General features: G+C 34.1%; 2 protein-coding genes across 2 annotated transcripts; both read left to right on the top strand.

Moving 5' to 3' along the window:
• The first annotated feature begins 43,967 nt into the window (after positions 1–43,967).
• LOC113690174 (chitinase 1-like) lies at positions 43,968–45,860 on the top strand. The gene has a single exon (XM_027208002.2). It carries the CDS (start codon positions 44,021–44,023, stop codon positions 45,737–45,739), a length of 1,719 nt encoding a protein of 572 aa, XP_027063803.1. The 5' UTR covers positions 43,968–44,020; the 3' UTR covers positions 45,740–45,860.
• Positions 45,861–70,753: 24,893 nt separating this feature from the next.
• LOC113689871 (acidic endochitinase-like) lies at positions 70,754–71,855 on the top strand. Its single transcript, XM_027207666.2, has one exon. It carries the CDS (start codon positions 70,798–70,800, stop codon positions 71,758–71,760), a length of 963 nt encoding a protein of 320 aa, XP_027063467.2. The 5' UTR covers positions 70,754–70,797; the 3' UTR covers positions 71,761–71,855.
• The last annotated feature ends 234 nt before the right edge of the window (positions 71,856–72,089 follow it).

The following is a 72,089-nucleotide window of genomic DNA, read 5'->3' as shown; positions in this document are numbered from 1 at the left end:
TGCAACAGCCTACGAATAAGCTTAGGTGAGTACAACAGTAGTCTTTAGTAAAATTAAACATGTTTTTGTGTACAGATGTTTGAATTTTCTAGATGCATACAGATTAGGGAATAATCTCAAGTATCAAAGTAACAGTAGTGTAGCTGATTGGGTCCCCCCCCCTCCAATTGGCTCATCACACGCATTAGAGATTGACTGGTTCGATGCAGGCTCGTAACCCGTAAGGGTCTTGTCAAAGTGAAAAAGAATTAAAAGCAAAAAGGAAGGGGAAGGAAGAAAGAAAAATTTTGCTTCACTCTCTCTATCGGCTCTTTTTCACCGGTGGCGGCAATCAATCTGGCCATCGGCGCCAAAATCTTCCCCCATCCTGCAACATCAAATCCAGAGAGGCCGCATAATGGCTGGGTGTGATGAATGAGAGGCATGCTAGTGGACAACAAATTGACTCATAAAGAAGGACGTAATAAAGAAGGAATGGTCCCAAAATTCTACTAAACACAGTAATTTACGATGGACTGGTCCTAAAATTTGATTGAAACCGGACAAGAATTGTCGCAATCAGGTTGTAAGATGATGTTAGCGTCAATCTTCGTCACAGTCTTCAGAGTGGGATGCAGCGCGAAGAAAATGTGTATAAATTCATATTCAACATCTTTACTCGAAAATTGTGGACCCCGGATGCTCGAGTGAACTCTTATTCATCAAATTTCGTAAACAATTTTGTGGCTTAGTCAAAATTTCACGCTAGGATGTTTCAAGTATAAGATGCACTTGAGTGAAAAGAGAAGGTTTCTTTAGACCTACTCATCATCAATTTTGATTTACTTGTTTTGGGCAATTACATAATCAACCCAACCTTGCTAATTGTCAGCCTGGATGAAGAACCCTTAGAATATTAATTAACATCTTATCATGCACTACAAAATACAGAAGTTATAAATAATGAGGTAGACCTAATCTATAGATTTATTTATGGACGTTCTAATCAATTGGAGAGTTGATGTAAGTTGACTTAGATTATATATGATGATAAAGGAAATTGTTGTGGCTATATAATCCACAAGTAGTTTGAGAAATTGAGTCTACCTAAATATTTTTTAATTCGAGTTGGAATATGTTAGGGTACTTTTGAGACTGCCAAGAACGAATGTATACTTGAGATGATAAGCATAAAAGATGTAGTATTGTTAATTGTCTATTCTCTATGAATGTGGATACTTGAAGCATTTACCTAAAGGGATAATTCCAAAAACCTTTCTTGAGGTTTTTGACAGTTTCATTTAGTATTTAAAAAATATCACTTGCCTCCCCTCCTTTTGTCTGTTTATAATATTGTCAATCCATTTCAAAATATATTATTACGAATTCATTACTGCATAATGAAGATGTTTCATGTCAAAAGTACCCTTTATTATCCTACCCTTTTTTTTTTCAAAACTGAAGGCATATAATCAAAGGTTGAAAATAAAGAGAAGCTGTGTAAATTTGCAATGTTGATAGAATCAACATAATGGTGATAATTTAACATATCAAAAAATTGGTTTAAGAACAAATTCAAAGTGTTTTCAAGCCTGAAAAGATTATGCCTTCATTTTAAAGTGTTTTCGATCAATTTGCGGAGTTTTTCAAAATTTTAGAATTTTCTAAAACAGTTTTCTAGATTGATGGCCTAGAAAAAAAAAAAAAAGAAACAACATATATGTTTACAGACTCATTTGGGGTTTTCTCAAAGGCCAAAAATTATTCTCTTAATTTAAAGAGTTTGTGGAAGAATTTAAGGATTTATGATTGTGTGCATGTTTTTTGAATTTTTTAATTGTCCAAATAAATGGCTTGAAAACTTGAAAAGGATAAAACTCTTAACTATATATTTGGAAATTTATTTGAGGTGCTTTCAATGTACAAAGCGTTTTTTTTATTCTATGATTCTCGAATAAATTTTATGAGTTTTCTAAATTATTCAGAATTTTAAAATTTTATTATATTTGTTGTGCAGACAAATGGAAAAAAATTTATTAATAGTTCTTTCAACCTTGTTAATACCTTGTCATTCCTAATTAAAAATTCATATCGGCCAAGTTTTCAAAAGCTAAGGAATTAATTAACTAGATTTTTTATGAAAACAAAATGGTTCAGAAGAAAAGGGCAATATTGGAATGAAAATCTATTTTATGTCAATCCACAAAATGAGTTTTTTAATAATATATATTTAAATGGGTTGACAATGATACAAAAAGCTAAAAATAAAGGAGACAAGTGATATTTTGCAAAATTTAGGAGTGCTAAATGATATTGTCACAAATTTTAGGGGAGGTTTCTGAAATTATCCCTTATCTAAAACGGATATTCTTTCAATTGGAGTATATAATGAATAGTAATTATTTTTAAAACTATGTATCATATCAGATCAAGAGTCCCTATTTGATAGTTCAATTTAGCACTTAAAGTGAATGGATACAGATCTTAACATATTCAAATCGTTTGATAATAAAAAATTAAATATCTGAATTAATTAAATAGCACTAAATTTCCTTGAAAAAACTTGCTCCCAAAATTAAGTGATAAACTATTCGCTTATCACTGAATGTGATATATTCAAATATATTAAATTTAATACTTAACAATTCAATAATTTAATGAATTCAGATTTCAGTTTTTATGTTTTATCAAATGCACGGAGAATGAGTCCTATTCAACATATAATATAGTCTATACTTCAGATGGAATTCATCTATAAAATGGTCATTCTCCTGGCAACCAACATACGCAAAAGCAAAGAAGCAAAAATACATAACTGAAAAAAAAAAAAAAAGAATGGGTTTCTCTTTGCAGCCACTGTTCTTAGCAATAATATCCCTGCTGATGATATCTGCATTGACCAGGTCCTCAGAAGGCGCTGGAATCGCAGTCTACTGGGGCCAAAATGCACTTGGGATCCTCGGTGACATGTTTTCTATGCCAATCCAATGCCACCTATAATATTGTGCCAAGTGTCCTGTTATTATTTACACTTGTGTTAAACCAAACCAAGTTGAATTATTAGAAAATTAAAGTGTAAATAATAACAGGACACTTGACGCAATATTATAGGTGGCATTGGATTGGCATAGAAAAACATGTCACCGAGAATCCCAAGTGTTAATTAGTTGTAGTTTTTCAACTAATCAGACTCTTCAATTCGACCAAGTATGATGCAGGTGTTAACCTTTAGATTTGGCTGGTCAACAAATTCATTAAAATTGTAAGTAAATTTTTTTTTTCAATTTTAAATGGTTAATAATAGGCAAAACTAATATGGCATGGGTACTTCTCACTAGAGGTGCCAATTACTACCCAATTATATTAACCCGTTTAACCCGCATCAAATGTCGTTTGTTGAAAGAAAAAGAAAAAAACCCGTCATCAATAATCCATTCAAACCCATCCATTAATTTTAAATAGGTAACCAATTAAACGTATTTAATTGCTGGGTAGTGGATTGATTCGATTCACTCATTTATACTCATTTAAAAATAATTATATATTTAAACTCAACTTTTATTGAGCATTAAGTAAATAAGTTTGAATTTTTTATCAATCTAATAACAATAAAATACCGTTATTTTTTGTCAACCAACATGCAAAAAATTTAAAAAAAATTGAGTGAAATTTTAAGTGACTCATAAATGGGCAATTGGATATATTCATAATGATTTATTAAATAGGTCCCATTTATTTAAATGGATATAAATGGGTTGACATAATATACCTATTACACAATTATGATCCTTCCAAATCCATTCGAATCACCCATTTTGAACGCTCTACTTCTCACAAGGTTTCTTTCTTACATTGATTCGGAGGTAAAGCAATTGAAATATCGATTAAATCTTTAGTATATCCTGAGGAATTGAACTGTTAGAACTAGTTTTAGAAAGACATTACAATTTGCTCCAGTAGTCCATGAGTAAACCTCTAATTTTCCATGTCTATCCCTTTCTTTTTTTGGCAAATACTTTAATCACGGTCTCCTTATATTTTGAGATAGGCGTAATTCAGTTAGCATGCAGATGTATACAACTTACATAACGAACAATGGATTCAGCCCTACGGCTGGTGGTCGGGTCCTCACAAGTTGCGTTCCACGCAATTTGAGGGTAAAATTATAATTTACACTATGATCGAAAATATTTATGTCAAAGGATGACAAATTGACTGCACCTAATTTACCCTCGAATCCATCTCGTCTACACCCAAATCCAATTCATTTACATCAAACTCTAACTTTTGAATACCTAAAACTATTTACACCATAATCCTACTTATTTACACCAGGGACAAACCTGTGCGAGACACAAACTTGTGAGGCCTCGTAGCCTAGAAGCCTAGTTTAAAAACTTAATTTTAATTACATCTGTTTATAGCAACTTGACAAAATTTACTTACTTTGCCCACCCAAAAGCCTGGTATAATCAGTTCGTTCCCCATTATCTTCACATTCATTCTCATTGTAACTTTCCTATAATATACCAACCTCTACTTTTTTCACTAAGGTAATAAGTCAATTAAACTATCAATTAAAATAGAAGTAGGTCAATCAACATTAAAAGTCAAACTGTTGTTGTACTAAACACAATTGAATTGCTGTTGTATCAAAAATAAATCTTGTTTTCATCTATGATCTCCAGAATCCATACCTTCCACGACAAATTTTATTATATTTTTCTTTAGAAATTCTTCTATTATATTTTCAATCTTTATGGATTAATTATTTAAATAATTGCTCTTATTATTTTTTTTATAAAAGCTTTTTCTTATTCTTATTCATTATTTACTCTTAACATCTAACTTTGATGGACATTGTATTCTTATTTTTTACTGTATTATCTTGCTTCAATTTCGAATCAAACTAAATTTGTAAAAAGTTAAATCACTTGAACATTTTGTCTTATGTTCGTCCACTTAATCAAAATTTCTGGATCCGTGTACGCTTCTAGGGTTAATAACCTTGTATACAACCCCCTTCCAAATTGTTTTTCAGTCAAAAAGTCTCAATAGGGGAAGATATCTTTAAGCTGCAATTCAGTAACTTTTTGTATGTAGTAAAAAGTAGTTCAGGAAAGTAGAAAACTCCAAAAATTACATAATCAACATTCAAGCTGCTCCAGCAAAAATTAAAGGATACTCTCTCATTAATTCATTGATCAGCTTATACTTTAACACAAAGTAATTTGCTTTACAAAAATCCAATGATTTATCCCCTTCTGTTACCAATCCCCAACTACTGTTATCATGTTGCAATCTTTCCAAAATACCGTGACCCTTATATTAACAACAATATAATTTTAAAAAATTGCAATATAATTTACCCATGCAATGGCTAAAACAATGGAGATTCAAACGATCCTAGGCCCAAGGGTAATGCGCAACCCCAACTGCCAGCAAGAGCAACTCTTTTTCAAGAACCCTTAAAAGTGCTCAACCTAAGTTGGTTGTCACATCCTCCTAAGAATATGCTGCACGAAAAAAATACAAGAATAGTTCTTCATTGTTTCCCCATGTAGCAGTTGCCACAGGACCCACTAATGGTATTATGCGAGCTTTGAAACATAAGATCTCCTAGAACCAAAAGGTTACAAAAGCAACAACGTAAAGCGAATTTGTATAAAACGTTATACGATTCATTCATGCCGCAAACCTAAGCTCTTATGGACCATGTTTGCCGGAAAACCCAAAACCTAGGCATTGTTTGGATTGCAATCTTTCTCCAAAAATTTTTATATTTTTCATGAGCACATTTCGATTTACTTTTTAATTTCAAATGCATTAAATCGATGCAGTACATTTTTTTACAAAAAAAAAAAAATTTTAATAGCAATCTAAATGGACTCTTACACTTGTTGTAATAAACAATAAGCCTCCCTCGCTCAATTAACGGGCCAATTTCAATTGTCACTATTATTTAGAACTCCTACCTAGGACACGAAAAAACATAAGATGACTCTACCACTATGAAACCTACAATAGGATTGAATTTAGATTTATGGTCTTGGTCAAATTGGTGATTTGTGAAAGATAAGATAGACTGAATCATTAGAATAAAGGTCATGAACTCTTCTAAAATTCAAATTTTCATTGGAAGAAGACTTGTGAGAGAATGTTGGAAGGTAAAGTGTGTGTACACATGCGCAGTGGCGAAGCCAGAAAAATTTTCATTGGGGGCAAAAGCAACTCTAAAATTTTTTACCTATCGTTTTTCTAGTTTTTTAAGGAAAAAAATATTCACCAACAAGTACAAATGATGCATATATTTCATGAAAAACATAAAAAGACAAACTCAAAATTATTAATGTAATAATAATTTTATTTCAAAAAGCAAACTAAATCATTTACAATTGCTCATGACGAGTTTTCATATTTTGATAACGGTTTACAACCTTTTCATTTTGAACTTCACGAAATATATTTTTCTCAATATAAGTAACTAAATAATTATTCATCCAAGTGTCTTCCATTCTATTTTGTAACTGATTCTTCACTATATTCATAATTGAAAAAACCCTTTCTACGATAACTGTAACAACAGGTAAAACCAAAGGCAACTTTAAAAGCATATAAACCAATAGATACATAAAACTCCATGGGGCACACTTGAAATTATATCAAATTTTTATAGATATTATAGAAATTTAAGGGGGACAGTGGGGGCACAGTGTAAATCCGCCACTGCAGATGCATTCACGCATGCACATACAAATATATATACACGTACATAACAGACACATGAATGCATATATATATATATATATATATATATATATATATATATATATTGTGTGTGTGTATGTATGAGTTGCTTGGCTCACAAAATTGTGGAAGGGTTGGGCTTTCGGGATTTGGATTTCGAGTCATGTGGTAAAGCTCGCTTCAGGCCTATTTCACAATTGGCCCAAACTCACTATTAAACATAATATACACATTATTACACACAAAACATACACTTTTAATGTAACCTTTAATGGATCAAATTCTAACTGGATCGAGCCAAATGACACCCAGGCTCCACTCACATTTAAATCGAGTCTTATATTCAACCCAAACTCTTTCCAATCTAATCATGTGTAATGATTCAATCATACTTTTCTCAAGTTGAACAGGCCGAACTCATGGCAGTTCGACCTATTGATAGTCCTAATCATACTTTTTTTTTATTCAAGCAATGTTTGAATGTTTTTTTTTTTTGGCAAAAGGGAGGGACGCCACCCCCACTTTTATTCATAATAAGTAGAGATACAACGGGCTCAAAGTTGAACAATTTCTGTTTCTAAAATTAAGGTAGTTTCACGTTCCTAATAGAAGGCATTCCAATGAAATATAGTCGAATTCCCCCACGAGCCAGTCATGGCCAGTCATTCCAATGCTCATACAATTTGATATCCAGATGAGGATGAGCTACTCCAACATTTGCCAGAGTATCCGCCACCTTGTTAGCCTCCCTGAAACAGTGGGAGATCTTAGTAGGTGCGTCAATCAATTTCCATATCTGCTGGACCTGTAACCGAATACACCATGGGCAATTGATTCGACGTTGCAGCATTCCCACCAATAGTAGGGAGTCTACTTGGACGTTAATATTTGTAATTCCCCTCTGATCACATAATCGGCGTCCTGTCAAGAGAGCCAATGCCTCAGCCTGGGTACTGGATGCCTCGTCGAAGAAAGCTGAGAAACCTACCAAGGGGTACCCTACCGCGTCCCGTATAACTCCGCCTCCACCAGAAGTCCCAGGATTACCTTTGGAACATCCATCAGTATTCAAAGTGAAATATTCCTCCCCTTCTCCTGGTTTCCATTGAATGAGTTTGAAGCCAAACTTCCGTTTTGTTTGATGGGACCAGTCATACAACTGTGTAAATGACTGACATCTAATATTCTCTTTAAAATGACCTTCAATTAGCAGTTTAGTCTCCAAAAAAATTTAAGGACCAGTCTACCACTATGAAACCTACGATAGGATTGAATTTAGATTTACGGTCTTGGTCAAATTGGTGATTTGTGAATGATAAGATAGACTGAATCATTAGAATAAAGGTCATGAACTCTTCTAAAATTCAAATTTTCATTGGAAGAAGACTTGTGAGAGAATGTTGGAAGGAAAAGTGTGTGTACACATGCACGCACGCATGCACATACAAATATATATATATACGTACATAACAGACACAAGAATGCATACATATATATATATATATATAAGAGTATTTGTATATGCGTATGTTTGAGTTGCTAAGTTCACACAAATGTGGAAGGGTTGGGCTTTAGGGATTTGGATTTCGAGTCATATGGCAAAGCTCATACTCAACTTACATTATAATTAGAGTTTCGGGCCTATTTCACAATTGGCCGAAACTCTCTTTTAAACATAATATACACATTATTACATACAAAACACACACTTTTAACATAAACTTTAATGGATCAGATTCTAACTAGATCGAGCCCAATGACACTGTTGCGCCCCCATTTTTTGAAAATAAGATTTATGGCGTTTTCTATTTAAAAAATTAGTTTTTTTATTTTAGAAAATAAATTTGTTGAAAAAATGAGTTTTTTATTTTAGAAAATAAAGAAAATAAAAGGGCCTAAAATGGGATTTAAAATATGCAACGGTTTGGGTCCAAAATAATAGTCTAAAAAGGGTTTTTAAGAAAAAATAGAAATTATCACTTGGTATTGAGTTTAGGTGTACCAAATCACCCAAAACATATTTTTAAATAAAAAAAATAAATAAAAGAGAGCAATTGGGATGCTTCTATATGCAAAACCCTAAAGAAAGCGAATACACATAAACTCAATTGGATGCTTCTATTTTTTCTAAATGTTTATGTGTATCCAATTGAGTTTATATGTATTCAATTGAATCACTCTTGTACACATAAACATATTTTTAGTTAGGTCACGTAACACATAGGCATGATATCTAGATGCAAATCTCTAAAGCAAGCAAATAAACACATAGGCATACAAGCATGCAAGCAAATAAAACCTAACTATTACATTGGGAGCCTTAACTACAATCTAGAAAGGGAGTTTATGAAAATAATAAATCTATCAATTACATTTATCTAACTAATTACATTTTTGGTAAGAATAAAATCTACCAATTACATGACCCGACTAAATGCATTTCTTGAATGCCTATCTATTACAATTTGGCATTTAAATACCTCCCAAATAATCATAAAAAATTAAATAAACAAACTAAAACTTTAAATGAATAAAATGAATAAATAAAAGAAAAAACACTTAAAACATACAATCACACATAAAATCCCCTATTTATACTTCAAAATCAACAAAATGGTCAAGACATAAATTTAATTGACAATTTAAAAGAAAATATAAACATATAACAAATTGATCTAATTATTATAAAGAAGTGAAAATAAACATAAAATCTACTAATTAAATACATTTAAATGAGGTATAATTAACAATTAAAGGAGATAAACCAATTATACTTAAGAAATCAAAACTATTAGGGACTCAATTGCAAAAATCAAGAAAATTTTAGGGTAGAATTATAATTTTTGGAAAATCTAGGGGTAAAACTTTGAACAAAAGATAAAGTTTAGGAATCAAATTGAAATTAAATTAGGGACCTAATTGAAAAAATCCAAAGTTTTAAGGCCACAACAAAATTATTCAAAAGATTAGGGACTAAATTACAAAATCTATTTTCTGGTCTAACCAGAAATGGGCTTCTGGGCCAAATCCACTTTGGCCCAATGAATTATGAACAAGTTGAATACTGGGCTTAGACCAACAAACCCACGTACAAACGTAAACAAAAATCAAGTCTTGGCCCAGTTGTTAGCCCAAAAACACAAAAATAGAGTTCAAATGACTTAATGAAAATCAAATATACCAACAAAATTAGAAAAATAAAAGATCTAAAAATAACTAAGAAACTTATGAAGATTCCGGTGGGTTTGAATTTTCCAGCAGGTCGACCCATCGGAAACTGGAAAAATTTCGGCTAACGTGGTCGGAATTCTCACTCGAAAAATTTCCGAGGGCTTTCTAGTTCAATAATTTACATTTGCCAACTTCTTTCATCATTCTAAACATGATTATATCATCAAAATCACATTAAAAGCACTGTATTTTTCAGAAAAAAAAAAAGAAACAAAGTTTAAGAAAAAATAAAAATAATAATAAACAACACCCACAATTTTCTACTTTAATCAAGAAACTCAACAAAACTTCATAAAAGCTCATACCAATGCCCTACATGGATCTAAAAGGGAAAGAAATATGACAAATCCCAAACCAAAAATATCTCAAAGGAATCACCTTTGTCAAACTAAAAAATGTGAAGAATCAAAGTTCAAAAACTAGACAAATATCATTGTACGCGATAAAATTTCAACTCTGCAAAATGGCAAAAAAAAAAAAATACACGACAAATATGCAATATATAAATTTAGGAAAATATGTGAGTACAGTCTTCAGAATTTTATCAAATTTGTAGAGAGTTTCCTTCGATTCTTCCCTTCAAACATCAATCCAAAGGCTTCGTAGCTTGTTCTTGGATCCACCACTAATTCTTTCAAATCTTGATATGGAAGATTTGAAGAACAAAGAAAATATTTGAAGACTCAAGTCTTGATATATGGAAGACTTGAGGAGCTTGATGATCCGGACTTTTGTAGCTTGGAGCTTCAATATTTGAGCTTCTGAGATGCCTCTTGATGTTCCCTGACTTGGTAGAGAGACCCCTATTTATAGCTGTAGTATGAGGTAGAGGTTGAACACATATATGCCACTCTACTTGTTTTTGCAATACATGCAGTCATATTAGGACTGTGCCAGTTTAAATATTATCTCTTTTTTTTTGCATTTATTAATAAAGTGATAATATCAATGAGTGGTTCTTTGATTGACCGAACTTGTAGAGACATATGACGTGGTGCCATTTGATTGGACAAGCTATTGCAACATATAAGACATCTACATGGATTAAATAACTCTAAATATTATTTCTTTAATAAAGAAATAATTATTTAGATATTTATCCATAATTTGCCAAGTCATAAAGACACGTGACATGGTGTAATTTGGTTGGTGGAGATATCCCAGCAATTTCAATTGATTGGAATACCTCAATTTGACTCGTGGTGAAATATAATTGACCATTTAATAACCAATTTTCCAAGTGTACGTGGCACATCGCAATATCCAATTTGATGAAAATAAGCCATAGACATAATTTATAGACCCATGATAATTTTAAGAATTAATTAAAATTTCATTATCTACAAATGCTCCCTCAAAACTTGTTTGTCAACGTCGAAGGCTTGAAGCAAGATTTGGACAAACAAGTTTCGACATTTTTTTTTTGTTTCAATTTGAACACCATAGAAATATTGACTAAAGCCCACAGATGGACTAAACTTAAAGCTTTGCAAAGGCCGTGGCTTTCGAATCAACATAAGATGGCCATGCAAGATATTTTAAATTCCACTGCTACATTATCAAATGCATGCATCATCTGGTGGTGTTGATTCCCAAGACCAAATGATAACTTCACATTAACTTGCCCAAATTTCCAAGTTTTCCTTTGCTCCTTAGGATGCAAATGACATACACGTGTGACATCTCAAAGCTTGACCAGAATTCTTATCTCTTGTGAATTAGTCAATTCAATTTATGGCAAGCTCAATCCACTGGAAAATATACTTTCAAGAATTGTAGACAACTCTTATCGAAAAGGTGCAAACTTTTAATTACAAAAGGAAATTGTATGCCCCTATCCCTCAAGGACATAAGTCATATTAGTACTCAATTCTCCATGCAAGTGGTCCTTCTCATAATGTAATTGACCTAAAGGACTCCGTATTAGGCTTGAATTCCATTTATTGGAGTTCTAATAAGCATGCATAATTCCCGAGGCTAAATTTTCCTGTGCGAACTAAAAAATTAGTTGACCTGCCCGTGACAAACTCTATCAACAGAGGACTCGAGAATGAAGATAACCCATGAACTAATAGTTCATGTAAACAATAAATCTATTTGTGTTTGGACTTGAATTCCTACCGGCCTTCAACGAAACTCCATGCTATAAAATACTCAAGACCGAAGCCACAAATTCACAATTACCCCAGAGTTGTGAAGCTCCAGTTGCTGCTTGTTGCCCGCACTTTGCAGTTTGCTCAGCAAGACTTGCCGCTACTTTCTTTGTTGGCTGCTGCCGCTTCCTCGCTGCTTATAACTTGAAAATTGCTGTCCGGAATTGCTACGATCACTAGAGCCAGCGTCTGTTGCTACTAGTGTAGAATTTTATTGCTGACATCTCGTCGATTTAGAGGTGATTATCTCCAATCTTTGTTCACTTTCATAAATATTTATATTTTTAACATAGTAGTCACTTTGCATGCAAGATATGGAAGCTTTTGTACCATTTATTTGCATGCATGTTTTAATTTATTTCGGCACTTTGCATGTGGCTAACACTTGAAGTTTTGCATACCAATCTGCCACGACTTGAACTTGGGAAATTGAATCATCAACTTATTATAAGATAACGTGGCTTTCGGGTTCCTAAAGCTTGTGGGCAATTCCTCCAAGTTCATGAAATTGATTAATGCATGGGCCACCATAATTGCATGCATGACTCCTTACAATTGAAATTGCACCGATCCACGTGTCTGGTTAACTTGCCATTTGAAGTCTAATACTCAAACGTGCCTTGCTACATGATCGATTTGTTTGTGACCATCTCATCTCACTTTTGCTTGTTTTTTATTGTTAGGTCCAACTTTAATAGGAAATCAGCATCCCACTCGAGGAATTTGAACCTCAATTATACCCCGCACTCATCAACTACTAAAGTTTCTCAATTATTTGGATTATCGACAAATTTAAATAAACAAATCTAAGTTACAAATGGGCAAAAAAATACAAATGAAAACTTCTCGGATAATGAAATCCATATCTACTCATGCTAGTGCAACTTCTTGATTAAATTAAGTACTAAAATCTCGGTTAAACAATTTCCTTGTGTACATGATACTCACTTTCGCCGGTGTACCAACTATACCTATAACTAATCCATACTTGCTTTCAAGGTTATGAAATCAGCTATAAACTCATTTACATCCGTGAAATTACTACAAAACAAGTCATAAAAGTGCACCTCTACTTTCATGAGTCTACTCCCTCAGTTTAACACTTTCATGAACTAGTGTCAAATTTCAATTTTTATTGCAAATCTAACATTTTGAGATTATCGCAGTCAATGGCCAATTAATCATGATTTTGAGATCAAAAATGCTAAATAACTTAATTAAGATAATTGGCCAAAATAATCAAGAAATCAACACATAAAAATCATACATAGTTCAACCAAATACCCAAGTCATAAACTTTAAAACAACAACAACATAGTATTCAAACTAGTAGATTTACTAAACATAGAGTTCAATACAAGATAAAGAGTTTGGGGAAGATAATAACCCTTGTCACTAGAGCCTCCTACCATGCCCTTTCTTCATCCCAATTTTCCTCCTTGCTCAACTTTTACTTGAATGGATACATAACATAAGTTCTAATCTAATCCTACAAACTAATAGAAATGGAAAAAGTTATGAAAGTGGTGGGTTTATCTCTTGCCTCAAAGGACAAGACACAACTCCTTTTGTTTCTTTCTTTTGCTCCAAAGTTCTCTCCCTCTCTAAAACTAGCTAGAAACTAAAGGCTCCCAAAAAGTTCAACAAAGTTCCCTCCCTTTATAATCTTGAAGTCCCCTTGAATCTTCCATAAGAAACTTAATTTGGTCTTGAAGAGTCAAAAGATGAAAATGAAATGACATAAAGTTGACAAAAGTTGATGTCTTCGGCCCAAAAAATAACTGCCAAAACGTCATATATGCTGCAAGAAAGAAGGATTAAAAGCTGTGCAAATTACAAATTTTTCCTGTCTAGTATCCGACGCGGTATCTGAAGCGAATTTCACTATCCGACGCCATATACTGTAAACACTCTTCTTCAAAAAATCCTTTGACGAGTATTTGGTGTGATTATCTGGCTTCACTTCTTCAACTGGACATCGTATACTATTCAACACCCTTTCTTTTGTAATATCTTCTAATGGGTATCAAATTTGGTATCTGACTCGAAATTCACTATTTGGTCCTGTATATTCTCATCTAACCCGGTGATGACTTTGTGTAAACGGTCTTGTATTATCCTTGCTCATTTATCCCTACAAAAAATGACAAACTTTAACAAGTAAAACGGACGAATTCACAAGTCTTCTCAAAGTTATTCAAGAATATCAAATATTGTCAAAATGATCATTCACATTATTTTAGGAGCTCAAAATTACCTATAAATAAACTAAAATATACACAAACTATTAGGTAAAATAGATACTTGTCACACCCCCACACTTGAATCATTGCTTGTTCTCAAGCAATGCACAAAAGTAATCCAAAATCAATGATTCCAGAGAGTGGAGTATCATACAATGGCGACTTTTGCGTAAAGGTACAAAATAGATGATTACTACATAAGGTTTGGATCCCAATTCTAATACTCCATAATATCAAACAAAGGAAAATTTATCATAGCCATATATTTGATTAAATAAAATACCATGTATCATCCCTAATTAAATAAACCATATTTGATAAATAAAGTCATCTATTCTTCTTGACTAAACTTGTTTTTGAGCTACTTTGAGAGCATGTTTAGGGGATCAAGGAGAGTAGAAAACAGGGGAGGACAATGCTTGAGAAATGGAGGTTTGACAATGGATGGTTACCAAGTGCAAAGCTCCTCCAACAGAGGTAACCAAGAATTTACTGAATGTATGTCTTTTGAAGATGGTTTAAGGTGCTTAAAGGATAAATTTGATGTTATGATATTACAAGTTCAAATGGACGCAATTATGCATGAAATTGGGCAAGGGAGGAATGTTAATGCTTTTAATTCTTATCATGTGATTTGTGACTTGTGTGGAGGTTATCATGCTACTAATACATGTATGCAAGCACAAAATGTGGATTATTATGATGAATTAGAGCATTACAATCCTTGTTTTGATCAATATAGTGGTAATTGGAGCAATTCTCCTACTTATGGTTGGGATGATCAATGTACTTATAGTGATTATTCATGTTTTTATGATTACCAACCTGGAAGTGTCCAATATGAATCAAAACCATCTTGAGAGTTGGCAATAGAGAAGTTAGCTAATGCACCTCTGCCTTGGGAGTTAGAAAGTGAACCATTAGCTAATGATTCTAATGCATCTTGGGAGCTAGCTGTAGAAAATTTTTCTAATCAATTTGATTTAGCATTAGAAAAGCTAGCAAATGTAACTTCCGACCGTTTTGATAGGATTGAGGAAAGAATAGATGAATTAGCTTCTCACTTTGGTCGAATACATGAGCAATTGAGTGCATTGTGTGAAGTTATTTCCTCTAATAATGTGCAAAATGATCCTAGCATGAATGGTGGGAATGTTGTATGTGAAAATGGGTTGCATTTTGGTGAAAATGATGAATCTCAAGAGGGTTTTAATGAGCAAATATCCATTTCACATGATAATATCTTTGGAACTAACTTTGAACCTCAAGAGGTGAGTTTTGATGACTCATTTTTCACCCCTCTTGAGGAGTGCATTGAAAGTATAGGTTCTAAAGGTATTCCTGCCCAAGATACTCTCATGGCATTTCATTTGGTAAGTTCTCAAGTGGTGCATATTCAAGGTAATATCTATGAAACACTTGAAATATGTAAGTCACTTTCATTTCTCACATCATTAGATCATGTGGATTTTGCTATAAAGTCACCATTTAATGATCCACCAAGACCAAAAATGGTGGATTATTCGCTAACAAAGCCTCCTTGAAAAAATGAGGAGAAATAGTCAAGCTATTGACTTTAAAGAAGCGCTTATTGGGAGGCAACCCAATGTTTGTTTAAGTTCGTGTTACTTTGGAGTGATTTTATGTTTAAAGTATAAGTTTGAGTAATTTTGTTGTTTTTCATTTGTAGGTTTTGAAAAAGTGACCAAATGAGGTGAAAAGGGCGAAGTTTGATCAAAGATCTCAATACCTCAAATTCAGTAATTATGGTTTTTGATGCATTAAAGAGGTTTAGAATGCATGTTTAGATCATTTTACATGTGCGTGAATGGTTTATTTTGACATAGAAATGATCTAGGATGTATTTTGAAGAATTGAGGTCAAACTGAAAATTGCAAAAATTCTGCAATAAGTGCAGATTTAATGGATCCAAGGCCTCGGATCCACTTCTGCAATCAAAGAAAACTTCGAGCTTCTTGATCCGAGCTCGGATCCATATGGATCCAAGGCCTCGGATCCACTTCTGCAATCAGAAAAAATTCGAGCTTCTTGATCCGAGCTCAATCATCATGATCCGACCTCGGATCCTTTCAAAAACGACCTCGGATCCTTTTAAAAACGAAGGCTTGGATCACTTTTCAACTCCACTTTTCTTCATGTTGGCTTGTTTTTAGTAAGTTTTAGTTGTTCGATTAATATTTTTGTGTGTTTTGTAGGTGGCAATGACAAGAGTTCATGCAAATGATCTCAATTGCAAAGGTGTTTATATTAAGGCAAAAAGGGAGTTTTCATGTTCAATTGCTGCATTTCATGCATTTAAAGTGTTTCATGTTTAAGTTATATTCATGCATGATCATGTTAAATTTGAATTTCATTCAAAGAACATGAAGTAGGTTGAATGTGGAAGGTTGGCCAAGCAAATTTGGAGGAAAAACTACAGAAAACAGCTTTTTCTGCGGTAAATCCGGCCATAAATCCGGCCAAATGTTGGCCGGATTGAAGGCCGAATAGTCAGGGGAGAAAAGAAAATTTTTTCGAGCATTCTGGACAGAATCCGGCCAAAAATCCGGCCTGAAATCCGGCCAAAAACTGGTCGGATTGTAAAAAAAAAAAAAAAAAAAAAAAAAAAAATCTGTCCACTGTAGTAAATCCGGCCAAGAATCCGGCCGGAAATCCGGCCATAAACTGGCCGGATATGCAACAGTAAAAAAAAAAAAAAAAAAAATTCTGCCCAGAATCCCTCCAGCAATCCCTCCACGAATCCCTCCAATTTCTAGCCGGATTGTGAACAGTAACCAGCGTAAGATGAATCCGTTTCACGGATTTTTCACAATTTTTCTCCCTTCTTCTTCAACCCAACTCACACACTAACACCTCAAACACACACCACTCACTAAAACATCATTTTTCACCATTTAATCTTCAAATAACCTTCACCAATTCACTTTCTTCCATCCTCTAGAGTGAATTTCATAGTTCATATTCTTTCAAAAACAACTCTAAAGTGGTTTCAAGCTTACCATTAGTTAGGGTTCTACCTTCTTGAAATCACTCAATTGAGGTTAAATTGGAGTAAGTTTCTTGGGGGTTTTCACATCATATTCATCTCTAAACATCACCAAACCACCTTGAGGTAACAATTCTTCACCTAACTTTGTTATTTGAATTTTGCCATGAATGAATATTTTCTATTTTTAGGCAATTTTTAATATGTGAAGTTAGGTGCATTTATTTGAGCTTATTGATGCTATTGGTGATTGTTAGTGATAACTATATTTTGTGATTTGCATTTATTGTACTTATTTGGTGAATTCTTGCTAGTTTTATGCTTAATTTGGCTTGGGGACAAAGTTGCATATTAAGTAGCCAAATGTAGCATTTTAATTAGTTTTGTGGGAGTTTATGATATTCATGTGAGTAATTTAGATTACCTAATGAATGAAAAGGTGCTTGGTTGAATAATTTCGTAAATTCTTAGGTAATTCTAAAAGAAGAGGTGAATTGAAGATGACCTTAATTGATGAAATTCATAAATGCACTTATAATCCTTGTGGTTCAATGGTTTTTAGTATTTCATGAATTCTCAAGAAGGTCATCTATATTTTGGTTTGGTGTGTTTGTCTCCATTTTGAGATTACTTTTGTACTTGAGGGGATTTGATCATTGATGACAAAATGTATAAATGGAACTTATTTTGTTCATGATTGTGGATTTTTTGTGTGAAATTAGCTTCCCTTTGCTTTGGATACTAATGCATATATTTGATTAGCAAAGATTAGCTCATTTCATGTTTTTATCCCTTGAACATTGTATGGTTCCACATGCTTGATCATTTTTCCTTTTTCCTTAAATTGCATGATTTTGTTGATTGCAACCTTTTATTTTTAAGAAATTTATTTGTTTTTATTTTGTCTTTTTCAGGGTGCAACAAGTGAACTCTCCATTCTTTCTCAATTACGGTTGGAAATTCATCACTTGGACATGGATTCGGATTGCGCAAGTTCAATTGAGCAGTATTTTCTTTTACTCCTTATTTATTTTCCTTTTCTCACATTGAGGACAATGTGAAGTTTAAGTGTGGGGGAGGAAAATACTGGACTTGCATTTACTTGCTAGGTGATGATATTTTGTGGATTTAAATGCTTAGAAATGTTGGAATTGTGTTTGAATTATTTGCCATGTGGATAATTTGATTGAAATTGGGTTTGTTGGCAGGGAGTTTTCTTCCATTTATAAGGAGAAACTCTGTAAAAATTTTTCTAAAAATCTTTTCCAATATTTCACTATGGCCCAAAAGTTCTTCAAATTCTTGCATTCTCATTCAAAAAGGGCTAATTGTTCCAACCTTATTCTTCCAATTGTTGAAATGTTATATGTATTTTGGAAGGTTTAGTCCTCATTTAACTTGAAAATGATTATTATGCAATTAGGATTTTTGCATTTTAGAAAATATATTGGATAAAGTGAGGAAAATTATGCCTATAATTTTACATGTTTAATGAAATTTCTTCTCTTTACTTAATTTTATAAGTAAGTGATTGATATAGTTGATAAAAGGTTATACTCCTCCTTTGATTAGTCTTATATATTTTCTAAGAGGGAATATCTATTTATTGTCCTTTATTTCTAAAAAAATAATAATAAGAAAAAAAAAGAGAAAAAAAAAGAGAAAAAAAGAAAGTAAAAAAAAAAAAAATTTGTTCTACTCCAATGATTCTCGTACCAAGTAACCGGGGGTTGGCATCTACAAATGTCGACATTCGCGTAAAAAGGTATTTGAATTAAGAGTATGCATTAGCAACTTGAATAAGTGAAATGTTGAGTAACCGGAGATCTTCACCTAAAAGTGTCGATTTTCGCGTAAAAAGGCATTTTCACTATTTAAGTAAAAATTAGTATGAATAAATCCCTCTTAGTTATAGAATGTTGAGAAAAAGATGATTATAGGAGGAGGAAAGCTATAAATTGACTATGTGATTTGCTTATTTGTAAAAATTAAGTTAGGGTAAGAGATTAAGTTTAACTTGTTGAATTTAGGGTATAATTATCTTTCCTTTACTTGATATTATGAGTATTTAGTGTAAATTGAATAATTGTATAATGATTATTTTCCAAGTCTTGAGAAATTAAATTGGACAAAATGCATATATTGTTTCACCTCATGAATCATTATAGTTTATTATGTGTGGATTGCTTGAGGACAAGCAATGATTTAAGTGTGGGGGAGTTTGATAAGTGACTAATTTACGTAATAATTGTTTGATATTTTATATTATTTTTAGTCACTTTGGATATATTATTGGAAGAAAATGATTCATTTTGGCTATAATTGGTATAAAATGCTTTTAAGTGGTTAAATGAGGTTTTTATCACTTTTTACTTGGATTTTGTGTATTTTGACAGTTTTGACACATTTTCGTATTTCGGCTATAACTTGAGCTACAATGATCGGATTAGGATGATTCTTGAACCCATTTGAAGATAAGAGATAGATCTACAACTTTGGTGAAGACATCTGAATCCATTTTGAAGGTTTTCCAGGTCAAAAAGCCGAAGTACAGAGTCAATTGCTATTGGTCGAAACTGGAACAAGGCATGGAGCAGGCAAGGGTATTTCTATCATATCTCAGCCTACACAGATCCAAATGAGGTGATTCTTGATGCATTGGAATGATAACGCATAAGGCTACAACTTTCGTGTTTTAGATATGAGCTGGTTCAGCCTCTAACATCAAGAAAAGATCGGTTGAAGTTGGGCCAAAAACAGAGCAAGTGATCCACACTCGGATCCACTATTCATCCGAACCCTCGGCTGTTTCTGGGTTAGTGGATCCGAGGTACTGTAGCAGCTCGGATCACTGTAGCAGCCCAGATTTACTATAGCAATCCGGCCTGAATTTGGCCGGATTTGTGGCCGGATTCCTGGCCGGATTGTGGTCAGAGAAGACTGCTTTATACGCGTAAAACTCAATTTCACCTCCACCAACTCACATGGGATGCTAGACATGTGAGAAACATTACCAGCTGTAAGGAGAAAGTGTAAAGCTTCATTTCTTGACCACCTTTCATCATTAAATAGCCAAATTCATTGCAACAAGGAGAGAGAGGAGATAGAGCAAAAGCAGGGGAGTCCATAGCAGAAAAAATAGAGAGGGAGCTACGGGAGAAGCTTGGAGTCTGCAGAAATGTAGCTCTTTCATCTCCCTAGTGTTAGTTTAGCTTAGTATAGAGTAGTGTAGCTTTTCCATTCTTGTTTATTATCTAGATTAGGATGAAGATGGAGGATGAAGAAGGCAAGGAAGAAAGCTCATGTGACAAGGGTTGTATTCTTTCCAAATCTTTATCTTTTGTATTTGATTCCAAGTTTAGTTAATATACAAGTTCTGGATTTTGTGTTTAATATGTGTATCTAAAGTTTAAGCCTTGGGTTTGGTTGAACTTTCTATGATTGTTAGTGTTTATTATTTGGTTATTTGATTGCTATGATTTGAGCAAGTTATTTAGCACTTGGGCTCTTTAAATCATGATTAATCTGGTACCATTGATTGTGATTATCTAAGGTGTTGTTTCTGCAATGAAAATTGAGATTTAACACTAGTTCAAGAAGTGCTAAACATAGGCAGTACACTCACGAAAGTAGAGGTGCATCTATGTGGTTTTTAGTGATTCATTTCATGTAATTTCATTGAAGAAATGAACTTGTAGCTAATTTCATAACCATGAAAATAGGTATGGATTAGTTATAAGTATAATTGATTCACTACGAAAGTAGGATTCAAATGCATAAGGAAATTACACCATAACTAGCCTAGATGTAGTAATTAATGATCCAAATATAGCACTTGCATGAGTAGTTGGGGATACCACAACCTAAGGAGCTTTTATTTGTTATTTTGTATAATTCCAGTAGGTTAAATTTGTTATAATTCATTGATAGTCTAAATAATAGAGAAGCTTTAGTAGTACCGGTAATTGCAATCTTCCTTGTGGGATCGACCCGATATATACCCTAAACTACTAGTTGATCTGTATACTTGTAGTGAACGGGTGTAATTCGGTATTTTTTTAACTTGTACGTATGTAAAATACCCGTCAATCATGCTTTCCATGCAACTAGCATAATTTAACCAATATAAAAACTAAACTTTTAATCACCCCTTAGAACTTATACAAATAAAGACAAGAAATTAGGAAAACTTTCACACTTTAATCATATAACTTTTTTCATTCCTTTTTTTTCATCAAACTTTACTCAAATAGTGATCTTGTCCTTTGACGTGAAGACAAACATTGGTAAATACGTGTCCCCTTCAATCAAATCACAAACTCTCGTTGATTTGTATACTCTTAATTCTAACATTGTTTTACACGAACATTGACATTTGTGGATGCCGATCCCCGGTTACTAAGTGTTTCAAATCATTGGAGTAGATGTATATGTGATCCATAATCATAACATTTTCATTTTCTTCTTTTGTGAAAGCAAAAACATATTACTTGATTCTTGCAAAAACTAGAACTAAGGAGAAAATCACAAGAAAAGTTTCACATTCATCAATCATACCAATCACACAACTTATATAAACAAATCAGAACAATACATTTCATGAATTTACGAAACTTTCAATATGATAAACTCCATTTTATAAGACATTAAGTTTCCTAAAAATCAAAATCTTTTATCTACATAATAACAATCTCGAAGCACCCTACACATAATCTCGTATCGATAAGCACAACAAAACCATCGATATTATTGATGCTAAAGTTTTTTAAAAAATTTTGACAGAGTTTCCCTTTATATTTGAGCCATTCTCTCTGCCAACAATCTCAAAATTCAATACTTCAAACATAACAATATCACCAACTACCAAATTTTTTAACAAATATATCAATTTTTACATAAATACCAAGGGATGCATTTAATTCCAACCAATCTTACCCCACACTTAACTTACACATTATCCTCAATGTGAAAAGGTAAAAGAAAAGAAAAAGAATAGTCCCTTAACATAGTAGGTAATTTGTTGTGGATGGGCGGCATTAGTTTCCAAATATCTATTGAAAGTGCTCATTTTATATTTATTTTTCAAACCTACAAAATGAAAACAAACACACTTAAAACACATCAAAAGTCAAGAAATTTAACAAATCGTTGGGTTGCCTCCCAACAAGCACTTATTTATAGTTATTAGCTTCACTATTTTGTCTTATTGTCAAGGACGTTTTGTCAGAGAGTAATCCACCAATTTTGGTCATGGTGGATCTACAAATGGTAGTTCGAGTGAATGAACCACATATCCAACAGATACGAGAGTTGGAAGGGGTATACCGATCTCAAGTATTTGGTAGATATCACCTTGAATGTGTACCACTTGAGGACTCATCAATGAACTTGCTGCAAGAATTGCTTAGACAATTTTATCTTTGGAAGCTGCACTTTCTAAACACTCCTCAACAGAGATTAAAAATGAACCACTAAGACTCATCCCTTGAGATTTAAGGTTAGTTCCAAAAAAAATTATTATGCAAGGTGGGCATTTCTTCATCAATACCACAATTAGATTCATCATGATGATCAACATGTAGTCCACCTTCACTTATGATATTTCTACCATTTATACTAGTATTCTATTTATTTGAAGATACAACTTCACACAAAATATGCAACTGGTCATATATTCAATTCTTCCATTCTATCCTCTATCCTAACAAAATGGTTGTCTATCTCGTTCGCTAGCTTTTCAAGTTTTAAATCCATTTCATTAACAAATTTTTCTATAACTAACTGTCAAGATAGTTTAGAATGATTAGCTAACTTTGCTCTTTTTAACTCCAAAAAACAAAGGTGTATTAGCCAACTTCTCAATTACCAATTTTCAAGATGGTTTAGAATCATATTGGATATCAATAGATTGGAAATCATTAAATTTTGAAAATCACTAGAAGCATAATGATCATACCAATCATAATCATGCATATTATGCCAATTAGGGTAACGGTGATCAACATAAGAAGTGCAAAATTCAAATTCATCAAAGTAATCTACATGTTGTGCTTGCATACATTGATAATCAACATGATAACCTCCACACAAGACGTAAACCATATAATTGGAATTCAAGACATTAACATTCCTATATTGCTCAACAAAATGTATCAAATTGTCCAATTTAACATTCAACCTCCACATGCCATCATCAAATGACATACCTGCGAGATTTTCTTGAATTCCTCTATTGTTACAGCCTTGAAAGCACGGGGGATACATTTCTTCTCGTCCTTCTCTCAAGCATTGTCCTCTAAAAGAAACTATCCTTCTCATTTCCTAAAAACGCTTTCAAATACCTCAATAGCAAGATTGGCCAAGAAATATAGATATTAGTAACACACTCGACAAAAAAAAGTAAAACATAAAAAAATAAAATACACACACACGAATACACCAACACACAAATAATAAAAAAAGGACAAAATTAGCATAAAAAATCAAGTAAAAATGTCCAAACTAATAGAGTCATTCTTCACGCCGATATTGTCACATATCTTTCTCGGCAACGGCACCAACAACTTGACGTGCGCGGGATATGTATACAACAATGAAGTTCAATTCATAGTCAAGTTTTACATCTATAATTTTTTAAACTATGTCATGCGTGATTTTTCGCAAGTATATGGGTCGTGGACGAGTATAGGGTAATTAGGGTCGAACCCACAGGGAAGACTGACAACTATCGACACTACTAAAATTTCTCTATTATTTAGACTACAACAAATTTAAATAAACAAATCTAAGCTACAAATGGGTAGAAAATACAAATGAAAACTCCCCAGGTAATGGAATCCCTATTTACTTATGTTAATGAAACTTTTCAACTAAATTAAGTACTAAAATCTCCGTTAAACCATGGTGTAATTTCCTTGTGTATGTGATACCTGCTTTTGTTGGTGTACCAACTATACCAATAGCTAATCCATACCTAGTTTTGCGGTTATGAAATCAGCCATAAGCTCATTTACATCTATGAAATTACTACAAAACAAGCCACAAAGGTGCACATCTACTTTCGTGAGTGTACTCCCTAGGTTTAACACTTCATGAACTAGTGTCAAATTTCAATTTTCATTACAAATCTAACACTTTGAGATTATCACAATCAATGCCAATTAATCATGATTTTGAAATCAAAAGTGCTAAATAACTTAATCAAGATAATAGCCTAAACTAATCAAGAAAAAAATACATAGCAATTATAGATAGTTCAACCAAATATCCAAGGCATAAACTTTAAAACAACAACAACATTGTATCCAAATTAATAGATTCACTAAACATAGAGTTAAATACAAGATAAAGAGTTTGGGGAAGAGGATAACCCTTGCCACTAGGGCCTCCCACCGTGCCCCTTCTTCATCTTAATTTTCCTCGTTCAGCTTTTACTTGAATGGATACATAACATAAGTTCTAATCTAATCCTACAAACATATAGAAATGAAAAAAGTTATGAATATTGTGGGCTTGTGTCTTGCCTCAAAGGTAAAGACAACCTCTTTTGTTTCTCTCTTTTGATCCAAAACTCTCTACCTCTCTAAAACTAACTAAAAACTAAAGGTTCCCAAAAAGTTCAACAAAATTCCATCTCTTTATAATCTTCAAGTCCCCTTGAATCTTCCACAAGAAGCTTGATTTGGTCTTGAAGAGTCAAAAGGTGAAAATGGAATGACATAAAATTGACAAAAGTTGATGTCTTGGGTCCAAAAAGTAGCTGCCAAAATGTCATAGATGCGGCAAGAAAGAAGGATGAAAAGCTATGCAAATTGCAGATTTTTCCCGCCTAAGTATCCGATGCGGTATCTGAAACAAATTTCACTATCCGGCACCGTATACTACTAAACACTCTTTTTCGAAAAATCCTCTGACAAGTATCTAGCGTGATTATCTGGCTTCACTTCTTCAATCCGACGTTCTATACTGCTCAACACCCTTTCTCTTGCAAAACCTGATAACAGGTATCCGATTTGGCATCTGACTCGAAATTCAGTATCTAGTCCCGTATACTTTCATCCAATCTAGTGATAACTTTTTGTAAATGGCCCTATATTGTCCTTGCTCATTCATCCCTACCAAAAATGACAAACTTTAATAAGTAAAAGAAACGAATTCACAACTCTTCTCAAAGTTACTCAAGGACATCAAATATTGTCAAAATGGTCATTCACATTGTTTTAGGAGCTCAAAATTAGCTATAAATAAACTAAAATATACACAAACTATTAGATAAAATAGACACTTGTCAATGTGTAACTTGAAAATTGATCATAGGTTAGGGAGTGTAAAGTGAAATTAGGCGCAAACTATAAACAAAAGTTCTTGAATTCAAACAGTACAATGTGTGTTGGGTTCAGATGACTATATAATGATAAATCAGGTGCGTGGATATAGGTGTAATATATTCAATTTCAGTTTTCAGATAAGTTTTATTTTTTTAAAAAAATTAAATCCCTTTGCCTTGTATCAATTGGCCACCTTACTTGACCCCAGCTTCCCAAGTTTAAGCAGCAGTTCAAAATAAAACACGAATTTGTTCATTTCTTGTCGAAATCATTGTATATATGAACAAAATCATGAGTTTCTTGAAGAATCTCCACTGTAAGATACTTTCATGTGGGATTTTTGTTATTCTTCTCTTATCTTTAATGACCAAAATGAAGGAAAGTACCAGCTTCGCCAGACTGAAAAATGACGATGTTCTTAACATCTTGGATAAATACGGCATTTCACTTTCCATAAAAGGTTTGCCCCGTGACGGATCAGAAGCGGTCCATTACTATTATGGAGTGTTTCAACATCTGGCTCAAGAAGGATACCTTTCTACAACCTCAAAATAATTATGCATCCAAGGCACAAAATTGGATCAAGAAGTTAACGCATTGAAAGTGTTGGTATTTCTGATGTTATCATGATTTCAGGTCAGAGTTTTGATCGATTTGGAAACAATACTTTTGATTTTGCATTTTTTGGTCTAAGAATTAGTCTGGATTTTGTGTTAGTTGACCAGCCTTTTGAAATTGTTTCTGAAGTTTGTAGGATTCTTAGATATGGAGGGTACTTAGTTGTTGACATAACAGTTAAAGATGAGTATGGTTTTAACTCTTTTCTTACTTTATTCACCTACTGTGGATTAACAATATTTAGAGGCATTAAAAGCTTGAATTCAACTTCTTCTATTCATGAAGAAGTCAAAATGTGGGCTGCATATGGGCTGCTTAAGGGCCACATTTCAAGTTTCAAGTAGGTCCAGTTTTTACTAGTAGTTTTGTAGTTTATTATTCAGATTTCTAGTTAATTTGGTAGGAATAAATTCGGTCCAAAATCTCATGTTGAGTTGGATCCAAATTAGTTGCCAAGTCCCTTGGTTAATTGAGTCGTTTTGTTAGTTATTTCCTTGTGTAATACTTGGTCAGCAATAAACTTCTTAAGTGGGCGGTGAGTTAGTTGATTAGTATTAGGTAAGTTGAGTCCATTAGTTTAGGTATAGTAGGGTTATAAATATTTGTGTCGTTACATTCAAAAGGAAGAATAATTGACATTTCTTTAGAGAGTTTTCTCTTGGCTTGTCGCCAACCCCTTTGAATACTTGAGATGGGTTCTTGAGTGTTCAACAATGACTTATCAATCAAAGAACGCGTTTGATTGTGGTGCCTTTATACCAACCTTAATTTGTTTTGAGCGGTCCTTGATCAAATTAGGTTTCATCCCTTGTATCAAGATTTGTTGTCCATGTCAACAACGGGTTGAGGTTCTTTTGTGTCCATAACTTGATCAAAATAGATCTTTTTACTACCTAATCAATTCGATTCTTCAAGATAGGTTCTTGCTAGGTCGAGTTCGTATCAAGTACTAGGAAAAAGTTTGGAAGATTCAATTTTGGATGATATTGTCCAAAGATGTGATAATAACACAGTTCTAGAGTACAAGCAAGATTTAATTGGAGATCTTGAGCCATTGGAAGATTGGACCGAACAGGGGAAGTATAGTTAGAGCATCAAGTTATTCAGGTATCTCCCTACCATGGTTGATTTAATTTACAAGAGAAGGCACATTTACATTGACTTGGGAGCTCGAAAATATGATTCAATGATTGGAAATTGGTTTTGAGAAGCTTTATCCAAAGCAAAACAAAAGATTTGAAATCTTTGCGATTGAGGCAGACAAATCTTTTCATGAGGAGTAGAAAAGGAAGAAAGATGTCACACTTTTGCCATATGCAGCATGGATAAGGAACGGGACACGAGTCTTTGGAACAAGATATAAAAAAAGGGAACATACAGGCAGGATTCAATCAGGACAGCTACAAGTTTTGCAAGACTACAAGGTGGAGCAAAATGTTGTACAAGCCTTTGATTTCACAGATTGGTTGATAAGGTCATTTTCCAAGCAAGATTTTGTAGTCCTTAAAATGGATGTTGAAAGAACTGAAATGGATTTGATCCCAAGATTGGTGGAGAGTGGAGCAATTTGTTTGATTGATGAATTGTTCTTGGAACGTTATTATGATTGTTGCCTGAAATGTTGTTCAGGCAAAACGACTAAGAGGTACAACATAGCATGATCAATGCTTTAATTTGTTGTCAAAACTCAGGCAGGGTGGTAGTCCTGTGCATCAAGGGTAGTGAGCTATGACGTTACGATTTGACCTAGACAGGCCGTTTTTCAATCGAGCAACTGGGATTAATTGCAGTATTTCATTTTCATGTTTGTGCTGTTTTGAGGTTGTAGTCTAGTATGAAACTGAGCCTTTTTATCTTCTACATTGATTTAGTTTAGTTCTTACTCGTTTTGCAATTTATTTTTCTTTCAAAAGCATTGTTTCACAAATCATTAAACATTGTCCTCAATGCACCGTCCAATATAAATTGGCATTGAGATTATCTTTTCCTAATACGAGAGGTCTGGAAGGATGCAACTCTGGTATACTAGTTATATATCGTGCCCATGAAAAACGTAATGAGATTTCTTTTACTAATCCTAATTTTATTGGAAGGATGCACGTCTGATGTATCAGTTATTTGTGCCCATGATAAATGCAATGAAGCTTCTTTTACAGTCTAATTTTATTGGGTGCCCGAGTGCATAAGTCATTTGGTATGAGAGGTAAGATTGGTGAATAAGGATAGTCTCAAAATATACTTCTCACTTATTTAGCAGCAGCTCTTTTTTCTTTTCTTTTTAGTTTTTAATGTTTACTTCTTTCATCTGTGCCACTGTTTAATGTGTGTTCACATTTCTTGGATGATAATTCATATCTTTTCAAACATTATATACACAATATGTATAGAAGTGGATCCTTTTTTTTTTCAGGAGTAAACTCCAAGCGCCACAAGAAAATAGAGAGAATTTGAGCGTCAAACTAGAAACATCAAGATTACTGCTAGGCCTGTCAAAATTAGTGAAGGTTTAATTTCAAAATTATTAGCATTTACCATAGGTCTCACTATGCTCGTTTGCAAACCATCACCTCCGAGCAATACAAAGTCTTGTAATACTTTTCTATTTACTTCTCAACCATAGGTTCGATTTATGGAAGTTTAATTGTTATTTTTCCTTCGCCTTGAGTCTCCATAGTTTCTCATAGTGCTTGCTTTCATTGCCTCCTTAGAGTTCTTTCAATTTTGGAATCCAATGGAACAATGACTCATAGAGCTCTCTGCATACACCACAAGAAAACACAATCAAAAGATTAACAAAAAATAAAACTAAATACTAAATTACTTTAGACTACTCTATCTACTAAGTCTAAATATATTCACAATATAATACAATGTTTAGACTAATAAAACTTACTTAGCCTTAATATTGTCATGATTACCGACAACGGCGCCAAAAACTTGACGAGATTCAAACCTATGCTCTAAATTTTAATCTAATTCCCTCGTTCACTACAAGTATACCAGTCGTGGCTTGTAGTATTAGGGAGTTAGGATCGATCCCACGAGAATTACTTTCAACAACTATGGCTTTTTATTCACTCTATTATCTAAATTAATCAAGAATTTTAACTAAGAACAATAACCACAATGCTAAAACAATGCAAGAAAAATTAACAACTTGAACATATTCAACTAAACACAAATGTTCTAGAGTATAGAATCCACTAAATGTACCTAACTATGGATGAAATAGTCAATTATCACTCATGCTCTTGTTTTGCTAAGGATGTACTTCATTTAATCCATCGGAACTCGCTCTTGCCAATGAATCGAATTTAGCCAACACTATAGTTTCCCTACTCTCATGGTGAAATCTAAAGTGAAGACTTAATTTAGATCTAGAAATGCCAAAAATATTCACCTAAATGTACCACTATTTTCATGTGCCTACTCCTTAGGTTCCACCTATTCCATTTCTATCGTTGTCAACTATTCTCATAAATTAACAACAACTACCATGGCTTGTAAATGGTGATCAAGCATTCACAAGTGTTAAAGTAAGAATAAGTGAACTAGCAAGTACAAGATATAGCAATAATCAAGGCAATACAATCCCCTATAACCAAGGCACAAATAGTTTCATCTATCCTTAGAACAAGAAATTTTACCTAGATATAATAGATTTAACAACTAAGCTCATATTTTCAATGTAACTAAGCATTAATGAAACAACAAAGAGAGTAAAGAGAAAGAAATGCTTATTCAAGTGAAGAAACAAGATGTTCAAGTTTCATCATCTTCATAACCGTCAAAAATACATTGTTATATTAAAAGTGCTTCAGGAGAAAAAAAAAAACTAGATATAAAACTATTCTAAAACTAAGCTAGAGAGGAAAAAAAAAAGAAAAAGTTCTTTTCCTTGGCAAGAACTAATCTCCCTTCAACAATGTGTTTTTTCTTGCTAAAAGTCAAGAAAAGAAACTCTTAAATCCACCATAAGTTGGTACAAATTGTTCTTTTGTGTTTTGTCTAAGATAAAGAAAGAAATAAAAGTCATGCAAGTTGGCAACTTGCAACCACCATGAATCCCTTGAGGGATTCTCCCAGAGATTGTGCAAAGCTTGTGATTCTCTGTGAAATGAAATTCTGCCCACGATCTTTGACATAATCCGCAAAGTAACCTTTGAGGGATTCTCCTTTTTTTTTTTTCCTTTTCATCATTGACCTACACCACTTCTTTTAACCATTGATGTGACTTTTCAAACATCTAATCCTCGCTTATTTTGCTTTCAATTAAACTTGATCTCAATTAAACTTGATCATTTTACCTACAACAACAAAGAGATTTTGCAAGTAAAATGACAAAATGGCAACTAATTCATCTGTCAACTTAAGGTATAAATTAGTGACATAAAATGGACAATTTATACCAATTAATCTTATAAATTGACTCAAAAATAATATGAAACACATTAAAAAGATTACAAATTTAGTCATTATCGTAATATCCACTAGGTCATTCCAATCACTTTGTACAGTTACGGACTCAACCATCCCTCTAGCTAGGGGTGGCAATTCCTAACACGACACGAATCTAACACGAAATTAATGGGTTTGGGTTGAGGTTTCGGGGATTCGGGTCAGAATCGGGTCGAATCCGATGAACCCAAAAAGAAAACAGGTCGATTTCGGGTCAACCTGTGGTGACCTGATATGACCCGATATGACCCGTTTACGAATTAAAAATAATTTAATAAACATAAAAATTATTTTATCTAACTAAACTAAATAGTCTAAATCATTCTTTTTTTCAAAGGTATTAATTACTTAATCCTAAATGAATTTATTTAACTTGTGTGAAGTTGAAATTATTATATTTGGATAAATAATATATTATGTTATTTTTTACTTTGATGCTGTTTTAATTTATTTTATATTTGGTTTGGGATAAAACACTTTTACGGTGTTTAATTTATTTTACATTTGGTTTGAAATTATTTATTTAAATTTTTATTACTTGATGATGTAATTAATTTTATGAGAAATTGATTTTATTAGAAATTACAGTGATAAATTAATAAATTAAAATTAAATTTCGGATCATTTCGGGTTGACCCGCCAACCCGAAATTTTCGGGTTCGTGTCAGGTATCCTGACCCGTTTCGGGTTGGCGGGTCAGCGGGTTTTTTTGTTATACTTAGGTCTCAACCCGACCCGCCAACCCGAACTCGACCCGATTGCCACCCCTGCCTCTAGCACATCTAAAAACAGTACCTAAATTAATAGAAAAATGCTGCATCATAGGACCATGAAGATGCCAATTGTAAAGCCACGAAAGGTAGCTTGAACATTGTCTTTAAATTTTCAGTGTTGTCAATTTACTTGCATGCCCAAAAGAGAAAAATAAAGACTAGTGATTCATACTTGAACAATCTTTAATGCAAATCTCGAACCCACAAAGAAAATGGGGAGTGTGAAATGATTAGATTTGATTAAGTCGAAATGCACATTCTAAACATGCAATAAAACATTGAAGACGTGGATTAGGTGAAGATAAGTATTCATGGTCTCTATTATTTCAGCCTACCTCATTCATTGAATGTCTCGTGGTTTATGAAAAATTTTGTGAAGTTGTAACCTATTTATTTGTCTTAGTGCTCCGTAATTGTTTTTCAATTCAATCGTGTCCCTTATTAGATTACGTACACGACGTGATCTCTCCAACGTATAAAATTAATTCCACTCAAATAATATTAAAAAATGATAATATTGATCTTTGTTATCAAATCAATTTCGATGCATGGGACACTCTATCAATTATCTTTTTTGATAAATATCATAATTTCATTAAAATCTGCACTAATAGTAGAAATTATATTATCAAACATACACAGATATCAAAGAACAGATCTAAAGAATATCTTAGAAAAGGATACTTTAGATCTGAAGAACTATAAAAATTATGTTATAAAGTTTCAAATTTAAAAAATGATATAAAATAATTGTAACTTCACAGACATTTGTGTATGTTTCCAATTATCAGATCTGCTGATTAACTATTTCAAATTCAGATATTATGATGAGATCTGCCGAACAGATCCAAGAAATTCCAGATTTGATAATCAAAATTTGAAAAAAACACTCAGATCTAATAAAAGAAAAATAAAAAATTATCAAAAAACTCTCACTAGAAATCCTTAGAAGAGAATAAATCTCTCACTAAAAAATTTAGGAGAGAAAAAAACTCTCACTAAAGAATCCTAAGGAGAGAAGAAACTCTCATTAAAAAAATTTAAAGAGAGATTTTATTTACATAAATGAAAAGAAACTATATAGAGGGCTCCTCCCATGAGAAAAAAATTAGAAAAATCTAATTTCTCGTCCATGGGAGAGTTGACAGGTCGTCAGCCTGTGCAATAATAAATACCTGCTTAAATAAAATATAATTTCTGTAGATAGTGATAAGCAGGGTCGAATCCACAGGGACAGGGGATAATTCGTTTCCTCTAGAGTCTAAAGTATGGGGGGTTTTGGATTAAATGCTAACTAAATAAATTAACTGTAGAAAATAATTGATTAAGAGGAATAATTAAGGGAAAACTCTAGCCAAGGGTACACTTCAGAAATGGTTCATGCACTGATCATTGATGCAGAAATAATTCCAACATTTAGTAATAGATTAGTTATAGTTGTCATGCACGCGATAAACAACCAACCCTTCCTTAATTTCTCGATAGCTAAGGTACGACCGTTAACTATTTCTCTAACCCAAAAATAACCCTAGGTACGACCGTAAGATTTAATTTCTAGATTGCATTAATAATTAGAAAGACCCAATCATAACCAACAAACACGCTACGAGGGTTTGTTTAAGTTAGATCGTATGTTCCCCTGACATAAACCCAATTACGCCAGTTGCTACTGAGGTAGAGATAACGAACAATTACGGATTCAATTACCCCTATTTAGCAAAAATAGCCTATATGAATAATTAATTATTGCGCACTAATCAATCATACACAAGGCCATAGCAATTAAAATCAGGGAACATATAAATACCAATAAATGAAGAAAATAATTAAAACAGATTCAATCTCACAGTAATTGTCGAACTAAATCGTCAGTTGTCCCCTTGACTAGAAAAATTTAGCCACGCCTCATGAGAAAATCTCCACGTAATTTAATTGAGATCCAGGCCATCAAAGGAACCAAGAAAGAATAAAACTAAACTATGCTAAAAACTAAGCTAAAACTATTGATAAGAGGAACACGATAAAGTAAGAACCACGGAAAAACTCCCAATTCCCTAAAGAAAGGAATTGTCTCCTAATCTAAAACAAATTTCTTCACTTCTCTCCGTGGTCCCGCCGGATAAGGAACAAAACCAATCCTCTGTTCGTTTGTTTCTTTTAAGAGCCCAAATGACTAAGGCTTCTTATCTTGCTGGTCCCACCAAAATTGAGAGTCCAAATGCTCCAAAGAAGGTTCAGCGCCATTCCTTGTATTACGTTTACTCTTGGTAGGACTCCTAGTCAGCAAAAAGGGAAATGGAAATCCGGTCCTTCTTAGCAATGTGGGCCAAGCCTGTGGAGTATTTAGAAGTCTCCATATTCTCCAAAAAGTACCTCATTTTTTGTAGTTTTCTGCTCTATTCCTTGAAATTAAGTCCGGATACCAAATATAAGTAGATATTAACAATTAAAACACTATTTGGCAAGAATAAAAGGGAAATTAATAATAAAATTGCTAACAAATAACATCCTATCAATTCCCCCCACACCTGAAACCATGCTTGCCCTCAAGCATGAGAACAACAATTGAACACCGAAATTTAATAATGGCTATTGCTCCAACTACCGTATTGCCAAGGTACCCAGAAAAACATATATCAAGCATCACAGGTTAAAATCAAAGAAAAACCACCCGGTTAGCTTCCCAATCACCAACTCCTCCAATTTAAAGCAAACTAATCTAAGGAAAAGGAATGGTTGCTCACATCTATCAGTAAATGGTCCAACCATTAATCAAAATCTCGACATTAAGATCACAAACCGGCAAGCTGACTTGTTCACATACTAACACAATCTTTATTTTATTTATTTTTATTTCTTTTTTTTCTTTTTTGAGTAACAAAAGACTTAGTCTATAGCCCTTAGAACCTTTTGATGCGAACTCCAACATTTGATAGATGGAGGAGCCCGGTTACTCAGCTCCAATCGCTATAGGACCATGCACTCATAGCAACTACTACCTTTTGACGCGAACATCGACACTTTAGGTGAAGATTCCCGGTTACTCAGTAGTAATCACTAGCGGAGTACAGTCAACTCTTATTTACAACCATACAGCAGAGTAACTAAAAATAACACAAAAATAACAGCAGCCAGCCTCAAATTTCCAAATATGGAGAACTAAAATTAATAACTGGACCAATTCACATAAAAAATTCCAATTATCATTTCCTATACCTAGAAAAGTTAACCAAAAATTGAAAAAGTCAAGCAATTACCGATATTCACCAGAGAGATGTTCCTTAACTGAACCACATTAACTTGATACCTTTTTATTAATAAACTTGGCAATAGCAGAATTAGAGACAACAACCATCATCAAACCTTGGTAGTCACAAAAGAGCTGATCGCTAATAAAAGTAAAAAGAAAATAAACGAAAAATAGAACAAATAACAACGAAAATAAAGGAAAAGAAAAAAAACTAAAAACTGAACACCAGAAATACCAGCTGTACCACAGCTCTCCCCCCCACACCTAAATCTGACATTGTCCTCAATGGAGATCATAAAGTAAAGAAAGCGAGTAGGACAACTACACTTCCCTGAATACGTGGTGGAAGGTCTCGAGCGGCTATGGAATAGGTGGAAACGGTGGAGTGAAAATGGTGCTACGGTAGTGCGTGGCAGTGAAGGCTTGCAGAGGGAAGGAGAGTTCCAGCGTACGTCGTGGTCCAAGCGACAGCAGGGTGGAGGAGGTGGAGGTTGGGAGGTTCTAGACCCAGAAGAAGATCTGGGTCTCACCATGGTCTCCAATTACCACTCCAATCAACAAGAAATCAAAGCGTCCAACAAATATAGAGACCAGTGCTCCAGATGGGGTAATGAGAGCCCAGAGCAACAAACACTCAAGCAACAAAGCAAATTTTCAATAAAAGCCCCAAACAAATCCACACGCAAGCGATAGGCAGATTACCCCGATAATGCAAGTAAAATTGACCAATCTCAACAAGTAGATCACTGTCAGAGATGCCTCCCAACAATTAACAAATAATGATGGAACTGGCCCACCCCAAAATCCCAACAAATGTCTTCAATTGGACAGTTAATTACACAATTCTACCTGCTAAAATTGGCAATTGACCCAAGAAGAGGGAAATTCAAGCAACAGTAGTTCGGAGATCTAGCAGGAGCAACACTTTAAGCACAAAAGCCCAACAGTCAATGGTGCGCAACAAAAATTAAATCAGAGCAAAATTAAATCAGCCACAAGAACCTCTTAGAAATCGCAACCGATGGTGCACAGAAGCAGCAACTAAATGCCCAACCCCAAATCGTAACAAACGCCCAACAAAAGCAGTGAACTCCCAAAATCAACTCCCAATAACTTACAAATAAAATAGCTATCAGAGGGTCTAGAAAATATCAATCTCAAGGGCGAAAAGAAGTCCCAAACAAATGAATTGGGATAGTAACTATGGCCATGAAATCAACAATCAATGCACTAAGTATTATAGTTGCTGGATTGAACAAATAAATGCACAACTCTGCCAACTACAATTCAGCAGAGGCCCGAATACTTTAGCTACTTAAATCAACAGTCGTAGGGCATCAAGAATTCAGCAAAATAATTTAGCAGGGGCCCGAAAACCAAAATTCAACATAGAACCCAAAGTCTGTGCCCAATTCAATCGAGAAATCTATTCCATAAATAGTACTCCAAATATAAGTAATTTACCTTAGAAAGTTGGCCAATAAATTGGGAAAAACAAGTACCTCCGCCTCATACCAGAGACACCAAGCAGATGGCCATGGGTGGTGGAGCAGTGGAGCAGCGGAGGAGCTGTTGGCCGTGAGCTGGTGACGAGGTGGAGAGAGAGCAGAGGGAGGTGGCGGCGGTTGGCAGGAAGAGGCGGTGGGCGAAACTTCGTGCGCCCAGCAGCGCGCGATGGTGGCTCTGGTCGCGGACGAAGCTGGAGGAGAACTGATGGTGGTCGCGCGTGGTGGAGCTCGTGGCGCGTGGTGGTGCGAGGTGGTGGCCGCGGCTGTGGAGCATGAGCAGGCGGCGGTCAAAGGCGCTGGTGAGTGGAGGTGGCGGGGATGAAGCTGGTCAGTGGCGTGCGGCAAGTGGGTAGCCGGTGGTGGATGGCGGCTAGTCAGCAGCTGCGCGCGCAAAAGGACAGGAAACTTGGAGCTTGGAGGTGGTCGAGAGGGTGGCAAGCTGGCGGTGCTCGCATGGTGGTGGCGGAGACGCGCGGAGTGAGCTCGCCGCTGTGTGGGCTGTCGTGCTCGATGGTGTGCGGAGAGAGAGAGAGATGGGCGCGGGCAGCGGCCTGGGGATGGCGAGCTGGTGGCGGGCGAGGGAGGAGCTGCGCGGCGTGCTGGTGGGGGTGATTCGAGGTAGGTAGCGGAGGATGGAGGGCAGTCGAAAGAAGAAATAAAAGAAAAGGGAAGCAGGACAGCGGGGAAGAAGAAAGAAAGAAGAGAAGAAAAGAAGAGAAGGAAAGAAAGAAAGAAAGAAAGAAAAGAAGGAAAAAGAAGAAAAGAGAAAAGGGAAATGTTTTTTTTTTTTCAAAGTTACTCCAACGTAAATCGTCCAAATTGGAAATTACTTTTAAAAAAAATTATTATTATTATTTTTTTTGTAATATAAAATTTAAAAAAAAAATTTTTTTAAAGAAATTTTTGGATCGTCAAACACCGCGTGGGCACGCCAAGATTAGAGAGCATCCACTGACTTCGAGAGTTACCTTATGCACTTTAACGCGTGCCTTCCTCGCGTGGGCACGCCAAGATTCCATTTTCTACCAGTATCACGAGATGTTGAGAATTCAATAACACGGCGTGGGCACGCCATGTTTTACAACCGTCCACTGACCATGGGACTTGGACTTAGACGCTTAACGCATGCCCTCCTCGCGTGGGCACGCCAAGATTACCTATCCTGATCAGAGTTAGAAAACATCAAGAGTGACTAATACCCACGTGAGAAACGACATAATTTAATAATTAAGCACTAAAACAATAAAATTAACAATTGGGTTGCCTCCCAAAAAGCGCCTTTCTTTAATGTCTTTGGCTAGACATGCTATGCTTGTTAACGGAGGATAAAATCTTGTGGCTCGCTTCAATATGATCCTGGTAACCCTCATAGATGGAGTAATCTTTGAGCACACGAGTTACGATTTTCCATGGACTAGTTGATGGCGCCAAATAACCAAGCATTGATCGCAATTCTTCATCCACTCCTCCATCAAGAGCATTCAACGGTTCAAGATATTTGATCATAACTACTCTTAACTCATTCCTGCCATGAAACTCAAGAACTTCCGGTATAACAAAATCAATCTCATTAACAGAAATCATAGAGTAAGAGTTAAGAAAAAGCGGGTTAGGGAATGGAGGTGGTGTCACCACATTTGATGATTCTTCACTGGATTCTTTCACTTAAATGGGTTGCGGTTGGGGTTCCATTTCTTCATTTTCGGCTTCTTTTTCAACTGCATCTGTAGATTTCTCATTTTGACACTCTTGCATCTCCTCATCACTAGTCAAGCAAATTGCACTCTCGTTTTCTTCTAGATCAACAATAGTTTTCAAGGGCAATTCTTCCATTTGAGAAGCCCATCGATTTATTGATCTGCCAGATAACTCATTGCATCCTTCATCATCTCATTCCTCATTTGTGTCTCCTGTTGGAATTGGTATGTATTAGTAGCTATTGGTTCAACTATTTCTTCAAGAGACATACCTGACATAGATGACGATTCTTGAGACTCATACTGTTGAAAATTCATTGGCCCCGTTGTATAATTATAATTGGAGTTATCCCACCAACCTTGATCATACCCGTTTGGATTAGGGTTATACCACGGTTGAGACCAGAGTGAAAAATCTCCATAATTATTGAATGGGACACTCATATTATCTTGATATTCGGGGCACATACCGGTTGAATGATCCCTGGCATAACAAATTTTACAGGTTGCAGCAGCCATTCTTTCTCTAATAGAGTTTAGTGCCTCTGAATATGCAAACTTAGCAAAAAAACTAGTCTCATCGCCTTCCCCGGAAACAAAATCCATTATATCACCAAAATATGGAGTGTTAGAAGCCATAAGTTATATAAAAAAAATAAGAGAAAAATAAATTAAAAAAAAATAAAAACACGACGAACTCAAAAAGAAACAAATTAATCTGGCACCAGTCCCCGGCAACGGCGCCAAAAATTGACAGGTCGTCAGCCTGTGCAATAATAAATACCTACTCGAGAAAAATACAGATTTTATATATAGCGGTGAGTAGGGTCGAATCCACAGGGACTGGGGATAATTCGTTTCCTCTAGAGTCCAAAGTATGGGGGGTTTTGGATTAAATGCTAACTAAATAAATTAACTGCAGAAAATAATTGATTAAGAGGAATAATTAAGGGAAAACTCTAGCCAAGGGTACACTTCAGAAATGGTTCATGCACTGATCATTGATGCAGAAATAATTCCAACATTTAGTAATAGATTAGTTATAGTTGTCATGCACGCGATAAACAACCAACCCTTCCTTAATTTCTCGATAGTTAAGGTACGACCGTTAACTATTTCTCTAACCAAAAAACAACCCTAGGTACGACCGTAAGATTTAATTTCTAGATTGTATTAATAATTAGAAAGGTCCAATCATAACCAACAAACACGCTACGAGGGTTTGTTTAAACTAGATCGTATGCTCCCCTGACATAAACCCAATTACGCCAGTTGCTACTGAGGTAGAGATAACGAACAATTACGGATTCAATTACCCCTATTTAGCAAAAATAGCCTATATGAATAATTAATTATTGCGCACTAATCAATCATACACAAGGCCATAGCAATTAAAATCAGGGAACATATAAATACCAATAAATGAAGAAAATAATTAAAACAGATTCAATCTCACAGTAATTGTCGAACCAAATCGTCAGTTGTCCCCTTGACTAGAAAAACTTAGCCACGCCTCATGAGAAAATCTCCACATAATTTAATTGAAGTCCAGGCCATCAAAGGAACCAAGAAAGAATAAAACTAAACTATGCTAAAAACTAAGCTAAAACTATTGATAAGAGGAACACGATAAAGTAAGAACCACGGAAAAACTCCCAATTCCCTAAAGAAAGGAATTGTCTCCTAATCTAAAACAAATTTCTTCACTTCTCTCCGTGGTCCCGCCGGATAAGGAACAAAACCAATCCTCTGTTCGTTTGTTTCTTTTAAGAGCCCAAATGACTAAGTCTTCTTATCTTGCTGGTCCCACCAAAATTGAGAGTCCAAATGCTCCAAAGAAGGTTCAGCGCCATTCCTTGTATCACGTTTACTCTTGGTAGGACTCCTAGTCAGCAAAAAGGGAAATGGAAATCCGGTCCTTTTTAGCAATGTGGGCCAAGCCTGTGGAGTATTTAGATGTCTCCATATTCTCCAAAAAATACCTCCTTTTTTGTAGTTTTCTGCTCTATTCCCTAAAATTAAGTCCGGATACCAAATATAAGTAGATATTAACAATTAAAACACTATTTGGCAAGAATACAAGGGAAATTAATAATAAAATTGCTAACAAATAACATCCTATCAAGAGTTGAAGAGAATTTTTTTCTAAAGAGAAAGAGCAATTAGAGATTAGTTGAAAAACTCTCTCAATTGTCTTATCTCCCTGGATTTTTAAAATAATCTACAGTGGTTTAAGCCGGCCATTGATTTGGCGGCACTTTTAACATATGTTATAATTGTTGTGACACTTTTGTCTAGATGTTCAAATTTTATGTGGTTTATTAAAATAAAAAACCATTATAAATTGACAAATTTAATGCAAATCTCGAATCCACTAAGAAAATGGGGAGTGTGAAAGGATTAGATTAGATTAGATTAGATTTCGTCCAAATGCACATTCTAAACAAGCAATTAAACATCGCAGTAGGTGAAGATAAGTATTCAAGCTCTCTATTATTTCAGCCTACCTCATTCATTGGTTGTATCATAGTTTATGAAAAAGATTTGTCAAGTTGTAACCTAATTATTTGTCTTAGTGCTCCGTAATTTTTTTTATTACAATGGTGTCCCTTATCAGATTACGTACACGACGTGATCTCTCCAACTTTTAAGATTCCACTCAAATAACATTTAAAAATGATAATATTAATCTTTATTATCAGATCAATTTCGATGCATGGGACACTCTCTCAATTATCTTATCTCCATTGATTTTTTTAATAATCTACAGTGGTTTAGGGTGGCCATTGGTTTGGCGGCACTTTTAAGATATGTTATAATTGTTGTGACACATTTGTCTAGATGTACCATTTTTATGTGGTTAATTAAAATAAAAAAGCTATTATAAATTGACAAATTTTAATACGCACCCATACTTCTCTGCTAATTCACTACTCCAAAATACATTCGATCGGTTAGACCTCTATCAATCAAAACATCCAAGCCAAAGAAATTATACCCCCGTCTTTAAAGCACTTTTTTGGTGCCACGTTTACACTATTTTCTGGTAGTGTTCACCAGTACAAACTGAGAAAATGGAAGTCCTCAGTTCAGACATAATAAAAGGTATAGAGGCAAGATTTTTTCTTAGTTCCGGTGGCCTGGCGATAATAGAGACAGTTTTTTGGCACCAGCATAATTTTTTTTGAGCCACCGGCATAAATTACCCAAAAGAATAACTAGTCATTAGTTTGTTTTGCTCGAGTTTACAGTTAAACAATCAAAGGTTAACTTGTACGAAAACACACCCAGCATGTTAATTGTTTAAAGTTACAAACTCATAGTAGTCACTAATTTTCCCAATTCATTATTAGTCTATAGTCTTATTCTTTTTTTTTTTTCAGAAACGATAGAAATTTTATTGCAAATAAAAGGATAGTACAATATATGAGCAAGGGCTCAATTTGGACTTTACAAAAGTCCATAGCCTTATTAAAGCTCTCTATTATTTCACCCTACCTCATTCATTGATTGTCTCATAGTTTATGAAAAAAATTTGTCGAAATAAACACAAAAATCATACCATTCACGTTTTTGTGTACAGATGTTTGGATTTTCAAGATGCATACCGATTAAGGAATAATCTTAAGCATCAACGTAACAATACTGTGTTGCTGCCCTCCAATTTCCAGTTAGAATATGTTTGAGTACTTTTAAGGCTGCCAAGAACGAAATGTGGACAGATGTATACTTGAGAATTGACATGATGAGCAGAAAAGATGTACCATTGTTAATTGTCTATTCTCTATGAACGTGGATACTTGAAGCTGCAATTTTAGAAATTAGTCTCTCATAGTTTAGGTCAGGTCAGTACAATAATTGCCCCAAGCATTATTGTACTTGGATAATTACACATTAGAATGAACACATTTCACATTATTGCGCTTGGATGTTTGGATTTAATTTTCTAGGCATTTATCTAAAGGGATAATTTTAGAAACCTCCCTTGAGGTTTCTAACAGTTTCATCTAGCATCTTTTAACTTTAAAAACTATCATTTTCCTTGCTTTTGACTTTTTATAACATTGCCAATCCATTTCAAAATATATTATTAAAAATTCATCTTTGGATGGAGAAGATGTTTTCACTCCAAAAGTACCCTTTGTTGTCCTATACTTTTTTGTCAAAATTGAAAACATATAAAAGAAGGTTGAAAATAAAGACAAGATGTGTAAATGTGTAATGTTGATGGAGTCAATATAATAGTGATATTTTAACATATAAAAAATTTGTTTAAGAACCTATACAAAGTCTTTTCAAGCCAGAAAATATTATTCCCTCATTGTAAAGTGTTTTTGTCAATTTGAGGAATTTTTCAAAATTTTAGAATTTTCTAAAATAGTTTTCTAGATTGATGGCTTACAAAAAACAATTTTATTTACAAACTCATTTGAGGTTTGTTCAAAGACCAAAAATTATTTCCTTAATTTGAATGTGTTTGTGGATGAATTTAAGGATTTGTGAATTGTGTACAATTTTTTTATTTTTTGTCCAAATTAATTCTTCGTGATTAGCAAAACAAGTTCCAATTATATATTGAAACAAAAAGAAAAGAAAGTGAAACTAGCTTTTTAATTTTAAATTTTTTCCATGACCCAAAGGAGATAAACTAACTTGTGATTGATACTTGAACAATCTTTATTGCAAATATCAAGCTCACTAGGGAATTGGGATTGTGAAAGGGTTAGATTACATTTTATGGAAATGCATACTTTACCTGTGCAATAAAACGTTGAACTCTAGGGATCAAAGCAGAATTCTAGTCGGCATAATCTTCAGATTACGTGAAGATAAGTTTTCGAGTTCTCAATTATTTCAGTCTACTTTGTTCATCAATAGTTTCATTTTTTACGAAAAACTTGGTCACGTTGTGACCTAATAATTCATCTTATTTCTCAATTATTTTAGTCTCCCTCTTCTACTACCACTGTAGTCACCCCCTCCCCTCCCCTCTTTCCTCCTCCTTCCTCCTCTCCTTCACTCCCCTCTTTCCTTCTCCTCCGTCCTCTTCTCCTCTTCCCTTTCCCTGCTGTTCTCCTCCCCCGTTTCTCGATCTGGTTGCAACCTGTGCCTTGTTACAGGTGGGTTGCGATAGCGACTAGGTCTAGTTGCCATCCGTGAGTAGATTGAAAAAAGGGAGGGAATGGAGTTGCAGGGAAGGGGAAGGGAAAGGGAGGAGGGAGAAAGAAGAAAGTGGAGGAAAGGAAAGAGGGGAGAGGAGGAGAGAGAAAAAGGAAGGAAGGAGGAGGGGTGGTGGCTAATAGGGAATTTTTTTATAAATATTTAAAAAATAGCTCAATAAAATTTTAAATGTTTTAGACATTCCAAAATAAAATTTTCAAAAACACCTAATTCAAACGAACTGTCTACTATCGAAAGTTTTTAACATACACTGTTATAGTAAAGTTTTTGAAAAATACTTTAAAAAATTTCCACTACATACAAAGCCCAAATAATTTTGAGGTTTAGAATGATCGATTTGATTAGATTTGTTTATATCTATCCAGCATCATCTTTGGTTACGTGACATGTGATGATACAGGAGTATTGACATGGTGTACCTAATTAAATGCAACCACATTATTGATGGTATACCTCATTAAAAGTACCCAAATCCCAATTGAATTAATATGTTTAGATGTTCATAGAAAAGTCCATTTGAAACTTAACTTCTACTACCTTGCTCGATCCGGTCCTCGAAATGCATGTTCCTCCATCCTGTTAACAGATTACGTATAAAGTCAGGTTAGTACAACACATGTCTCAATCACAATTAAACAACAATGTCATTAATAAAAGAATAATCTCATAGCACATATTGAAGAGTAACTATTTTTAAAACTGTAATAGTAAGAGTAAAAATGCCCAATACTCCGCACGTGTTGCATTCCCCACTTGAGATGAACTCGTCTATAAAATGGTCAATCATGGTGCAACTAAACTCACCAAAGCAAATCTGCAAAAATAACTGAAAAAAAGGAAAAGAAAAAATGGCTATCCCATTGCAACTACTCTTCTTACCAATAACATTCCTGTTGATGACATCTCTGATAAGGTTTTCGCAAGCTGCTGGAATTGCCACCTACTGGGGCCAAAACACTACAGAAGGAAGCCTGGTAGACACATGTCGTAAAGGTACCTACGACTACGTGAATATTGCCTTTCTGATAAATTATGGCGGTGGCCAAACACCGCAATTGAACATAGCTGGGCATTCCTTAAACAGTTCCGAAATAGAAACTTGCCAAGGCCTAGGCATCAAAGTGTTTCTTTCTCTCGGTGGAGCCGCTAACCTTTCTTCTTCCGATGATGCTCAGCAAGTCGCCTCCTATATCTGGAACGAATTCTTAGGTGGTAATGAATCAGACTCTCGTCCATTAGGCAATGCCGTTTTAGATGGTGTAGATTTTCATATCCAAGCTGGAAAGGCGGATTACTTGGCTGACCTTGTTCAGGCGCTATCAAAATATAACACACCAGAGAGGAAGCTGGTGTATTTATCAGCAGCACCAGAATGTTTCATTCCTGACTATTTTCTGGACGCTGCTATCAAAACTGGCCATTTTGATTACGTGTGGGTGGAATTTTTTAACAATCCTCCTTGTGAGTATACACCAGGCAATACCAGTCCCCTCTTCGACAGTTGGGACCGCTGGGCTTCCTATCCAGGCATTAATACATTATTCCTGGGAGTACCTGCAGACCCTGCAGTCTCACCTAGTGGTGGTTACATCCCACCGCAAGTGCTAATTGATGAGGTTCTTCCCTTTGTGCAGAACTACTCCAATTATGGAGGGGTCATGGTTTGGGACCATGCCCATGACTTAAATTACAGTGAGACAATCAGGCCTTATGTTAACAAGTCCCAGATACAGCCCGTAAATGCTGGCATTGCCACCTACTGGGGCCAAAACACTACAGAAGGAAGCCTGGTAGACACATGTCGTAAAGGTACCTACGACTACGTGAATATTGCCTTTCTGATAAATTATGGCGGTGGCCAAACACCGCAATTGAACATAGCTGGGCATTCCTTAAACAGTTCCGAAATAGAAACTTGCCAAGGCCTAGGCATCAAAGTGTTTCTTTCTCTCGGTGGAGCCGCTAACCTTTCTTCTTCCGATGATGCTCAGCAAGTCGCCTCCTATATCTGGAACGAATTCTTAGGTGGTAATGAATCAGACTCTCGTCCATTAGGCAATGCCGTTTTAGATGGTGTAGATTTTCATATCCAAGCTGGAAAGGCGGATTACTTGGCTGACCTTGTTCAGGCGCTATCAAAATATAACACACCAGAGAGGAAGCTGGTGTATTTATCAGCAGCACCAGAATGTTTCATTCCTGACTATTTTCTGGACGCTGCTATCAAAACTGGCCATTTTGATTACGTGTGGGTGGAATTTTTTAACAATCCTCCTTGTGAGTATACACCAGGCAATACCAGTCCCCTCTTCGACAGTTGGGACAGCTGGGCTTCCTATCCAGGCATTAATACATTATTCCTGGGAGTACCTGCAGACCCTGCAGTCTCACCTAGTGGTGGTTACATCCCACCGCAAGTGCTAATTGATGAGGTTCTTCCCTTTGTGCAGAACTATTCCAGTTATGGAGGAGTCATGGTTTGGGACCATGCCCACGACTTAAATTACAGTGAGACAATCAGGCCTTATGTTAGCAAGTCCCAGATACAGTACTATGCTGCTATCTGACTAGTTCCTCTCAGTATCTACTGAGAGATGAAATGTAGTCCTGGTTCTTCATGCCAGAGACAAAATTGATAAATAAATAACGGGTTATTAATCCCCAAATAAATTAAAAATGTTGGATAAAGTGCTATCGTGTTTGAGTTTGAATTTGTGCTTATTCTTCAATAAAACTTAGCATGAAAAATATGATTAGTTCTATGTGGAAAACAATAACTTGCAAACAGTGCTAGATCAAAAACCTGTAGTCCGAACATCGAAATAGAAATAACTATGTGCTAAAATATTTTGTTTTATTTCTTCCTGTGCGTGCCACGATATATTTATATGTGTTGTAAAAAATGTACATGTATTCAAACAAAAACCCTTATGTTTCCGGTGCAACTTGGATCAGAAATGGAGTCAATATAGCTCACTTCTCCTTGAGTTTCAATGGTGCTCTGGAGGGATATTTTGTAAATGAGTGATAAGAGTTTATTTTACGTATTTTTAAGTGCATTTTATTAGTTAATTTTCAGTTGATTATTTAGTTTTATAATTAAAATAAAGAGGTTTTTGGTAAAATTATATATTTTTGGTAAAAGTGGATAATATTGCATTTCTATTGATTTTAATGGTAAAAACTTCATTTTCTTGTAGGTTAATGATCCAATCACCAAAAGATGTCAAATGAGGTGAAAAGTAGATAATTGGTGATGAATTCAAGTGGTAGAAAAGAGAAATGAAGTGAAAAATGTTCAAGTGAGAAAATGCAAGTCAAGACAGTTTTGACATTCTTCGGTATTTTGGCTATATCTGGAGCTATACTTATCGGATTGAGGTGATCTTTATACCATTTTAAAGCTAAGAAAGAGACCTATAATTGGTATGAAGACATCGAAATATAATTCTGCTGTTTTCATAGACAAAAAGTCGAAATACAGAAGCTGCATTCTGTGGTCGGAAATTGAAACAGGGGTTTGACCAGAGGATGGTATTTTGACCATATCTCAGCCTACAAAAGTCCAAATGGGATGATTATTGATGCTATGGAAAGATAATTCAAAGAGGTACGACTTTCAAGACTAGCACAAGAGTAGATTCTGCCGTTTTCATGGAGAAATAATTCATGCAATCTGTCAAAAAGAAATTCCAGCAGCAAATCCTGACTTTGATACATGTGCAACTTTTTTTGAAAACTTTTTGTGTATTTTAGTTGAATTTGCAGCTGCGATTTTGAAGATTCTTGACAATAATTAAGCAACGAGGTCATGGATGATAATTTAAGTTTTGTCTTAAACTCATCCAAACACCTATAAATACCCCTTACAATTCAAGAACAATGGAGATTTTTTTTGGCCAACCTTTGTTAGTAGATAGAGAGCTTAGAATAGATTAGTTTTCAGATTCAATAAACGGCGCCAAAAACTTGACGAGGTTAAAATTTACCAATTAAATCAACTCACAAGTTATAACCTAATACCTCGTTTTGCTGCAAGTATACAGATCGAAATATAGTATAGCAAAGGTACAAGGGTCGAATCCCACAGGGAGCAACTTAACAAATACCAGAGTTTTAAACCTTATCTTATTATCTAAACTTTTCAAATTATGTGTTGATCAAAGAATTAAAAACAGATTAAGTGCATGAATCCCAACTAACAAATATGTCAAAAGAAAAGATGTTCTAGGGGAATTAAATCCACTAGCTAGTAAAGATCAGATTTGCCATGTACTTTGTAGTCACAATTCACTCTTGTCTTGGTAGGGAACATTTCCAAATGTATACTTATCTCACTGTTGTGCAGAAAAGCTTTGTCACGATCACTAGGTTCCACCTACTGTCGTGGTGAAAATCAACCAGTGATGATCTTAGGCCTTTGTGAAATATTATGAAAAACCCTTCTAGTGATTCACTACTGTCGTGTGTTTCATGCTAGAATTCAATTAATCTTCTTTCCATTATTGTTTACCACTGTCGTGCGATCACAATAACTGATATAATTTGCAAAAGATGATCAAGCTTTAACAAATGTGAAAGTCAAGATTAATGAATTACCAAGAACAAGGTTAGTGAAAACTAGCAGCATACAAATCCAAATCTTGCACCAACCAGTTTCATCTACCCGTAGAACAAAGGATAGATCTAGCTAGCTAGACATGATTATCAAAATACTCCAACTTCTAATAAAGTAGAAGAAGAGTTAGAAAAAAACTAATATCTAACAGAGCTAAAAACGAAACTAGCTCAAAGAGCTTTATTGAATCTGAAAACTAATCTATTCTAAGCTCTCTATCTACTAACAAAGGTTGGCCAAAAAAAATCTCCATTGTTCTTGAATTGTAAGGGGTATTTATAGGTGTTTGGATGAGTTTAAGACAAAACTTAAATTATCATCCATGACCTCATTGCTTAATTATTGTCAAGAATCTTCAAAATCGCAGCTGCAAATTCAACTAAAATACACAAAAAGTTTTCAAAAAAAGTTGCACATGTATCAAAGTCAGGATTTGCTGCTGGAATTTCTTTTTGACAGATTGCATGAATTATTTCTCCATGAAAACGGCAGAATCTACTCTTGTGCTAGTCTTGAAAGTCGTACCTCTTTGAATTATCTTTCCATAGCATCAATAATCATCCCATTTGGACTTTTGTAGGCTGAGATATGGTCAAAATACCATCCTCTGGTCAAACCCCTGTTTCAATTTCCGACCACAGAATGCAGCTTCTGTATTTCGACTTTTTGTCTATGAAAACAGCAGAATTATATTTCGATGTCTTCATACCAATTGTAGGTCTCTTTCTTAGCTTTAAAATGGTATAAAGATCACCTCAATCCGATAAGTATAGCTCCAGATATAGCCAAAATACCGAAGAATGTCAAAACTGTCTTGACTTGCATTTTCTCACTTGAACATTTTTCACTTCATTTAACCTCAAGAGGAAGGAGTCAATGACGCAAGTTTAACTCATCTTAAGGAGTGTGTTGATAGTGCATATTTCAATGACATTTTCCCTCAACAAGTTCATAAGGATGATCCTTTGGTTAATTCTCAAGTCGTGATATTTGAAGCAGATATCTTTGAAACACTTGAGATTAAGAAGCCACTTCCATCTCCCAAATCATTTGAGGATAAGGCTCATGAGGTGGAATCACCATTTGTTGATCCACCCCGTCCAAAATTGCTGGACTACTCTTTAAAAAAGCCACCTTAATGATGAGTGAAAATAGTCGAACTTAACGACTTGAAACAAAAGTGTTGGTTGGGAGACAACCCAATGATTTTATGCTTTATTAGATTTTAAGTTTTAATAAAATAAAGTGAGTTTTCACATGCATATTTTCCTTTGCTAACAAGGTGCAAGAATTTGGCGCACCACCCTAAGGTTAGTCAGAAACTCGAAAGGGAATTGAAGGTGGTTCAAGTAGAATTATCTTCATTGCACAATCTAGATCTGGATTCTGACTTCAAGCCACCAATTCCATCTTCCCAACAGCACAATCAAGCGATAATCACTCTCAATGAGTGTGCGAATTTCTAACGTGTTGGGAATTTTTCTGAAAGTAGGCGGCCTCTTCTCCATCATCAGAAACACTTACTATATCAGGGAAGCTTACTTACTCCTTCACCTTGAGAACAATGCATAATCTAACTGGTGGAAGAGTTTAAAAAAAGGAAAATTGTGAATAATATGCATGTATAACTTGCTGGATTTTCTGTTTTTAGTTGCTTTTGTTTTAGTTTCCTGAACTAATGGCTTCTTTTAGCTTGTTTTGTTTGATGGTTTTTGTCTTCAAAGGTTGGATATTGGAATGACTGCTGGAAATACACTTGAACATAAGGGGAGTATTTGTCTTCTTTTTACATTTTCAGTGCTTGAATTTTGAATGAATTGAAACTGGTCACCTATATACTTGAATTTACGCTTGAATGTGGAGAAATTGTGGTCTACTGGCAGGGAGAATGGTCAAAATATAAGAGGAAACTTTGCCAAAATTTCTTTAAAATATTGATAGATTTGATCTAATATGGTGTAACTTATCCCTTTTTAGTTTTAAAAGCTCGAAGTGGAAATAGAAGGGATATAGTTACTGAGCAAATATCTAATCCTTTTTCCCATTGAGGACAATGTGAAATTTAAGTGTGGGGGAGGGATTAATTTGGATAATTTGGGTTCATACAACGATGCAAAATCTTTCTCCCAAATTTTTCCAAAATATGGAAGGAAATGTTGAAAATGGTCTAATTTTTTTTTCACAAAAATTTTTCAACATTTGAAGATTCAAATACTTATTTAACTTCGTAGTAATTATTATGCGATCAGAACTGCTGCTATAAAGAAAATATATTTGTAAAGTAGATTGAATTATACCTTGAATTTTGTATGTTTGACAAATTTCCTATCTTGATTGAATTTTACAAATTGAGTGATGATTTTGGTCAATATTTGCATTATTTATTTTATGATCATTCTATAAGAGGGAAATTATCAAAAGAAAAAGAAAAAAAAAAGAAGAACAAGAAAAAGAAAAGCAATAATAATAATAATAATAATTTCCACTCCAATGATTCTAGAACCTAGTAACCGGGAGTTGGCATTTACAAATCTCAACTTTCGTGTAGAACGGTTTTTGAATTAAGAGTATGCAAAGCAATTTTAGTAAGTGAAGTGTTGAGTAACCGGGGATCTTCATCTACAAATGTCGATCTTCGTGTCAAAAGACATAATCACTACTGAAGGAAGCCCTTACTATGAATAACTCCCTCGGAAAAAAAAAATAAATGATGATCATGAAATTTGTATGCTTTGACTTGACCTGGAAGATTTGCTTAAGAGTAAAATTGAGTTGAGAATAGAAAGTGAGTTGAACTAATCTTAAATTTCGGGTATAATTTATCTCCTTTGCTTTATATGATGAGTATTTGTGGCATTTAGAATGGTTGTAGAATGATTATCTACTTTGTTAATAAAGGATTGCAATTTGAAAGATATTTGACCAGAAAAAAAAAATACTTGAATTGTTGTTTTGATTTGGAATTTCTTCTTGCTTGAGGACAAGCAATGGTTCAAGTGTGGGAGTATTTGATAAGAGTTTATTTTACGTATTTTTAAGTGCATTTTATTAGTTAATTTTCAGTTGATTATTTAGTTTTATAATTAAAATAAAGAGGTTTTTGGTAAAATTATATATTTTTGGTAAAAGTGGATAATATTGCATTTCTATTGATTTTAATGGTAAAAACTTCATTTTCTTGTAGGTTAATGATCCAATCACCAAAAGATGTCAAATGAGGTGAAAAGTAGATAATTGGTGATGAATTCAAGTGGTAGAAAAGAGAAATGAAGTGAAAAATGTTCAAGTGAGAAAATGCAAGTCAAGACAATGAGAGGGGTTTGCGCCAAGGTAATCCAATTCTTTATATTTGTTTTCTCTTGCTAAAGAACTATTTTATAAGTAGAACTGGCAGGTTTTGATTACCATGGTATGTTGCTGATGATCTATTTTTTTTTTTTATTATTGCCAGTACTTCGTGTTGTCAAATTCACACTCAAACTGAGGCTATTTTATGACATACTCAAAATTTTCTTAAACTCAAAACGCAAGAACACACATGCACACCATATTGTGGCTTTTACTTTCTACTTTACGGGCTCTCAAGTTTCTTGGAGCCGTCCTTCTTTGAGTTTCAGGATGCAACCCCAATAGCATATTTATACTAGTGCACATAGATCACTATATCATCTGAGTCCGATTTATAGCCAGAATTAGATGTTGCCAACATGAAACCGACACCCGAAATGGCAATTCCAGGATTCTGATTTGCATTTATATCACATACTCGGTGCTGTTTCTCATGGTTTTTCTCTTATTCATTTTAACAGTGAGATTTCTTAATCAATTTTGAAGAGGAAATCCATTTTTTCACCTCAAGAATCAATATTTCTTTTTTTTTTTTTTGGCTGAACTTCAGCAAAGTTCGCTGTGTATGCACAAATTTCGTTGCCTAAAATAAAAGACAAGAAAACTTGCATAAATATCAAATTTATTAAATCAAATAATAAGTGGGTTACAACCTCTGAAAATTCTTGCACCAAAGAAATTAATTCCTTGATTCTTTTCTTCGAATGAGTTCAACCGAAGGGTCCAAAAAGTTTATTCTCCGATCGAAAGAGTGTTTTCTACAATTTCGATGAGGAAAACGATTGATTTGATAATGGCATCGAATACTTGGAACTTGTAAGTCTTCAACACCGATAGCAGGAGGATTTGTTTGACTTGATTTGGGCTTGGATTTGAAAGAAAAAGCTCTTGAGAGAATTTGACAGCGTTTCTCCGGAAGTTAGGAATTTCTCTAAAAAAATGTCCCTTTGCCTTGAGGGAAAACCTCTATTTATAGCCAAAATATATAGACTAAGTCTTCAAGAAAAATCCTTAGAGCCTCCCTGCCTTTTGGATAACTTATAACTCAAGAAATCCATTTAGGTTGGGCTTAAATAGTAGGCCAACCCAAATAGTCCGTTGTGAATTAATAAATCAATTCAATTTATTCACTTCAATTTAAATGGATATTACAAATTTGATTTGATAGCCCATATAACATTGGCCCATTTTGTCAGTCTAAAATATATTGGACTTCTATGATTTAATTTAATTGAATCAAGATCAATTTAATTTAAATAATCTTGACTAAATAAATTAAATAAAATTTCTTTGTCTACAAATGCCCCCACTTCAAGACTTGGCGAGGCATTGTTGACAATTGCCAAAGACCAAGCTTGAAGTTTTAATCTTGATTTTTATTTTTATTTTTCTTTTTGTCTCGAAATTGAGCAATTTGGAATTCCTTTAGCGTAGGTCCATTTGGAAATCAAACCCAAGCTACTAAAATTCTTATGGTGTGACTTTGTACTCTAGCCTTACGCCGCAACTGAACCAAGTTGATTTGGGCATAGAATCATGATTCCCGTGGCTTCAACATTTTAAGAAATCACAAGACCACTTCTGTTTTGACTTGCGGTTGTCTTCAAAACAAGCAATACATAGTTGGAGAAGGTTATTAGTTACCTTAGTCTCCGAATACTAATGTTTCCAAAACCAACGTCCACGTGCATAATTAGAACCTTAGCTGAAGATGTTACCAAATTCCTTCATAATAAATTGTCAATAAAGACCACTTCAAGTTACTTAGAGGTCACATGGGATACTTCCTTTTTGCCTTGCAACCATGAACCAACCCGCTACTATTTGGAAACAAAACATCCCAAATACCACCGCTAAGGTCATTGCTGGTCCAAGTCTTGACTTAATATAGCCATTGTCAAAATTATCTCATTCAAAACTAGTAGCTACCAATTTCACGCATTCTGGAATTGCATCGAGGCCACCATGACAAGTACGGACTTTGACAATATCCTAATTGGTTTCAAACCACCCAAGTTTGCAACTTTCCAAAGAAAATCGCCTGACTTCCTCTTCACCTTCTTACAACCTTTATTTAAAGAGGACGTTTACGGCCCAACTTATTCCGATCTTAGTTGTAAAAAGGCTAGTCATTTGTTGAAGAACGCATCACCAAAGCTTTGTAATCTTTGGGTATTTCCAAAAAATTTTTTTTCTTGAATGAGCTAATTCATGAGCTTCGCTTGCTTAACTTGGACTGGAATTTTCTTGCTTTCACTATGAATTGGAGAAAACTTCCTGTGATTAGGATATGTATTGCGGTAATGTGTGGGGAAGTACCACTGGACAGGAGCTTTATCACAATGAATATCTAAGCAAAGTACGATAATACATCTTTTTGTGCGTGTTAGTCTCACCATACCTGATATCAACAGATGTTGATGCAAGTAGAAAGGGTTTGCATCTCTTAATCATGAGATTTTGAGTTTAAAACTAATGGGATGGAAAAGAACAACGTTAGAAGAATTTTTCTACTGCAAGAGGTCAACGCAACTGGTATAGAATTAATCGCAGACCGTAAAACAGATGCATATGCCTGTGGTTAATATCAAAAAAAAAAAAAAAAGTGTCACCAAGTCTGATTACCGTGGAGCATTTAGTCACTCCTTATTTGAAGAAGCACCTAAATCCCACCACTAAAACTTTATGAGAAAGGGACATAGATGGAAGAGTAATGGTATAAAAACTCCGATGCCTCCGAATGATGTAGATGATGTGATGTGGCACTGCTTTACCACGACTTATTCAGCTTCCAAGGTAATCACCACTTCGGACCACATTGTTCCCAAATTACTCGCGATCTTATCTCCTCTTAGCCGGCAAACTTCCACCCAGCCCAACCACCACCAAAATTCATTCCTTCTTAATCATCCCTCTTCACTTCAATCTAGGTATGTAATCGGGTCGAATCTTACTCGAGCACGACTCGAGCTCAATCGAGTCGAAAAATCTCAAACTCGAGCTTGACTCGAGAAAATCTTTAAAAGCTCGAGACTCGACTCGATAAGATTCGATCTTTAGTTAAGATTTATCGAGTCGAGTAATCAACCTTTTTGACTCGATACCTTACTTGTAAATTCAGTATAAATTATATCTATAACGGTCATTTTATAATTATCATACATATATTATTTAAATTATATGGCTCGACGAGCTACTCGTCGAGCCATGAGTTGCAAAATTCTGATTCGAACTCGACTCGAATGTGTACTCGATTAACTCGAGACTCGGCTCGAACTCAATTTGATCGAATTCAAGCCAAACCATTGACCAAGCTATTCGCGAGTAGCTCACGAGTAGCTCGCCTCGCTTACATCCCTACTTCCATCTATCCTGACCTTCAAAGACAAGTGCTCAAGCCTAGCTACGGCAGACTCGAGTTCTACCAGATTAACTTGCCAAAAAAAATTTGTAAAACATGCTTTCTAATGTTTTAAAAGAAGATACCATGTCATTCAGCAATTAAAAAAGATAAATTCTTGATCAACAAATAAAGTGCAAGCCAAATACAAAGAATATTTAATCATAATTTCAAGGTCGAAGAACAAAACTTTTGCTTGTGGCAGTGCATCTTGTTTTAGGTGGACGGAGGTCAAGGGTAGTTGATATGTAGCCTAAATTCCGGATTAGCTTGGCAAATAAAGGGAGGCTGGCGCAATTGCAATGGTGAATTGCTCATGGATTTTCATCTTACAAAAGAGAAAGTGCTTGTGCTTGAGGCAGATCCCTCCATCAACTTATGTTTGCTTGAAATTGTAACCCACTTGCTAGTCAGCCACGTACTTCAGGTCCATTCGGATTTCGGAGTTTGTATCATTTTTCAGAGATGGAAAGCAGAGTAAAATAAGTCATTTGCAGGATACTGTACATAAAAAGCGCAAGTCCCAAAACTGTCATCGCTTTTGAGACGGGCGGGGTGCTTTAACTATAGGGATAATTTCAGAAACCTCCCCTTAGATTTTTAATAATTTTACTATGCTCCCCTGAAGTTTAAAAATTTGCACGCCTCCCTTATCATTTAAAATGATAATTTTATCCTTAAATATTTTAATGAAATTTCCTTATTTGATATGCTTATACTTAGAATGAGTTTTAAAATTATTTTTTCATTCTTTTTCCTTCTTATTCCTTTTTTTAAAATTTTTTTCCAATAAAACTATAGAACTACCACTATTACCTCTAGTTTCTAGAGTGACCAAATATCGAACTAGTGATTTTTTTGATAAGTTAATTTTATATGTAATCCAATGTTTTTGCTAATCTTTGTTTTCTTTTTTTTTTTGTATTAAAATTAACAATAAATCAAAAAGAAATTGTCCAAAATCATTACTAAATTATGATAATCCCACTATTCGAAAAATTCATAAACTCTAAATGAATTATTTCAATATTTTCTTTTCTATCTTATAAATCTAAATCCATAATAAAATATTATCAAAAGTATCCCATCATAGTGATAAAATTATTATTATAGTTATTTATCAAATAATAGGTATGGACATGAAAATTTGACACCTTTTTCCTTATAAATATACTAGATAATTTTATAATTATATAGGAAATAAATTAAAACACATTACACAAAGACATTTTTTATATTCATTTAAAAATTTGATCAAATCAGTATTATTTTAAGGTTTTCTTACTTTAACTATCAAATCAAAGAGGTAAGTGTAATTTTTCAAATCTCAAGAAAATTCAGTGAAATTATCAGAATCTCAGGAAAGGTTTTTGAAATTATTCCTTAACTATACAATAAACCCCATCACACATAAGAAAACATGTTGATTGAAAACCTCCATTACAAAACTCTAGTTTTTTCTAGGTTTCAAAATCTACCTCCCTCCTGCAACATCCTGATGGATGATGGCTAACAACCTCAAATCCAGAGAGGAAAATAATGGCTAGGTGTCATGAATGAGAGGCATGCAAATTGGAGAAATTAAAACGTGGCTAATTTTGCAAGGAGGTAATAAAGAAGTAATGGCCCCAAAATTCTACTGAAACGATAGGAAGGACTGGTCCTGAAATTCCGTGGGAGCACAATAATTTACGATGGACTGGTCCTAAAATTTGATTGAAACAGGACAAGAATAGTCACAATCAGTGTGTACGATCGAGTTAGTGTAAATCTATGCCACAATCTTCAGAATGCGATGCAGCGTGAAGAAAATATCTAAAATTCCATATTCAACATCTTTACTCGAAAATTGTGTAACTCGGATGTTCGAGTGAATTCTTATTCATCAAATTTCATAAACAATTTTGTAGCCTAGGCAAAATTTCATACTAAAATTTTAAATTCAAATTTTGTATAGTTATCATTTATCTAAAATTAACAGCGTAAAAAAAATTAATCTATATTCTTTCAGCTGTGAATATTCCTTTAACCAATCACATGCTAAACAATAACTATTAAAAACTACTAGATTTTATATCAAGAGTAAGAATGGGTACTAATCGACACACGTTATTTATTGTATTGTAGATGGAATTCATCTATAAAAGGTACCAACGAACATTGACCAATTTTGGTGGTTGGATAGCGGATTATTTGTAAAAATTTACTTGTTTACACTATCAACACAATTTTAATTACTATTTTATCTCACATACGTTACATTGAACAAATTTTACATATTTTTTTCAAGAAAAAGTGATCCCCAATAATTTACCATCCAAACACAATCAGGTTCCAATGATTTTAAAGGGGGGCAACTATTACCTTTTGGATATGAGGAAAGGTCAATAGAATTATCGTAAACCTTCGGTGAAGTATTACTCCCTCTAGTGGATAAGATCGTCCTTGCACAGTTCATGGCCAGGATTTGGCCACAAAAAATTATATGGTTCAAATCACGTCTTGTACCTCGATTTTTATAATGTGTGTGGACCCCATAAAATTTTGTTCTAAAGTTACATGTTGTGCAAATAAAGTTACGCCGTGTACAAATAAAGTTACGTCGTATGCAAAATGCACAAAACCGCCAGTACCGTTCCTGCCCATGGTCCTCCCTCTAGTGTCTCCGATCTTGATGCTTGGCCTTACCCAAGTCACCGGCAGTCTAACGAACCATGGTTTCAAATGGTTTTCTAGTGAATCGTTTCTGAACCGTTTTACTTAGTTTAACGAGATATAACTTGCAAGTTCATTTTGGAAAATATAAAAACACTATCAGCATGACATAATATAGAAGAAAATTTTGTAGATCCCGCATACGACGCTAAAAATATTGTACATAGTGTAATTTACTCTTACATTTTTCCTTTTTTTGCTAATAATGGCCATCAAACATTCAGGAACGGTTACTGTTGCAATTGTCCCTGTCTGAAATTTGAGTCCAACCAATCTCAAATATTTTATGGATTAGCATGAGTATTATTAGGTCAAACTATTTTAAAATTGGAGTTAAACTATTATAATATTTCAATTTGTTTGCCAAACTATATTATTATTAGGTCAAATTCGCCCATATAACTTTTAAAATTTTGTTTTGATCATTCCCTTCATTTTCTCTTGAACATATCTTCGACAGAAATAATTTCATATGACATGCATATCGCTATCGCAATGGTGTTTTCATCATTTTTGCAAAAACCTGAGTCGACTAACCTAATTCTAAATTTCTTAATTAAGACCAGATGAACATTTTGTTTTGTGTTATTACAGCTATTGAGTTTCTAAATTCCAAAAGTTTTTTCTTTTTTTTTTTTTGGGAATTGGTGAGAACCTAGAAAATTGACGAAATGATCCAAGTAAAGTCCCATTTGAGTCAATTGAAACCCCCAAAATAAAAAATCCTTGAACAAAGTAAACTTTGAAATGGAAGAGGAATATGACATCCTGAACGCTTATCAAATCTTTTTTTTTTTTTTTGCAATTTTACCTTGAATCTTAGGTGCTCTTTTTCTTCCTTTTTGGGCAAAAACTAATTTATTCTTCCGTCTAAAAATCATTATAAGTATGACAGCCTGAACTTTACAAACAAAGTACTCTCTAATGTACAATATCACAAAGGGACCTTTATAAATTATCGAAAGGCAAATCAAAAGATGACAAAATTGTGCATTTCATAAAAACTGTTCAGCTATTATAAAATATAAATAATTATGTCAATTAATCCTTTTTTCTCAATTACTTGATTACCATCTAAACTAATGGTTGTATTCAATAAAATTTCAATGAGAAAGTTAAACAATAAAAAACAATCATATAATGAATTTGTAGCTGGCTGCCTTATTTAATTTGTTAAATAGGTAACTGTAATAAATATTAATATAGTGAAGGTGTAATTTACTTTTTACTTAAACCATTCAAATTACTTTTGGATAAATTAATTTAATTCTTCGCCATCTTATGACTTCCTTTTTCGGTCAACAAGTGTTCCTTTATCATTAAGTAATTTAGAACAAATTTTTTTTATTGATTTTTACATTGTTCAAAAGGTTTGGAAAAAAATAAAAGTTTTATAGACTACAACGAAAAGATTAGAAACAAGAGGATTAGAAACAAGATATACAAGAAAAGAAAAACAATAACATATTGGGCAATATATGTAGAACATAAAGCCTACTTGGCCTACGGGTGCAGAGAGTTGAGTTTGGTGGTAAAGTGGAAGAGATTGTAAGTTGGAGATCTTAGATTCAAAATCTCTCACTTATTCGAAAAAAACAAAAAAAAAAAAGGGAAAAAAGGTATATTGCTAAAAATCAAATTTAAAAGCTATATTTGACACCCGAAGGAATACCTTAGACAAAGAGGTCCTAGGTTCAAATCTCTTCTCCTCTCTCCCAGCCTCTTAAATCTCATGATTTCCTATTGGAATTGAAAAAAGAAAAAAAAAAAAAAGACACATGAAGGAATAGGAACAGGAATATATGTTTCTTAACCACGGCAAGAGCGCAATTTGGGCAAGTAATTAGGACCACTGATTAAACCTAAAAAACGTATCACATCCGGATATGTATTGCGGTAATTTGTAGGGAACTACTACTGGAGAGGAGCTTTATCACAATGACTATCTAAGCAAAGTAGGATAATATGTATTTTTGAGCAATTTTAGATATTACAATTTCTGTGACAAATTGTTAAATTTAAATCATTGATATGCAAGGCACTTCAATTGTCCCTGTGGACATGAGCAGTAGGGTGAAAATACGTTATCTAACATTGACTATATAGATGTATATGACGTTATATTATGCAATAAGCTGATCAGAGAAGTAATTTAACTTGTAGGTAAGCATGCAAGAAAGCCCATATAAATAGATATAGACTTGGAGTTGCAAAGCTTTCTGTCCCTGTCAAGTGAGCTTCAATTTTTCTTTTTAACGATCTGGAGAAAATGTTCACTTCTCTTGAAACACCACTGATAAGCCAAGGTTTATTTAAAGTTACATAATCAACCCGACCTTCTTAATTGTCATCATGCATTCAAAAGCATAATGCTTTATGCTTTTTTTTTTCTTATAAGAATTTGAGTTTTCATCACAAAACTAAAGCAATGAATAGAAAGGTCCAAGATCTTATATATGAGGTAAAATCCTCCACACCCCCTTAGATTAGTTTAAGGTGCAAGTCCTTTAAGTAGAGGTAGAGGAAAGGCCCTATACTACCAGGAGGGGTTAAATTAGACACCGAACGGCATATATTCACTAGTCCATTGTGCAATAAGTAAAATGGAGCTGCTCCAAGATCACTTTTGCAATGGCTACAAATAAACATATTTTAGCAAATATTTTGCTCAAGTTTGATTGTATGCACTATTTTGATACATCATAAAGACTTCCTCTTCTTGCTGTTGTAACTCCAACAAAGTAATACAGTTGGTCAATTTAGACATAATGACTTTCCATTTTCTGAGTTTTTGTAATGGTATGATGCACATTAAACATTCAATTTCCTTTATTTTATGCAATAAACAATTTAGATATCTCGCAATTGTTTGATATTGTTTGTTATAGTTGTTTCTTCTACAATATTATGATAATAATCAAAATTTCGTAAACAGGAAAATTAGTATCGTAAAAACCTTATATCTTGGGAATAAATATTCACATGCAAAGTACATGAGGTAAAAAATATGGAGATAAAGAAGGCAAAGCCAGTCTGTCGGTCTATCCATCTATGTTAATAAGATAAGTGCAATGGAATTTTATGTTTTGAGTTAGGAGCCTTTGAATTTGTTTATACTTGTTCCCAATTAATATTGGTCCCAAAATGTATATTTTTTATGGAGTCAAAAAATCTACCGTGATATACTCCCTTCATTCCAAAAAGCTTGTCATGCTTTCTATTATGAAATGTTTTAAAATATTTATTATGTTACAAAAGTTAAAGTCATCTTTAGTCTCTATTTCCAATGTTGTCCCTTCCTTTACTCGTAGACATCTTATATTCAAATTTAAAATTTAAAATTTGAGGAGTAAAAGTTGAAAGAGATGCATAAATATCACATTCAAAACATTGTTTTGTTTGGATAGCAAATTATCCCAAATAATATTTCGTTTGTATTATAAACATATTTTCTAATCCACCTTTTTATATTCCTAATTACCTTTTTATCTTACATATATCATATCACAAAAAATGCTACAATAATTATTCCAAATAATATTCTATCCTACTATTTTTAAAAAGTTAGATTTTCGAAGTGCGATGAACACATTGAGATGGAGTAAGTACATAATATATAGAGTTTTTTTTTAGAAAAAATTATGCCTAGGTGGCTTTGACTATGCATGCAAGAACATAATATAGCAAGACGGTAGTACTGTAGAAGACATGATTAGTCGATTCAATGTCAATGTGTGTATACTTCAAACAATGATTTATTCTTTTACGTAAAACTATAAGCTATTATTGATAGAGTAAGAGAAGTCCTACGCTTACAAAGTTGCAGAGGACAAAACAACCACTAAACCCTACACTTTGTCATATTACTCTCAGTGTCTCATTCATCGTATCATGTTTTTCTTTTTTCGGCTATTCCAAAATTATTATACCATATCTAAATTTGCAAATAATTTTCTCTTATTTCCATATTTATACCTTGTTTACCCAAGACAAAAGATAACATTTTTTTTTTAAAATTTTAGTAGGCTCACACTTAAGCTTCATTTGACTGTGAAGTTTCTAGACATATTGTGCGTGTTAGTTTCCTACCTCCTCTTAGCCGGCAAACCTTCACCCAGCCCTACCACCACCAAAATTCATTCCTTCTTAATCATCTCTTCACTTCCATCTATCCTGACCTTCAAAGACAAGATAATTTCTTGAATCAACAAATAAAGTGGAAGCCAAATAGAAAGAATATTTAATCATAATTTCAAGGTTGTTCTTCGACAAGAAGAACAAAAATTTTGGTTGTGATAGTGCATCTTGTTTTAGCCTTTTAGGTGGACGGAGGTCAAGGGCAGTTGATATGTAGTCTAAATTCTGGATTAGCTTGGCAAATTAAGGGAAGCTGGTGCAATTGCCATGGTGAATTGCTCAAGGATTTTCATCTTACAAAAGAGAAGAGCTTATGTTTGAGGCAGAAAAGCAAGAGTATGGTCCCTCCATTAACTTATGTTTGTTTTGAAATTCTTATCCCCTAGCTACTTATCCAAGCAAATCAGATGCATTCGGATTTCGGAGTTTATATCATTTTTCACAGATGGAAAGTACAGAAAACCAAGTCATTTGCCGGTTACTGTGCATAAAAGGCGCGAGTCCCAAAACTGTCATTGCTTTTGAGACGACGGAGTAATAAAGAGCTACCAAAATTGATTTAAATATACAATAATCTCAGACGTTGGTGGCTAAGGATCAGCAGGGAGATTTCAAACGTTGGTGGCTAAGAATCTCAAAAGCAAGGCATAGACCAGAAGGGATGGGACATATTGGTTTGACTGCAAATATCTTGTGGCAAGTGTGGAAAAAAAGAAACAAAAGGGAATTCGAGAAATCAGATAGAGATTCACCATTAAGAACAATTGGAAGAGCACATAAGGAATGGTTGGAACAGCTGCAGGTAGAACTCACGAAAGACAGAGAGCACAGAAGAAACAGTCCCTAGGCAAGAATTACAAGACCAGGACTATGCAAATGAGGGAGCTATGATTATGGAGATGGCAACAACCAAGAAAAAGGACAGCAAACTTTTGGAATTGGAGTCACAGTCAGGGAACAAGTAAGTAATAGAATGGTAGGGTGGGTAATGAAAGAGACAAGTCTGGGAAACAAACTCCTAGATGAAGCACTAGCACTGAAGCTGGTCCTGTGCAAAACTATGCAACGCAATTGGAGCAAGGTCAAGCTGAACTTTAGTAACAAGGAGCTGTGGAGACAAATCATACAGCAGAGTCCTACGGACAGCAAAATGGCAACAGTGCTGGTAGACATCTCTAAGCTACAGAGATTGTTTTGCATGTGCTCCTTTGGTTTGTGTGGGGAAGAAAATATGATAGTTAGCAAAAAACTGAGTGATGATGCCTAAGGCGTTATTGTTGATGAGAAAAGACTATTTCCTGAGTGTTTTGAACACTTCTTGTATAGTTTATCTCGAGCCATTGCTCGTACATGTAATCTTTTTTCTTAAAACAATGAAATTCTCTTATCATTTCAAAAAAAAAAAAATACAATAAACTCTACACAAGTTGATTGAAAACCTCTATTACAAAGCTCTCAGTTTTTTCTTGTCCTCCAAATCTTCGCCCATACTGCATCATCCTGACGGATGATGGCTAACAACCTCAAATCCAGAGAGGCCGAATAATTGTTGGGGGTCATAAATGAGAGGCATGATAGTGGACAACAAATTGACTAAATTATAACGTGGATAATTTTGCAAGGACGTAATAAAGAGGAATGGCCCCAGAATTAAACAATAGGAAGGACTGGTCCTAAAATTCCGTGGAAGCACAGTAATTCACGATGGACAGGTCACATTGAAACAGGGCAAGAATAGTCCCAATCAGGGTGTATGATGATGTTAGTGTAAATCTATGCCACAATCTTCAGAATGGGATGCAGCGTGAAGAAAATATCTAAAAATCCATATTCAACATCTTTACTCGAAAATTGTGCGCCCCGGATGTTCGAGTGAACTCTTATTCATCAAATTTCATAAACAATTTTGTAGCCTAGTCAAAATTTCACGCTAGGATGTTTAAGTATAAGATACACTTGAGTGAAAAGAGAAGGCAACTTGTTAAGGGTATTTTGATAATTTATCGCTCCATAGAGCTCCAAATTGAATTATTCTTGATGCATTGGAAAGCTAATTCAAAATCCTACAAATTTTATGTTTTACACAAGAGGTTGTTCAGCCTCTATCATCAAGAAAATATCAATTGAAATTGGACAAAAAATAGAGCAATGATAAATTTTGTCTAGAAAGTGCAAACCTGCAAGAACAATACGTGGGGTGCAATACGGGATCTAAGGTCGCGATTTCAAGGTCATATATTCATCATTTTCAGTTGCAACTTACTTTGCAACTTGTTCTTTATTCACACAACTTTCCAACTCAATTCCAACAAGCAAATTCGGTTGTATCTGACCAAGAAGAGTACGAAAACTTGGAAAACAACTCTTGGTGAGTTCAAAAGCCAACTTTGTCAACCAAGAAACAACTCACCTTGAGCTTAAATTCTCTATAAATAATAGCCTTTGGGGAACATTTTTAAAACTTTAAAAGGTTAGAGAAACCCATAAAAAATGTAGACTTTCACTAGAGTTTCCTTAGTTCATTAGTTAGGGTAGTATAGTATAGTTAATATAGTTTATCCTTCTTGTATTTATAATTAGATTTGGATAAATATTTGAAGAGCAAAGATGGAGAATTGGAGCTCAAGTGATAAGGGTGGCTTCTCTCCTATCACTTTCTCTTTTGTATTTAAGTTCATATTTAACTATGAAACAAGTTTGGATTTGTTTTTCTTAATGTTTAGTTAAAGTTTATGCCTAGAGTTATGGATGAACTTTCTATATCTTGTTAGTGATGTTTACTTGGTTATTTGATGATATTATTTTAAACAAGTTATTTATCACTTTTGCTTATCTAATAATGATTAACTAGACATTAATTGTGATAATCTTAAGATGTTAGGTTTGCAATGAGAATTGGAATTTAACACTAGTTCAAGGAACTAAAAAATCTAGGGAGTACACTCATGAGAGTAGAGGTGCACCTATTTGGATTTAGTGACTTGTTTCATGTAACTTCGTAGAAAAAATGAATTTGTAGTTAATTTTATAACCAGGAGAATAGGTATGACTTAATTACAAGTATATTTGATTCACTAGGAGAGTAGGTTTCACGTACATTAGGAAATTACGTCATAACTAGCCAAGATAATAGCATTCACTTAACCGGTAACTTCATTTGCAAGAATAGTGAGGAATTCCATACCTCTAGGAACTTTCTATTATTATTTTTATTACTTTTATTTCATATTTGTAATGTAGATTTAATATCTAGTACTTGTGATAGTCTAAATAATAAAGGAATTCGAAAATCATCGGTAGTTGACAATTTTCCCTGTAGAATCGGCACCTAATACCCCTATACTTAATAAACGTCTCGTATACTTACGAAAAATCGCGTGTGGAGTATTTATAATTTTATAAATATAAAATTTAACTGTAGATGAACTAATTGTTATATGTATACCCGCGCCGGTCATGATTCATACTTGAACAATCTTTAATGCAAATCTCGAACCCACTAAGAAAATGGGGAGTGTGAAATGATTAGATTAGATTTCGTGAAAATGCACATTCTAAACATGCAATAAAATATTGAAAACGTAGATTAGGTGAAGAGATGTATTCAAGGTCTCTATTATTTCAGCCTACCTCATTCACTCAATGTCTCATAGTTTATGAACACTTTTGTCAAGTTGTAACCTATTCATTTGTCTTAGTGCTCCGTAATTTTTTTAATTCAATAGTCTCCCTTATCAGAATACGTACGCGACGTGATCTCTCTAACTTATAAAATTAATTCCACTCAAATAAATAAAAAAATGATAATATTAATCTTTATTATCAGATCAATTTCGATCCATGGGACACTCTCTCTATTATCTTTTTTAATAAAATATTATAATTTCATTAATAATAGAAATTAGATCATCAAACATACACAACTATCAAAAAACAGATCTAAAGAAAGGATATTTCAGATATAAGAACAATAAAAATTATGTTATAAAGCTCTAAATTTAAAAAATAAGATAAAATAATTGTAACTCCATAGACATCTGTACATGCTTCCAATCACCAAATCTACTAATTAACTATTTCAAGTTCAAATATTATGATGAGATCTGCCAAATAGATCCATGATATTTCAGATCTGATAATCAAAATTTAAAAAAAAAACTCAAATCTAATAAAAGAAAAATAAAAAATTTTCAAAAACTCTCACTAGGAAGAATAAAACTCTCACTAAAAAATTTAGGAGAGAAGAAAACTCTCATTAAAAAACCCTAGGAAGAGAAGAAACTCTCACTAGAAAAATCTTAGGAGAGACTTTATTCATACAAATGAAAAGAAACTATATAGAGGGAGGGCTGAAGAGACTTTTAATTAGGGAAATTTTTCTAGAGAGAAGGAGGATAGAATGAACAATTAGAGATTAGTTGAAAAACTCTCTCAATTGTCTTATCTCCATAGATTTTTAAAATAATCTACAATGGTTTAGGGCAGCCATTGATTTGGCGGCACTTTTAACATATGTTATAATTGTTGTGACAGTTTTGTCTAGATGTGCCAATTTTATGTGGTTAATTAAAATAAATAACCATTATAAATTGACAAATTTTTATACATGCCCGTACTTCGCTGCTAATTCATATTGAGATCACATCATTTTCTGTTTATCAACTTCACTACTCCAAAATACATTCGATCGGTTAGAACTCTATCAATCAAACCATCCAAGCTAAAGAAATCATCCCTCCATATTTAAAGCACTTTTTTGGTGCCACGTTTACACTATTTTCCGGTAGTGTTCACTAGTACAAACTGAGAAAATGGAAGTCCTCAGTTCAGACATAATAAAAGGTATAGGGGCAAGATTTTTTCTTAGTTCCGGTGGCCTGGCGATAATAGAGACAGTTTTTTGGCACCAGCATAATTTTTTTTGAGCCACCGGCATAAATTACCCAAAAGAATAACTAGTCATTAGTTTGATTTGCTCGAATTTACAGTTAACTAGACCTCCCTCTAGTCAAACCATCAAAGGTTAACTTGTATGAAAACACACCCAGCATGTTAATTTTTTTTTTTTTTTTCAATCTATTGAGCTTCTAAATGTTATCCATCGAACTATTGTACGTATGGAATATGATAAGTATTTATAAAAGGTTTTTCACTAAATCTTCAATTCTTTTTCATAATAAAATTCTAAGTGAGGTACAATAAATGTACCTTAATATAATTTTAGAAATGGCTTAATCTACTTTTACTTGATTATTGTTTAAAGTTACAAACTCCTACTAATCACTAATTTTCTCAATTAATTATTAGTCCATAGCCTTATTCCTAACTTTCAGGAATTTCAAAACCCCTTGAACTTGGGACACCGATGCAGATTGTCCATCAAAATTGCTCATTTTGAAGTTGCAAAGCTTTATACTTCTGCAAATAAGCTTAATATTTTCTTTTAATAATCTAGAGAAAAGTATCTACTTTTCCACAAAAACCACCTATAAGCCAAGGTGTATTTGGACACACATCAATTTTTCGACTTGCATGTTCCAGAGATGGGTGACTTTCTTGGCCAATTACATAGCCAACGTTAATCGTCAGCATGCCCTTGATCAAAAAGTATCATATTTAAGATACAGTCAGTTAACGAGTTGTCATTCAAGAAATTAAGAGCACAGTTGAATGGCGCCAAAAATTGACAGGTTGTCGAAGCCTGTGCAACAATAAAAACCTGCTCAAACTAAAAGTAATTTCTGTAGATAGTGGTGAGCAGGGTCGAATCCACAGGGACTGGAAGTAATTGTTTCTTTTCAAATTCACAGTAACAAGGGGGTGTTTTTATGCAGAAGGTGACAATAAAAGAAGTTCAAATGAAATCTAAGAAACTACTAAAAATTAGAGTGAAAGGACATTGCGATTAGAGTTGAAAGACGAACCAAACTACTCAATACTTCGATCTACTTCGACTCCATAAGGACTTGTTCAAACTTAGTTCTCAAAATCAAGTCAAATTTGAACAATATTTTGTGTTCGATAAACTTTTAAATTTGGCTATATCTTGGTTTGATTAGCATAAATTAGAATCTGTAGGTAAAAATTTCAAGTTACTTGAACTTGACTAAAGTTCAACTCAGTAAAAACTTGTTCGACCTCAGATCTTTAAAAAAAAAAAAAACAAATCAAATTTTAACACTATTTTAATCTCGTTAAAATAATCAAACAACTTTAGACACTAGAATATTTATCTTGATTAGATTCGTTTATACCCTCTTTAGTTTAGTGATAAGTGATGAGACAAGAAAATTGACATGGCTATTAAGTATGCACAATATTACCTAATTAAATGTCTCCAAAACCCAATTAAACTTTAGGTTCAGGGCAGTTGTAAGTCCTCCAAGAAGAATTCAACAAACTATTTAAGCACTATTTATACTTGAGTAAATCTTATATACACTGATACTGTATACACTATTACTATTGGATTCATGACATGTGTGCATGCACAAATTGAATTTCAAATTCACAATTTACATAGTTATCATTCATCCAACGCTGATAATGTATACACTGCCAGTATAGAACAGATTAATCCTTTATACTTATGAAAAGATGTTAATAGTAAAATTAAACACAAAAATCATACCATTCACGTTTTTGTGTACAGATGTTTGAATTTTCTAGATGCATACAGATTAGGGAATAATCTCAAGTATCAAAGTAACAGTAGTGTAGCTGATTGGGTCCCCCCCCCCCCCTCCAATTGGCTCATCACACGCATTAGAGATTGACTGGTTCGATGCAGGTAAGGGTCTTGTCAAAGTGAAAAAGAATTAAAAGCAAAAAGGAAGGGGAAGGAAGAAAGAAAAATTTTGCTTCACTCTCTCTATCGGCTCTTTTTCACCGGTGGCGGCAATCAATCTGGCCATCGGCTCCAAAATCTTCCCCCATCCTGCAACATCAAATCCAGAGAGGCCGCATAATGGCTGGGTGTGATGAATGAGGGGCATGCTAGTGGACAACAAATTGACTCATAAAGAAGGACGTAATAAAGAAGGAATGGTCCCAAAATTCTACTAAACACAGTAATTTACGATGGACTGGTCCTAAAATTTGATTGAAACCGGACAAGAATTGTCGCAATCAGGTTGTAAGATGATGTTAGCGTCAATCTTCGTCACAGTCTTCAGAGTGGGATGCAGCGCGAAGAAAATGTGTATAAATTCATATTCAACATCTTTACTCGAAAATTGTGGACCCCGGATGCTCGAGTGAACTCTTATTCATCAAATTTCGTAAACAATTTTGTGGCTTAGTCAAAATTTCACGCTAGGATGTTTCAAGTATAAGATGCACTTGAGTGAAAAGAGAAGGTTTCTTTAGACCTACTCATCATCAATTTTGATTTACTTGTTTTGGGCAATTACATAATCAACCCAACCTTGCTAATTGTCAGCCTGGATGAAGAACCCTTAGAATATTAATTAACATCTTATCATGCACTACAAAATACAGAAGTTATAAATAATGAGGTAGAGGTAGACCTAATCTATAGATTTATTTATGGACGTTCTAATCAATTGGAGAGTTGATGTAAGTTGACTTAGATTATATATGATGATAAAGGAAATTGTTGTGGCTATATAATCCACAAGTAGTTTGAGAAATTGAGTCTACCTAAATATGTTTTAATTCGAGTTAGAATATGTTAGGGTACTTTTGAGACTGCCAAGATCGAAATGTGGAAAGATGTATACTTGAGATGATAAGCATAAAAGATGTAGTATTGTTAATTGTCTATTCTCTATGAACGTGGATATTTGAAGCATTTATCTAAAGGGATAATTCCAAAAACCTTTCTTGAGGTTTTTGACAGTTTCATTTAGTATCTCTTAATTTTAAAAAATATCACTTGTCTTCCCTCCTTTTGTCTGTTTATAATATTGTCAATCCATTTCAAAATATATTATTACGAATTCATTACTGCATAACGAAGATGTTTCATGTCAAAAGTACCCTTTATTATCCTACCCTTTTTTTTTCAAAATTGAAGGCATATAATCAAAGGTTGAAAATAAAGAGAAGCTGTGTAAATTTGCAATGTTGATAGAATCAACATAATGGTGATAATTTAACATATCAAAAAATTGGTTTAAGAACAAATTCAAAGTGTTTTCAAGCCTAAAAAGATTATGCCTTCATTTTAAAGTGTTTTTGATCAATTTGCGGAGTTTTTCAAAATTTTAGAATTTTCTAAAACAGTTTTCTAGATTGATGGCCTAGAAAAAAAAAAAAAAGAAAGAAACAACAGATATGTTTACAGACTCATTTGGGGTTTTCTCAAAGACCAAAAATTATTCTCTTAATTTAAAGAGTTTGTGGAAGAATTTAAGGATTTATGATTTTTTAATTTTTTAATTGTCCAAATAAATGGCTTGAAAACTTGAAAAGGATAAAACTCTTAACTATATATTTGGAAATTTATTTGAGGTGCTTTCAATGTACAAAGTGTTTTTTTTATTCTATGATTCTCGAATAAATTTTATGAGTTTTCTAAATTATTCAGAATTTTAAAATTTTATTATATTTGTTGTGCAGACAAATGGAAAAAAATTTATTAATAGTTCTTTCAACCTTGTTAATACCTTGTCATTCCTAATTAAAAATTCATATCGGCCAACTTTTCAAAAGCTAAGGAATTAATTAACTAGATTTTTTATGAAAACAAAATGGTTCAGAAGAAAAGGGCAATATTGGAATGAAAATCTATTTTATGTCAATCCACAAAATGAGTTTTTTAATAATATATATTTAAATGGGTTGACAATGATACAAAAAGCTAAAAATAAAGGAGACAAGTGATATTTTGCAAAATTTAGGAGTGCTAAATGATATTGTCACAAATTTTAGGGGAGGTTTCTGAAATTATCCATTATCTAAAACGGATATTCTTTCAATTGGAGTATATAATGAATAGTAATTATTTTTAAAACTATGTATCATATCATATCAAGAGGCCCTATTTGATAGTTCAATTTAGCACTTAAAGTGAACGGATTCAGATCTTAACATATTCAAATCGTTTGATAATCAAAAATTAAATATCTGAATTAATTAAATGTCACTAAATTTCCTTGAAAAAACTTGCTCCCAAAATTAAGTGATAAACTATTCGCTTATCACTGAATGTGATATACATTCAAATATATTAAATTTAATACTTAACAATTCAATAATTTAATGAATTCAGATCTCAGTTTTTATGTTTCAGTTTTATCAAATGCACGGAGAATGAGTCCTATTCAACATATAATATAGTCTATACTTCAGATGGAATTCATCTATAAAATGGTCATTCTCCTGGCAACCAACATACGCAAAAGCAAAGAAGCAAAAATACATAACTGAAAAAAAAAAAAAGAATGGGTTTCTCTTTGCAGCCACTGTTCTTAGCAATAATATCCCTGCTGATGATATCTGCATTGACCAGGTCCTCAGAAGGCGCTGGAATCGCAGTCTACTGGGGCCAAAATGGCAATGAAGGAAGCCTGGAAGGGGCCTGCCGTAGTGGCAACTATGACTATGTAAATATTGCCTTTCTGGTATCCTTTGGCAGTGGCCAAACACCAGAACTGAACTTAGCTGGCCACTGTATCCCAAGCCCTTGCACCTTCCTGAGTTCTGAGATAGAGGTTTGCCAGAGCCTAGGCATCAAAGTGTTTCTTTCTCTTGGTGGAAGTTCTCCTGGGCAAGGAAGAGGACAAATCCTGGCTTCTCCCGAAGATGCTCGCGATGTTGCAGCCTACCTCTGGAACAATTACTTGGGCGGTCAATCAGACTCTCGCCCACTTGGTGCTGCTGTTTTAGATGGTATAGACTTTGACATCGAATATGGATCGAACCTGTACTGGGATGTTCTCGCTGAGGCTCTCTTTAATTATAGCACAGCAGAGAGAAAGGTATACCTATCTGCAGCACCACAATGTCCCATTCCTGACGGTTATCTTGACACTGCTATCCAAACTGGCTTCTTTGACTACGTGTGGGTGCAATTTTACAACAATGCTCCTTGTCAGTATACATCAGGCGATCCCAGTAAACTCTTTGCCAGTTGGGATCAATGGGCTTCATATACAGGCGTTAATACATTATTCCTGGGATTACCTGCAGCCGAAGCGGCCGCACCTAGTGGCGGTTACATCCCACCAGAAGTGCTAGTTGAACAGATTCTTCCCGTTGTGCAGAGCTATCCCAAGTATGGAGGGGTCATGCTTTGGAGCAGATACTATGACCAAAACTACAGTACAGCAATCAGGCCTTATGTTAACGGTGATCCTCTGACTTGTACAACCAAGTCCGTGAAAAAATCCCATGCTGTAGCATGAGTTCCTCTCATTATCTGCCGCGAGATGAAATGTAGTCCTGGCTGCTTATGCCAGAGATCAATCTACTAATGAATAATGGGCTATGAGTTCCCAAATCGATTAAAATGTTCAGTAAATTTCTTCCCGTTTTAACCGCGCTCTCTCTCGAATGAAGGGGTACAAGATCTAGTTTGAAGAACCAGTTGCACCTTCTTTTTCTTACAACTTCTTCTAGATAAAATTTTTTGAAAATATTCAAACCACATTGAAATTGAAAAAGAAAATGTTAATTTGCAATTGAAGTTTGAGGAACACTATCTATTTCCCCTCATATTTCAGTGCATTACATG

This window comes from Coffea arabica, chromosome 5c (genome assembly GCF_036785885.1).
Source record: "Coffea arabica cultivar ET-39 chromosome 5c, Coffea Arabica ET-39 HiFi, whole genome shotgun sequence".
NCBI classification, from domain to species: Eukaryota; Viridiplantae; Streptophyta; class Magnoliopsida; order Gentianales; family Rubiaceae; genus Coffea; species Coffea arabica.
Note: the sequence above shows the minus strand (reverse complement) of the source record. Positions and strands in the feature narration are given on the sequence as shown.

Excerpts from the sequence above, each read along its gene's own strand:
- LOC113690174 (XM_027208002.2), top strand. The coding sequence starts at position 44,021 with ATGGCTATCCCATTGCAACTACTCTTCTTACCAATAACATTCCTGTTG.
- LOC113689871 (XM_027207666.2), top strand. The coding sequence starts at position 70,798 with ATGGGTTTCTCTTTGCAGCCACTGTTCTTAGCAATAATATCCCTGCTG.